Here is a 72,089-nt window from a genome sequence, read left to right as displayed (position 1 = left end):
AAGCAGTAGGAAATTTTGAGATTTTGAAAGATTCGTCAGTCCTCTCATAATGTGTCCTCTCCCAGACCACTAGAGGGCCCTGAAGTCCACCTTAACAGATTGCCTTGACAAGTTGGCAATTTTGAATACTATCAAACAAAAGTGAACGTATTTTCCAGAATTCTTGCACTTTCTGGGTTGGCTACTACGAATGAAATGTGTAGGGTGAATACAACCACAAGAAAATAACGATGTGGGGTAGAAGATACCTTGAAAGGCAGCGTCAATAAGTGACTTCCACCCCCTAGGAAGGAGCATGGATTTCTGGAGTTTGGTGGGGACGGTATCTCCTCAGCAGCACCTGGATGTCATCCATGCCCTTTCTATTTTACAAGTCAGACATGTGTGTAGTAGGTTCCCTGTGTGTGCCCAAGATGCTTGTGATTTCATACCACTCCTCATGAAGACCTCTGCCTTATGTTAAACCTTACCTCAAGCCCTACTGCCATAGCTTGTCTTTGGCTGCGGAGCAGTGAAGCAGCTCAGTTCCCCTTGCTGTTGAGTGTGAGGTATGGGCAAGGTGACTGCTTTAAGAAACAAGAAGAGGCTCCCTTATAGCAATGTTTCTTTCTACTTGTAGATTTGAATGTGCTGGGTGGGTACGCTGTTCTGCTCTGTATTTGTAGGTGTTTCTGAGCAAAGAACCTCTCTGCCTTCAGTCATCCTGCTGGAAGAGCATGTCTTTGTGCTTTGTCTCCTTGCAGTCCAGAGCAACAGACCTTTGAACATGTTCAGAAACAAGCAAAGTTTAAACATAACTCCAGAAAATTTTCCTTTTTGCTTCTCTCCCCATTTGTTTTTCCCATCCCCTTTATTAAGTAGGCCTGCCATCTCACATGCCATAGTCTCAGTCTGAGACATTTAGATACAGAGATGTAAAATGTTGTTAAATTTTTGGCAGCCTTTTCAGGACTGAAACTGAAAGCTGGATCATATGAAGAGAGAATATGTCATTGGGACCAACAATTCACTCATTCCTGTCCTGGAAGAGTCTGAAGTGCTGGGCACTGAAATACAAAAAAGTCACTGTAAGTTTTATGGCTTTTGCTGAAACCTATATCATTTAATGGATGATAGCTAGAGCAGCTGACTCCACAATCCGAAGAGGGCAAAATGGGTTCCAATAATAAAATGCTAAAATTGCCACAAACCTTCCTGAAATACTTTTCTGTGACATCTAGGGAAACATGGTGAAGTGTAGACTGGCTCTGCTGACATCTGCTTGAAATGACCTGCATAATACCAATGCCCCTTTCATCCCAGAGTAAAGAGTAGCTGTTCAAAGTGACCTCTGTTCTACAGTTAATGCACTGTGCTTACAAAACCCAGTCTTTTGGAAGGGCTGTCACTGGATACAAATGAGGCATAAGCTATGCGTTTTCCCTCAGGGTTAATTTTGCATTTCCAGAAACGAATTACACATTTGAGTAAGAAATAATGTTTCAGACAAATGTATGTCTGCCAGGCTAGTGATTGTGATTAGTGATAATGGATGAATGAATGATGAAGAATGAATGTCCCCTCCTGTTCTTTTTAAACAAATCTCTTCCTCATTAGCAGTGCTATGGAAGTTGTTAATGTACATGTGGTGAGTAGCCACCATGTCTGTTGTACACAAAAATGTGTTAACTCTCCAGCAGGACAGAATGGATAGGATTAATCTCAGATAACTTTTTAGCATCTGACTTAGTCACTGTCCTGGTTTTGGCTGGGATAGAGTTAATTTTCCTCCCAGTAGTTGCTGTGTTTTGCATTTAGTACGAGAAGAGTGTTGGTAACACTGATATTTTCAGTTGTTGCTATGAAATCAAGGACTTTTTCCAGTTTCTGATATTCATCTAACGAGCAGGTGTGCAGGAGCTGGGAGGGAGCGCACCCAGGCAGCCAGACCAAGCTGTCCTGTGGAAATATCCCATACCATAGATGTCATGCTCAGGTTGTGAATGGATGTTGGCTGGGGAGCAGGAATCTTTCTTTCTCATTTTCCATGAGTTCGGATCCTCTCTTGTCTGGGAGTTTGAACTTTTCCAGGAGTTTGGTCTTTTTCAGGAGTTTTGCAAAATTTACAAAATTTGCAACTTCTGCATTTTGCAATTGCTTCTTGGGGACTGCCTGCAAATCAGTCATCGAATGGTGAGAAAATTGTACTGTATATAGTTTTATTTTACGTATTCATTATTATCATTAGAATTATTAGTAGTATTAGCATTTACTTTTTTGTCTTAGTAAACAGTCTTTATCTCAGCCCATGGGTTTTAGCTGTTGTCCATTTCTCTGCCCCATGCCACTGTGGGGGGAAGGGGAGGGGTGAGTGTGTGGCAGTCGGGTCCTCCTTGCCTGCTGCCAGGTTAAACCACAACAGTCACTTGGACTCCTCCTGTGGTATGTAAAGGAAAAAAAGGCCCCGCTAATAAGTTATTAACTTCATCTTGATGTAGATGACTAAAAGACCTTATGTAGCTCATATATGAGAAGGGTATATTTCTCTCCTTTAATTACAGAAGAAGTCTAGATGACTACACAGGTTGTACATTATACGTATCTAGCTTTTGGCAAGCAGAATCCCACCTGCCCTGTCAGTAAGGTCATGCAAATCCCACACTTGTTTGTGCTAAACTGGCAGGTACTGTCACTGTGCTGCTTATGTGGTAGCTGTAGCATACACAGCCGGCAGCTGCCAACGCAGACAGGAGCTTGGGAGAAATTGTGGCTCCCAGGAAGGATTGGGTAGAGTTCAGTTATTCCAAAGTTCCCAGCTTGGGACTCTTTGGAGATGCAGGAGCATGTTACCCTTCTGCAGCTATGGGATTGCTGGAGGAACCGTGTTGGGAGGTGTAGCCAAGCTGCTGCCCGAGAAAAGCCTGTCTAGAGGGCTTTGGATCAAGGGTAACGCACTTCTGAGCACCTTCACAGGTTGCCTCTTGGGGCCCTTCTCAATCCCATCTGCCAGCATCCCTCTAGGAGTGACAAGAGTGCTCTGCCCGTCTGCCTGAGCTTGGACACAGGACATGCAAGGAGAGTGACAGAGGAGAATGGAAGGATGGAGAGAGAGGGCTTTGGTAAATCATCTAAAATACACTATCACTCTTCAGGGAGTAGCTTAATCCACTATCTTCTTTCTTGGTTAGTCCCCTGCTGCAGTTGTTTTATTTGTTTTATGGGTGAATGTTCTTTTCTCAAAATAACAAAGCTTTCCTGTTAGGGAGTGGTTTGAATTAGCAGTAATTCAGAACATTTCTCTTTTTAAGAGGGCATAAATGGAATTGTAAAATGCTATATAGTGTTTTAATTCCTTCTGGATTTCTTTCATAAGCGTATTTTGGGTCTTGAGGGATGTTCGTACCAAACATGTGGCTTAGCTCCAAGTACCTTTCTCCTTAAAACCCTTGTGTTTTGGGACATAGCCAGATAGGATGACAGAATATCTATTACTTTTATAGCTCGTATGCTGTGTTGACAGTATGAAAAATGTTTTATCCTTGCAAGAAAATTAAACGTTCCTGTCTAATTTAAAAAAGGATCGTCTAAAGGACTTGCTTGCTGCAAGCTTCTATGTGTTTTTGGGATCCTCTTCCTGTTCTTTAGGAACTGTTGTGTACACTTTTGCAACTAGCTCTCATCATTTAGGAACGCATTTTGTCATTTCAGTTGTAAGTGGTTTACCAACTCCTAAAAAATCTCTGTGGATATCTAGTGCATTAATGGGATGGAGAAGAGGAAGATGTTCTTGCAGTGAGGCATTATATATAGTATACAATATCCCTGGACAAGATACTGGAGTTTAGTGGCTAGTTGTACAGTTAATTCAATATTGGATGAGGAGCAGGATTTTCTTTCAAGTAATGGGTGTCTGTTAAGTTTTGGGTTTTTTTAATAATACCCCTGGAAAGTTTACAAAATAGTAGGAAGTCCATTTAATAAAAAGAATAATTAAAAACCTCAATTGCATCCTCAGAAAAGAGAAAAGTTTTCTCACATACCAGTTAAGTTTATCTCACTCTCATTCAGGCTAATGAATGATAAGATATTCAGCTAGGGGAAGGTATCTTTAGAAACATGATATCATCACAGCTAAATCTTGTTGATCGATCCCATGCAGAAAGCAGGACACTTGTGGCAGCTTCATACAAATTAGTGTCTCCTTGAACTTCAGATCTACTTTACATTTCTTTTGATTATTTCTCTCATTGCGATTATTTCCAGCACTGGTGAGACACACCTGGAGTATTGCATCCAGTGCTGGGTTCCCAAGTACAAGAGGGACTGGAACATACTGGAGCCAAGTCCAACAAAGCAGCACGAAGGGATGGGAGCATCTGACACAGGAGGAAAGGCTGAGAGAACTGAGACTGTTAAGCCTAAAGATAAGATGGCCCAAGGTGGATATTATCAATGTGTATAAATATGTGATGGGTGAGGTTAAAGAAGAGGGAGCCAGACTAATCTCAGAGGTGCCCAGGGACAGGACCAGAGGCAAAGAGCACAAACTGAAACATAGGAGCTTCCCTCTGAACACAGGGAAGCACCTTTCTACTGGGAGGGTGATCGAACTCTGGCACAGGTTGCCTAGAGGGGCTGTGGAGTCTCCATCCTTGGAGATACTCAGAAGTTGCCTGGACATGGTCTGGAGTATCCTCCTTTAGGTGACCCTGCCTGAGCAGGGGGTTGCACTAGACCAGCTTGAACCTACACCCTCCTGTTCTTCTGCCACTGTTTCTGCAATTTGACAAGAGCCAGGACCGGCTCTGGCTGAGAAGCCTTGGTGGTGCAGTAGTTGATGCGCAGGCATCAGGTTTGGAAACAGGTTTTATGTCGAGTTACAGACTGAGAAACAGCGTTCTTCTTTTCCACAGTTAAACAGAGCCAAAGACCAGAAAGGGCAGAATAGACATCTAGTCTGAATCCTCTGTACATTAAAAGCCATAATGCCTAGTCTAAATGAATTAATAGTAAAATAGGATCTTCAGAGGTTGTCTAGTCTGTCTCTTTGTCCCTAAGCAGAGTCAACTGTACCTAAATTGTTCCTGTCAACGATTCCAATTGTTAATGGTCCTTACTATTAGAAAGAGCTTCTTGCTATTTAAATGAAACTTCAGCAACAATTGGCCCTAGAACTATTGTCCATTAATGTGTCTTCTCGATACAGTGGTCACCGAGCAGAGCTTATTCACTTTCCCTCTCAAGAGCCTTGCACACTTTGCAAGCCTGCTGCTGTTCCCTCCTCAATCTTGTTTTCTTCAGGCTGAACAACCCTTCCAATTCCTTCAACCTTTTCTCAGTGAAGACACAGAAAAACATCACTGGGGACTCTGCATCCAAAGAGTGCAACATGCCTGTCGTTATCTGCCTAGACGAAGTGCTACCAAACAAACTACCCAGTGCTCTCAGACTGACCCTTAAAAACAGCCGCTGGTGTTATGTGTGGCATGTACTGAATCAAATGAGCTGGCAAACCCACTTAAGGGCTTTTGGAACATTGTATCAAAACTAAAAGCAGCAGTTCGTTCAAAATGTGTTTACCCAAATAAAACAGTGCTCCCCACAAGGGAAGACTGGTGGTGGCTGTCCAGTCCCTCGAGTCCCTGGGCTCCCTGCCTTCTTAGACGGTACCTGAGCTTTGGGATTGCAATTCACTGCAGGTTCCAAGCTGAGATGCTTTGACAACTTCCTGTGTGGAGGAGCCTGTTTCCATCCCTTAGTTACCCTGGGAGCATGGGGGGAGTGTCCTCCTGCTCCAGGCACTCAGGCGCATTCCCAGAACCCAGGGGAGATCTCCTCCCTGAGGGCAGCATCGGCCTCTGCGGCATGGCTGAAATGCACTCTCCTGGAACATGCTGTGAGGTGAAACAACGCCACAGAGCACTGTAAGGCCCCAGAGCAACCAAAGTCATGTCCTTCTCAGCCCTGACGCAAGAAGAAACTGCACTAGCCAAGCACTTGAGGCATTTTCTTTGTTACCTCAGAGCACCAGGTGAACCTCTGCATCCAGCTACCACCAGCTGCCTGAAGAAAGTAGGAGAAAGCAAGTGGACAAATACCAGAAAAAAAGAAAAGAGAGCAGAGGAAAAATTATGTGAGGAGGATCCCCCCCGCCGCATGCCCTCCCCTCCTAGCCCAGTCAGGAAGTAATGTCCTTCAAAGATGAAATTTACTTCTGTATTTGTTCCAATAGAAAGCTGCAGGAGTTATGGATGCACTAAATTCAACACAAGCAATTCCACTCTCCCCCAGGGACAGTAATATTTACACATGGGCAACTTAAAAAAATAAGAAGAGATAAATCTTACATGCCAAGTTAATGAAATCTGTAGCTTCTGTAAAGATAATAGGACTATAGACAATAAACAAAGGAAACCAGTAAGAATCTGCAATCACAAAAAAGTTGCTGCTATGGAGAGTAACAAGGAATGAAAGTCTGCTCTTCTTGAAGTCTTAGCAAGGGTTTTTTCTCAGTCATTTCACTTTGAAAACACCTTGAGAAATAAGTTAGAGTATGTTCTGACATCAAAATTCTGCAAAATGAATAGGAATTAACAATACTTTTCAGCATAACCAAATCTGTATTTTCACTGAAGTGATCTCATTGAATAAAAAAAGACAAAAGAGGAATCAGACCTAAAGTACTGAAGTGGATAAAATAATCTGAATGCAGTGCAGTCTGTTGAAAGTAGAGCACACATTTAGATGTTCGGAAATGTACTGATGCTTTCAATCTCTCTCACATATTACTGAAGTATGCACTATTTTATTCAAAATGCTGTAGTCTAATACTTTTGTTAAACTCCATTGATTTTAAGAGGATATCTTTGTTGTAACCAGATGCAGAATTAGAAAAAAACCTGTTCTAATGCAGACATTTGCTTGTACAGACCTCTTTCAGATGTCCTTGTTTATGCTTTGCTGTGATCTTTGAAATCACCTTGCAAGCCTGCTTGTGGAGCCTACAGGGTTGTTCCCAGGTTCCTTAGAAAATGCTGCTTCTGGATGTTTCCTTAAGCAGGCTCCTATGACAGTTTGCAAATTTTGCATTTCTCAGGATAGCACGCAGGTAGGCTGCACTGGTAAATGTTTGTGGGTACAACAGCAGGACAGGCTTCATGGCAGAAAGTCCAAGTTGTAAGTAGAACTTCTTAGTGTCTGCTCTGACCCCTTTTTATGAGACATGACAATACAGATGCTAGATCACCTAGGAAAGTAAAAGACAAATAGATTTGATAGTCCAACAGAGTGAAAATTATTTGAGGAAGGTAAAGGGTTTGAGCTATGTTTAAGATGTATGGGGTTTAAAGTTCTCTCTGGCAGGATGTCGATTGTCATACTTTTGTAACTTCAGAAAAAAAGCATAATACAATCTTCTGTAGTTTGAAGAGTGAGGTGCTGGGGATAAATATTTCTCCTAGAACAGAAAAACAAAAAGATGCTGTCACAGATCATGTGTTTTTCAAACAACAGTCACCTCACTCGCAGGAACAGATGATATCAGTGCTCTAGCATAGAAACATATTTGGGACTAGCATCAGCTTAACTTTGATATTTTTTATTACTGTCTTACAAAAAACAGTGCAGAGTGAAGGTTAGAAAATAATTTTAATTATTTTTTTTATAAGGTTATTGAGACCATGATTTTTATTTGACATCCATATCTACTCTCTGCTTTTCTCAACATCCAGGAACTAAAAGACATCAGCAAAGAACAGGTCTGGAAAAATAACTGTTTGTGTGGATAAGAATATAGAAACAGAGTTACAGGGCATGTTTTGAGTGAAAAATGGAGAAAAATGGGTTGGAAAAAAAAGTGAAACTGAAAAGATACTGTATTGGTTTGGCCTGGATAAATGCCAAGTGCCCACCAAAACCACTCTGTCACTCCCCCTTCTCAGCGGGACAGCGGAGAGGAAACATGATGAAAAGCTCGAGGGTCGAGACAAGGACGGGGAGAGATCACTCACCAGTTACTGTCATGGACAAAGCAGACTGAACTTGGGCAGAAAAGGAAGTTTAATCTATCACCAATCAAATCAGAGTAGGATAGTGAGAAATAAAACTAGATCTTAAAACACCTTCCCTCCACCCCTCCCTTCTTCCCGGGCTCAACTTCAGTCCTGATTTTCTCTACCTCCTCCCCCCAAGCAGCACAGGGGGACGGGGAATGGGGGTTGTGGTCAGTTCCTCACACGTTCTCTCTGCCACTCCTTCCTCCTCAGGGGGAGGACTTCTCACACTCTGCCCCTGCTCTAGCGTGATGTCCCTCTCATCGCAGAGAGTTCTCCACAAACTTCTCCAACGTGAGTCTTTCCCACAGGCTGCAGTTCTTCACGAACTGCCCCAGGGTGGGTCCTTCCCATGGGGTGCAGTCCTTCAGGAACAGGCTGCTCCAGCATGGGTCCCCCATGGGGTCACAAGCCCTGCCAGCAACCCTGCTCTGGCGTGGGCTCCTCTTTCCATGGATCTGCAGGTCCTGGCAGGAGCCTGCTCCAGAATGGGCTCCCCACTGGGTCACAGCTTCCTTCAGGCATCCACCTGCTCTGGCATGGGGTCCCTTCCATGGGCTGCAGGTGGATATCTGCTCCACTGTGGACTTCCATGGGCTGCAAGGGGACAGCCTGCCTCACCATGGTTTTCATCACGAGTTGCAAGGGAAGACACTGCTCTGGCGTCTGGAGCACCTCCTCCCCCTCCTTCTTCACTGACCTTGGTGTCTGCAGAGTTGTTGCTCTCATATCATCTCACTCCTCTCTCTTCACTGCCGTCTCACCCAGAGTTTTTTTTCTTCCCCTTAACTATGTTATCCCAGAGGTGCTACCACCGTTGCTGATTTGCTTGGCCTTGGCCAGCAGCAGGTCCGTCAGAGCTGGCTGGCACTGGCTTTACTGGACATGGGGGAAGCCTCTTGCAGCTTCTCACAGAAGCCACTCCTATAGCCCCCCACTACCAAAACCTTGCCATGCAAACCCATAACAGATACTGAGATATTTTGTTAGCTTTTGTCATTTTGCAGATTTGAAACAAGAATTAAAACAATTTGTCACAATGGTTAATTTCAACATTTTTCAAAGTAAGATATTTCATTTTCCAAATGGAAATGACTTTTTTCTCCTTTGATTTCATCAAAATCACTACATTGTTTTAAATGGACAGCATTGAAAGCACATTGATTTATGATGTTTCTGAAATAAAAAGGAAATATCCTGTTCAGCTAGAAATAATTCAATCCTTGGATTCTGCAACATCTTAGAAAGTTTCAGTTTTTAGTATGGCCAGAAAACACTACATTTTGATAAAGAATTAAAAAATTAAAATATTGATAATGAATTAAAAAGTAAAATATGCTGTTTCCTTCACTGCTTATGTTAGGCGGTAGCACTTCACATCATCATGAAGAATAAAACAGGCTACACTCAGACTAAGAATTTGGAAGGGAAAAGGCACAGAAAATTTCAGCATAAACCCTGCAGGTAATCAAATGTGTGGTAGGGAAAACAGTTGCTCTGATTTTGAAGGTAATGTAGATAAAGAGGAAGTAGTAATGATTCACTGATACAGCTGTAACATAAGCAGTCCTGTCTTCTTTGAGGGGAAGAAAAAAGAGAAGTTTGTACCAGTAGTTGTTAACTTTCACTAACAAGGTTGTTAGCAATTTTAAGGTTTGGCTTAAATCCTAGAATCCTAGAATCCTAGAATCCTAGAATCATAGAATCATAGAATTCATAGGGAAAAAAAAAAGAGAAGTTTGTACCAGTATTTGTTAACTTTCACTAACAAGGTTGTTAGCAATTTTAAGGTTTGGCTTAAATCAATCCATTTGTTTTAGTAGTGGTAAAAAAAAAGGAAAGCATCACTTGGAGAGAAAGGACAGTCATCTTTTCCATCTTTTGCAGGATTTGGGGTAACACTGGGAGAGAAAAAAAATCCCCAGAATTCTATGGAAAAAAAACAATTTTATGAAAACTTTTCCTGAAAGATAGATATTTTTTGCAACAGTTTTCTTCCCTCTAGAGCATCATCCTGGTTTGGGGAATTGCACTAGAACCTCTTGGTGCAGCAGAAACTTGCAGGCACTTCTGCTCTTTATTCAACTATGGAGTAGAAATTCACCCAGCAGCAAATAGTGGCATTGACCCTGCTCTGATGTTGAGTCCTCAAGACAACTGGTTGTTGCAAGGCATAGCATGCCGTTTGCAGGTGGTCTGGGGATCTATATCACCTGAATAGCTCTTAGTGAAGGAGTGATGGTAAGAATGCACAGTGCTTTGTGACAAATGAGCAGTTCTCTGAATTTTTTTTTAACTTTTCACAATATGGGTTTTATTGTTTTTGTACACCTAATTATCTGCCTTGCACTCTCATTCCTTCATTGTTTTATCCTTGTAATTTCTTTTTTATCATTGACATATAATCAAACATACCACTTGCCACATTTTTCTGGCTCATCTCTTGAACAGTAAATCCTCGTCTTGTCCCATCATTTTCCATGGTGGGAAGGGGTCTGAAGCTAGAAGTGGGTTGTGATGTTCCCTGACACAGTCTAGGGCTGATAGCATCCCCACGGGGTGTCATCTCTGTAGATGGCACTGCACAGATGTCAGACAGCAGCAGTGCAAGGACGGTCCCTCTGATTCTTGTTCTGTTCTCATAAAAATATAGGGCAGTGGAGTAACTCGGATATTCTGATGAGATTACCCCCCTTTAAAGCTAGGAGGGGTGATGTAGAGGGACATGAAGGAGCAGTACTCCTAGATCTCCTCATGTGCTTTTCCTCTCCTCAGTGCTGGAAGCTGGAGTTACAGAAAGAAAAGTTGCTCTACAAGATCTTTGATCAATATCTAGAAACTTGTTTGACAGAAGCAATTGAGGCTGAAAATGAAGGTAGTAGATCCTGAAACGAGTAGGACCAATCTAGTTTAAAGAAGAGATTTGACAAAATTATGTAACATGTGGTACAAGAATAGCACTTCTACTCAACTCCATAGTAGAAAAGCAAGGCAACTTACTGTGAAACTGAAAAAAAAAACATTTTAAAAGTGATAAAAGAAAATGTGTTGTTACACAGCATGCTGTTAGCCTGGAACTCCTCACAATTCCTATTGCAGGCAGCTTTTGGCTGGGCTGACCATGACTTGCTGGAATACTGAGACAGCTGATGGTAAAACACTGAAATAAAATCAGCACTTAAAAGTGCATAGGCACACACACGAATATTAAATCATATATTCTTGTCTTTTCTGATTCCCTTATTAACAAAGGTAAGTGGATTTTGCTTTCAATGAAATATAAAATAAATCAATAAAATACGCTGCCTTTCAATGGAGCTAGTACTTGTTTGTGTCGGATGCTTGCATAAATAGTTATTTTTGAATTCTGTTCTAATTTCAGGCCTATGGCTTAAAATATATGTCTAAAAAATTAGACAAGATGACTCAAACACACATCCCTAGAGTTTTAGGTGACTATAATAAACTCTTGCAAGAACAATATACTTAATTACAGGAGGCATGCTATGTTATACTTCTATTTCATGTTTCTAGAATTCTATATTCAAATTTTTCACTTTAGTCAAGATTTCTATTTTGTTTGTAAAGGTAGTAGTATACAGTTTAACAAAGTTTTTAGAGTGGAGGAAGCATCAAGGGATAAATCTTCAACTACCTCATTTTTCCCATGGTTAAAGGAGTCTGTAAGAGTGGTGCATTCACAACATTTTTCATTTCCACCAATTTTTGTTCTACACTTGTTGTGTCTCTCTGCCATTCCCTATGTTTATCTATCTGAAGTGTCTGAACAAGACACATTGGTAACCATCTGCCATCGATTTTATTTTCATTGCACTGCACTAGTAGCAAAGTTGTTTATCTCTGAGGGCTTTATTCAATAAAAAATATGTCTAGCCATGATTGCATGTGGGGTGGTTGTATCTGCTGCTGAAAAGAGGTCATAGAAATAGCTTGGGTTTTCATCTAGCATCATGAAATTAAACTCTGTGTCCAGCTGACTCGTGAGCCACGTGTAGTAGCTGCGTGTTTGTTGGCTGAGTGTGGACCGTAAGGATTAAAAGGCTTTTCTTCCATTGATGGGCAATGGGGCAAAACTGATGTGTGGAGCCATGGCTGAGGTCCACCCCTGCTGCTCACCACCACTCCTGGGCATGCAGCTGAAGGTGCAAGGGCAGAAACAGCACAATGGAGGCACTGGGAGATTGCTGGGAGGGAACCACGAAGAATCACCTCCAGTTCAGCTGTCTTCTGCACAAACTTCGGGCTTGGAGGCAGGCAGAAATGTTCCACTATGTCCTCCAAGGAAAAAACACTTTTCCTTCCAATTTCTCAAGCGCCCTGCCTTAGGTAATATTTCAACAGCTAGTTTGGAAAATATTCTTTTTGGCAATATGCTAAATTTTTCTATTTTACACTGTTGCTTCTTGAGATTTAGACAAATTTTATAGAAATACGTTTTTTTGCCTGCTTGGTTTATTGGTGATGTTTTGTAATTAACAGGACGGGGCTGATAGTCTGTCTATTCCTGTAATGGTCTGTGATTCAATGTAAATAGTTTATTTTATATGTACTATTGTGTAATATATGCCTAGATATTTTATTTAATTCATCTACCTTAAAAAAGAAGTCAGTTCACAACTATTCGTGTAGAGTTTAATATTCATATAGGTGTACAAACAATTAGCTCAGTAGAAAGGGTACTTACAGAGCACTGAGCAGTATTAAGCAGATCAGAAATCATCAGCTGCTTTCAAATGCATTTTGTCTCACTGAGTATTTCCAGTAAAACAAACGTGAAAGTATCTTTGCAAAGAGTGCTCTCAGGAGCAGAAGTCTTTCCTAGACGTTAGCCTTTCCCACTCTGGGCTTTTGATGGTCTTTCCCATCAGAGCGGAACTGTGTCATCTGGTGATGCAGGTTCCTGACCTGTTCATTCCCACCAGAAGTGAAGTCTGCATGGGAATTCCATGCTCTGCTTTGCTGAGCTTCAGAATTTCTAGAGAGTCATTTGACTTGGCCTGACAGACCTCTCCTGGAGCAAAGAAATGGATTAAGAAATGCCTGCAATAAGAAGCGCTTCATATGAACTGCTTTGGCAGAGCTGGGGAGGTGGTGACTGCCATCCAGGAGGGACAATAAATTTGGTGCAGTGAGTGGTCTTTTCACCAGGCAGTACAGGAGGCAGATGGCAATGCTTCACTGTAGAGCTAGCATGGCTTTTCTGGGAGAATGTCCCAGGGACAGCAGCCCTGAGCCATGGCTGCTCTGAGACAGTGCCTCCGGCCATGCCCAGGGACCAGCTGGGACTGCAGTGTGTGGTGCCCTGGGGTCACCTGACCCTGCAGACATCTGGGCTCGACTCTTGGTTCAGCAGGTGTTTACACCATATAAACTCTTTGGCTTGATGGCCCCCAAATAATGTGTCATTATTCCAGGTACTTTTGTTTAAATAGAGTGAAAGGTCTGACTTCAGTAGCCTGTTGGCCAGGGAATCCTACAGTTCCCATCCTAAAGCACTCAGTTGTTAAAAATAATACACAGATTTAAAAGGTACGGTACTAAACTCTAACAGCAAAGTGAAACTTCCTGGAATTCACGAATGGAAATAATATTTGTAAAAACATTTTTTCATTTATTTTGATTTTGTCATTTTATTATTTCTACACTGATGTGCAGTGCTTGGGGACATTCCTGCATGTTTGAGAAAATACAATCAACAAGCTGGATCTCAATCCTGAAGTAGTTACCTACGTGTTTATTGTTTCTACTTTTAAACCTATGTGTTAGTTTTTAGGGGGTTTAATCTGAGGCATGATTAACTGCAGAGGATGAGGTAAAGTACAGTAAAAGTAAACCCCCTATCTTTCCATATTAATGTGTATGAATGTATTTGTCTTTCAAAGCCTTGGTGAATGGAGGTAGCACGCACATTTTCAATAAATAGGCATACAGAAGAAATCTCTAAATAAAATCAGAAAAGGATTAAGGAAGACAGACTGGCTGTTCTTGTAACATATTTGTGGGGCCAATGTGACCTGGCGGTGCTGTGCTACCCTCCCTGCAGCCTGTCCTGGTATGAGACACCTCCTGAAGTGCTGCCCTGTGGCCAGAAACACCAATGAAGTGCACTGGCTGCTTGTCCTGCTCTCTCTGCACTGAGGGAAGAAGGGGACACATTTGGCCAGAGGGACTTCGTGCTCACTTTCCAATGGGAGAAGTGGTGTAGACCACTCTAAAGGTGATTCATATTTGCATCTCTTGTGACCTTTCAGTAAGATCCACTGCACACATGCTTGACCTTTCCGTGGTCCAGCTGCTGCAGAGTTTGCAAAGAAATTGCTTAACTCTGTTATTTGCAACAAGTGTTGTGTATTTATAATGTCAAGTAAGGTCTTGAGCAAAGACCAGAGGGACAGATCACCCCATGTCTTCTAGACCTAGGATTGCTGCCTTATTCTGTTTTTACAGCTATGTCTGTTTAAGCAATTTTTAAAAAATAATTGCATTAATGCCAAGTTTGAGCCAAGGCAGTTGTAAAGTTGTCCTGGGTAGAACTATCCAGGCATGCAATAGTCTCAAGTGATCTTTCCCATACTATTTGCATTAAATAGGAATGCAAATAAAGTTTAGTTATTAATTCAGTTGATTATTATAATGGAACTATCATGCTGTATATATTACTACTTAATGCTTATTAGTTACTTGGAGGAAGTATCAGTTGACTATAAAAATGATGCCGTAGTATCTCAGGGCAGCCCTTCCCAGTAGGCGTTACTGAGTGTATCTCCACCTCCATCCCATCTGTCCCCAGCATGACCCAGACCCTCCTTACGTGGAAGCCCAATGGGTCCAGGGCATAGCACACTTTCTGCTGTTACAGGGAGAAGCGATGACCTCAGTCTCTTTTGCTTTCCTCTTGTGCCAAATTATTGTTGTGGCTTTTAGGAAACCCAGTGTGTGGCAACTTTTTTCTAGATATGCTGTGTTCACAGCTGGGTGATGCATGTTGCTTGATGATTCAAGTCTCCCCTTAGCTGTCTGAAGCGGAGACTGGGGCCGGAAAAGTAACTGAGCTTTGTCCAGGCACTGGTTTGGTGTGCTCTTCATCCCTTTTATGTTGAAAGGCTACTACAAGAGCCATCTAGCAGGGTTCCTTGCTACCTATGTAGCTACAAATACTGTGTTCTACTTAGCAGCGAAACTGCGAGCGCTAGCCAAATTAAAAGAAATTCTTGTAATAAAGGGACTCTGGAAATAAATATACTATGAAAATTTTTCTTACATAATTATAGTCTGACTTCATGTTATTGGTGGGAGGAGGACCTGAATGATGAAGAACGTGACTAATAAGGCTGATTGTGATCCCATCTTTTGAAGCCAGTTTTCTGAACAGTTGTTTGGTTTGCATTTTCACTTGGCCTTCCTGTGAAAAGTTGGTTAAGTTGGTTAATGTGTATTTTTGCTGTCTCTGTCTTAGAATCACACAATATGCCTCTGAACCCAACACATGATTCTTCATTTGCATTTCTTCATTAATGTGGCACAGCTCTGAAAGACCAGTGCTGAGGTATGAATTACCGAAGCAACTCATAGCTTAGAATAATTAGTTTTAGAAGACAATTGAGAAGAACTTATATTACGTGTGCTAATTATAACAGGTCACTGAATATAAGACTAAAAGGCAATTTAATGTTTTAGTATGGAATCTGTCTTGCCTAACTCTAGCTGTCAAAGCTAAATTAGGAACACACAGGGGAACTAGACTAACTAAGACAGTCTTTCAGCTTCTTTCGTATAGGTGGAGAGAAACAGACACCTTCACAGAGTAAGCTTTTCAAAGGTACTTAGAGAAGTGTTTTGGATACACTTCACTAGTTATAGAAAAGACTACCTGAGTAGCTTAGACTGGATAATGAACCTTTAAATTAGAGGTGGCAAGTCTTTTTCTCAGTACTGTAGCAAAGCAGATCATATGGTAAGACAATTTCTAGCAGTAATTACTTTTGAATCATTGAGATAACAATAATATTAAATAACGAAGGAATCAACTCCCAGGAATCAGCGGAAGTGTGTCGTTAACTTACCTGTTTACAGTCTCTCATCCTGCACTAATATTTACTCCGGAATCCACATTCACAGAGCCCAAACGTCTGTGTCCCTCTGCACAGATATTGTTCCCTGCCCTTCTTGCCTGGTCAGTAGCATGCAGCAGATGCAGGTTTGAGATGCATGGAAATTAGGCTGTTTGAATTTGGCCATGGTGTCTAAATTGACAGAATTATACTTGAAACACATTTAATGCAAAAAGGAGGGGATCAAAGTAAGTGAAAAGACACGGGGTTTTTTTGAGAACTGGGGAACGGTCAATTAGCAGTGACTGGAGGAAACATGAAAATCCTGATGTGGAACCCAAGAAGACTTTCAAATATTTGCTGTTTTCCTGCTTTTTATTCCAATTCTGAATATTAGGTTGCTGCAAATAAGGCATGGTAGTCAAAGTAGATTACTGGCCATGACACAATGGCAGACATTTCTACCTGCAGTGAAGTTAGAAATGCTTGCTTAAAAACCTCCTCCCAACATAAAATCTGGGACTACATAGATAAAATATTAATTTTCTGGTTTCAGAATCTAATAGCTTGATTGAGTGAATATTTGTGACAAGAGTTGTTCAAGAGCTACTAAAAAATGACACGTATAAATTTCTGGTGTAACAACAGGGTTGCTCAGCTCCTAGGAAACAACATTTCACCAGCACTAGATCAGCAATATGCTCTGCATCAAGCGGGTATGTTGCTGGTTACTTTTACTTGGTGACTGTTTTTTCAGTTGAGAGTCAGAAAGAGAATTAGTGAGCCCATTGTATTCCTTCCTGCTTTTGTAGCTGGACAAGTGCAGGAGGTCCTGAGACTATGAGAAAGGTGACATTTCTACGACTTCAATTCGTGGCGTGGGAAGGCTGAAAATCTTTGCTTGGAGTATGGGGAGTCTATTTAGAAGCATGGTCCCCTGCAGCTGCACTATTAAACACACCCTGGAGATTACTGAGGGGAAAAGAAAGAAGCGACAGAAAACTCTTGTGGCACGATTCTAACTTGCCTATGGGTAAGGGATGTCATTGAATTAGATGTGAATCATTTGACCTTGGCACTGCACAGCACCGTGACTTTTGGCCTCTATCAAATTGCAATGCATGCCTGTGCATTTGCTGGCTATATTTTCATGTTCCCTCTAATCAGTTCTTGTATGTCAGTCATTTTGCTATTCTATTAGAGGCTAAGCTTGAAGAGCAAGCCGTATGAAAATCCTGTGACATTGCTGACTTTCCATCTGTGCTAGAACTAAATGATAAAGCAAGTGTAACAAGTGGGGTAACTCTGCCTACTGACAGTATCCCATAGCCAGAAAACATTTCTATAGAGGCCATGAGCCGTGTGAGATGCAGAAATAACCAGAAAAGAATTGTATCACAAGAATAAACGCAGAGTAGAAGTCAGTGTTTCCTCCCAAGGGCTAACCTGTGGCCATTTTTAAACCCAGATTTGTGGTCCACCTAGATGGAAATCCCAGCCGTTGGTAGGAGAGTCCAGGAGAGCACGTGAGGAGGCTGCAAGACAGCTCGGCTTGCCATGGGCTGTGCTCCCACCTGGTCTTTTGCCAGTCTGTGAGGGTACTGGAGGTGCAATTGCTGTTTTCTCCGGAGCAGCAAGTGAGGTTTTTTCCCTGATGAGGAGGTTTTTTCCCTGAAATCAGAGGGATCTGTACTATCTGAGAAAGGAAGGTACACTGGCTTTCTTCAGTGGGTGTGCTAGGCACATACTCCTTTGCTGTGGTGCTCTGAAGGTGGTGGTCTTGCAGTTAATGAAGACACCTGTTGCATTTCCCACCCTTTTGTGGCAGTTATTCTCTGCCTGTAGAAATTTATGGGCAACTTTCTTAATTTTTCTGTTTTCAAGGAACTTTTTCTTTTTTAAATTAACAGAACATCCAGAAGCTGGACTCTAGAAACTATGTACTTCTAAAAAAGGATTGCAGCCAAAGAGGGTCACCTGTGCAAGTGGATGGGACTCAGCAATACTGACAGAGTGGCAGGCTTCCAGTACCTGCCCACTTCATCCTTTGCCTGTTCTGCTTCTCTGCCAAATCCAGTGCTGGCAGAGGTGTGTGTATGACATTTTACACAAAGGCTAGCCGGAGCTGTAGTACATGTTATGCTAGGGTAGCCGATATCAATAGTTTACAGTGGAACACTGAGTCTTTTATTATTTGAAGCTAGGATAAAGAAGTCGAATCAAAATCAAGTTTGTTGGACCACTAAGCTGAAAAGAATTACCTAACACATGAATTTCACTTAAAAGCATGAAAGAGTTTTCTGGCTGTTATTTTCCTTGCAAGAAAAACACCACAAATTTTTTAGTACCTGTTTAAGAGCAGGTTACATATTGCTTATGGAAATGACTCCTTGTGGCAATAAGCCTTTATTCTTCCTTGTTTGATTCTATTCTTCTGGAGGACTATTTGAGATGTATTTGGCTTGGAGATAACCCAGACTTGGGATTTCTTGTTCCTAGGAAGCTTGGTCTCTTCAGACCTTGCCCTTGATGGGTGTGGAATAAAATAGATATTCCTCTTACATTTTTTTCACAAATAAAAAAAGGAAATTATAATTTTTATTGTAATTTACAGAGCAGTAAAGCATTTCTACACATCATGTATTTTTCCAGACTCTGGCAGCAGCTGAAAGGAACTGACATTTTTGTCAGCTGCCTGGTTTGAGTAAAACAAATGAAAAGAGAAGTAGCAGAAATGTCAAGCTTAAGCAACAACTGAGATTTCTAGTGCTCTACAGTTTGGAAGATCGTCCTCCATGATTACTGTCCTTCAGCAGCTCTGAGATACTGAGACTTCTCTGCAATCTTGTATATTTCAGTAATATTTTGTGATTGGTGAAACAGTATTTTGTGATTAACATATGGAGTTTTAATGTGAACACTTCCCTCTAGTATTATGCAATTATGAGTGAATGTACCCCATGAAAGTTCAGTGCTCAAGTCTGATCCTATGGACAAGCCTCAAATCAAGGAACTAAGTCTGTCACGGCAGGATTAAACCTTCTTTTCCATCTGTGAGGAGGCCACACACTCTGTTTTAGGCACAATTCTACGCACAGAATAGAAGAGGGAGCTGATGCTTCTCGCGTAGGTAGTTTTGTCCCCTGGTGTCTTTGCACTGTCAGACATTTTCTCTGAGATAGGTTTCACTGAAGGGTAGGTCTCTGTAGTGCAGATGTCTACATCTGAGCTAGTCATGCAGACACACTGTGTAGTCAGCAGAGCCATGTAGGGCATGTAACATATGACCTGTATCAGACAAATGCTTCTGTTCACTAGCTATGAGGGAAATCGAGACAATCAGCTCAGATGGAGGCATCAGCCAAAGAAAGGGCGATGATTATCTGCTCAGTCTCCCTGTGGGTTTGCTTCCCCACCTCTCCATTGCCTGACTTCCGCAATTGGGAACCCACCACACGTCCCCGTCAGGGACTGGGTCTAGCAGGGTCACTTTCCATGGCTTTGTTGCTGTCAGTTGTCCCACAGAGTACAAGCACCCCCTGGCCCTGAAGACATGGTGCCCTCGGCTCTTGTGTCGATCTGCTCATAGATTGACTTCTCTGATGATTTTCCCAGGATACATTTGACTACCTACTTCGAGTAAAATTTTCTCTGTAAAGAGTTGTGTGTGTCACTGGCACTTTGACAGAGCTCATAACAAAGTAGCTCTCACACAACTCTCCTCATGTTTAGGGTTGCTTGTCTCATTGTGGTTAGATGTTATAATTTGTCACAAAAGATTTTATGAAGTGGGATTTTTTTTTGAAGTTTATGTCCAGGCCCAGTACAGATAGAGATGTATCTGATCTGCTTGTCTAGCTGATTTGCTGAAATATATTCAATCACTAATCTGGAAAGCAGAGGATTTTCTTTTGAAATATTGGCATGCAGAGGTAAATCTGGACTCAGCACTGCAGATGTATAAAGCACGTTGGCAGAGGGATAAATGTGGTTCTGCTGCACAGACCGTGCTGCTTCTCTCTGCAAAACACAATTCTTCTCTCTGAGGATCTCTGTAGGAAAGTCAGAGTGGTGCTGATGGTGGGGAGGAATATGCAGCTTTTCACATTCACCTTTGGGACTGATTCATTGCACAAGCCCAACGCCTATGAGAAGGAGAACTCTGAAACCACTTTTGCATTTAATGAGGATGAAGGGCTGTTTGGAGACTTCAGGAAGAGTCATATTTTTATTAGTCAAGAGTTGGAAGAATCATGTGCTGTCAATGCCTTTTTTGCACAAGACAGCATTCTGAGGTTTTTTGACACCTCTAAAAACATATTTGTGAAACATACCTTTAAACACATGGAGAGTGGAGAGAGAAATTTTGCCGGAGTGCATTAACAGGAGATATAACTGAGCAAAGGCATTTCAGATTTCCTTTGAACAAAGGGCTGAACAATAGAGGACAAGGCCTAGGATAAGGACAGCATTGTCTCTACATGTCTTTCTTCTCAAATTATTCAAGGCAGAAGTGGAACAAATGCTTTTCTAATGGTGGGTTGGGAATATATAACCATTATTTTGTCCTCATGCTATTATGACCAAGACTTAATGATTCTTCAGATGAACTCTCTCAGCTGAGAATGCATAAATAAAAATGTTCTGCATATCCTGCTTTGCTGGACTTTCTAGAATATAAAACTGGAAACATCTTATTTTTTTATTTTCCATAAAAGTCAGTGGAAATAAGTTAAAGTTGCTTAGAATGGGCATTGGAATCAAATAAATGAACAAAACATTGCTGTTCCTACATGGTCATGTAACTGAACAGAACTGTATTTTAATAGTTCACATATAGATATAAAAACACTGGAAGACAGCAATATGCTCAGAGAAAATGAAGGGAATTTGGAGTTTTATTTCAAGATCTCAATTAGTGAGAAGAAATATGTACAAACTTAGACTGGACATGAAAGCACTGCCCATCACTGTAGTCCGAGTTTCGTGAGTTGGCATGTTAGGAGAAACCACCTTGCGTGAGAATCGTCTCCCTCAGATAGGATGGCAAGATGTTAAATGTCCTATGTTGATGTGAATTGCCCAGTGCACTCTTTAGAAAATACAGAAAGAAACAGGTGCCTCCAGCAAACAATTTATCTGTCCTGTTTTTACAATTAAATATATCACCCTCTAGAGGTGCCTACTTTTTGTGAGCAAGGAAAGCACCTCAGCCTGAGGTGCCAAGTTTAGTTGTAAATGTATATTTTTAGATTCTTGTCCTAGGACAATTGAATCCCACTGCTAAACTAACGTGAGATGTACGACTTCTCTGATTTTTTTTTTTTAACTAAAGCAATTAATTGAAAAAAAACAACAAATCTTGGTTTTAAAATGATCAATCATGAAGGATCTACTGCATTTTCTAGTAAATTGATCCAGCTGCTAACTATGTTTATAAAGTTTTTCAAGCTCTTTGCTTTATTTATAGCCTGCATTAGTCTAGCTTCAACTTTTAGCTGATAGATCTTGTTAAACCCTGGCCTGCTCCAGTGAGCTATTGCACAGCTTTGTTCCTATGCAGTGCATGTGGGGATTAATCTTTTCTTAATTCACTTCTCTCAGAATCAGGTGCCTAGTCTGAACGAATGATTTAGTTTCCTCCAGTAGCCCATGGAGACAGATAATGATTTATCCAAGCTGTTTGGGACATTTATTTTATGCTGGAGCAAAAGCATCTTGGAGTGCTGCTACCTTCTCTTTCCATAAGTTACAGAGGGGGCCTGGAAGACGTGGCTTACACGAGATGACTCCAGATCAGCTAAAATCAAGTGGAATAAATTCTTCCCTGACATATGCTCATGACACTCTTGACCTTTGCTTCGTTAAATTAAACATAGTAAGTTGCTGGAATCAGCCTTTAAAGACTGTTTTTTCTTTCTTCCCCCTCTTCCCTGGTCTGTTATGTTATTCTTCATTGAACTCCTCTGAGTTTCTTAGCACTCCTTTCAGAGAGCAGACACTGTAAGTGGACATTCTTCCTGCAAAGTAACATACTCTTCTGCTCCTACTTGGGATTCCCATTTGTAAATGTAAAGATCACGTTAGCACGGTGCTTTGGGATGTCAGCAGGAATAATTTTCTTCCCTGACCCTCAAATCCTTTCCGAATAACCACACTCCAGAGCATGGTTCTCCACCCTGTGCACATGGCTTACTTTCTTTGAAAAGATAAATCTTTTGAGGGACTAAGCTAAGCAGATTTCTTTCAAAATCCAGATCTCAAGACATGTAAGGCAGAGATTTTTCAGAAGGGTAATAGTTCATCTGTAAAATTCAACCTTAGCTGAAATCGCAGGGATGTGACTCAGAGAGGCGCCAGTGTTTTGTAAACCATATAATCTCCTCTCACCTCTCGTGTTGTTTTCCTTCTGGATTTTCAAATAAAATGATTGATTTTTGCCTGAAGAGTCTTAGTGCAGCCACAGAAAATGGTAACAAATTAACTGTTTGAATGTCTGAGACTGTGCCGCAGAAGAATCCCGCAGAATTAACCTCATTTTCACACATTCCTCATATGTGCAATGGCAGCTTTTTAGAAGGACACCTACGCTTTTTGTGCATGTGGACATTGATTTGGCTGGAATCTGATCTCAGCTGAACCAGCCTGAATCTAAAGTAACATGACTGCCTGTGCAGCTGTTACTCTAGGTTTTCACACTTGTAACACAGCCCATCCTGAAATCTCAGTCGGTCTGGATGTTCATAAACAGAATGTATTGTTTCCTGAAAGTTTATTTGCAGAGAGAGAAAATAATATAAAGGGAACGCTGAAAAGTTTCTCTATTTCAGACATGTCCTCAGAATCTTAGGAAAAATGTGTAATGTTTTCAAAGAAAGGATAAAGAGACTAATCTGGCATGCTTTATTGCAGATTGTCTTATTAAAGGTGCATGGGTATTGCTGGGGAACGCTTATGTACCTGGTGACAGACAGGTGCAACTTTGCTGTTCTTCAGCTCCAGGACAGAAGCCAACTGTGCATTACTGTTGCTTGTGCTTGAAATACCAGGTCTTGCCAAATATTTTTATTATCTGGAATGGGTATAAGAATAAGCAGCCCACGCTGAGATGAAGAGATTTCAGTGTTTTAAACCCTTATTTTTTTTGAGGAGGCCTCAAATACTCAAATGCCATAGGTATTCATATGGGAATATACAGCTAACATTAGTCCTTAAGACTAAAATGTAACAAATGAAATTGTTACATTGGGCACCTGCTCTCATTTCTGTTCCATAGAGAAGAGATCTTTTATTTTTATGTCCTTATTCTATTGTATTCGCTAAAGCCTTCTGACTATGAACACCGAAAATGTTCACATAATTCAATATAACAATTCTAATACCTGCTTTATACAAAATAATTGTGCTAAAATTTTTCTTTTGGTTTATTTATTTACCTTGCCTCCTCTTCTTCCCATACATGGGTCTTTTATTCAGCTTTTCCTCTCATCACAGAGTCAGAGCAGTAAGAGATGAAATAATTGTTAAGCATTTTATTTCCAATTCATATCCCTCGCTGTTTCAAACTTAGTCCTTTGAAAATGTATTTTATTTTGCTGTTAAGTTTTGACTGCAGTTACCGGAGGCTGACTTTAGTAAAGGTGGCTGAAGAATTTTCTAGAGAATAATTTTCTTTTGGAAATGCTCCAAAGAGCACATCTTTCCCAAGAATGTATCAAAAGCTGAATAAATTGTAACAGGAAAAAAAAAATAACATTAAAGCTGTCATGATAGCATCAAAATGTTTTCTTCTGGCTACACAGAAATACAGATTTTTGGGTTTGTTTATTTTCATTTCAATTTGCTCTATGTCCAAAGCTTGTGTATAACAATGTAGCATGAAATCCATATTTCCTGTTATATAGTATCATAATTCCAAAATACTTTATCACAAGAAGGTCATCTTAAATCAAAATAAATGACAACTATTTAGATTCACTCAGAATGCATCCAGACAGCACAAGAATGGCTCTTTTTGGACACTGGTGTGATGAGCAAGCCAGTGCAGCAGAACAAGACCCAGGCTCCCGCAGGATTTCAGACATCTCAAACAGTTTCACTGGAGTTTCCTGTGGCCCAGAGACAGACTAGCTCACACCTGAGCAATGCCCTCACTGAGCTCCTTTTTAACCTTGCAGACTTGTGTTTATACACCTCCTCTCCTTGTCTCACGGCAGCTTTATTCCCAATTTCTTAGTTTGCTACTCTCATGCCTTTTGCCATTCCTGCCTCTTTCTCCCAGCCTGTTTCTCTCCCCCTCCTCCTGGTCCCTCCTCCACGGCTGCTCTGATGGCTGTCGGGAGAGTGATGTGCCTGGTCTTTTTCTGGGCACAGAAGAGCCGCAGGCTTCCCTGTTTCTCATGCAGGAAGGCGGCCATCCCATTATCCAGCTCACAGCAAGAGCTCTGACAGTCACTTGACAGAGCAGAGAATTGGAGCTGGCTCTGAAACACGTTTTCTTATTATATAAATATTCCAGCTTGAGGAAATACGATGATAGCAGGTGCTTTAATGAAAATTGTTTTGGCATGATACGACTCAAAATCCCTAGTTCTAGCCACAATTTGCCCTTGGTTATTAATATGCTACTACCTAAACCAGGCAGATTTGAGCTAATTAGCAAGTATAACTCACAACTAACTCGGGGAGAAGCAGCTTATCCACTTGAGACTCTTCAGATGTGTAACTAATACGAAGTTGTCATCTTACTTTAATTTTTACACATCTTGGCTACATCAGAGATGTAAAAGCAAAATCTAGTTTTCGGAAAGATGACACGGAGTTGAGGACTCTGCAGGCAACTTAATGCAAACATTATATTGATCGCAAATAGGTTTTCATTGTGGCAGGATACTGATGAGATTTTTCTCCTTGTGTAACTCTTTCAGAATAATGTGTAGGAGAGCAGATAATAGAATGGAAATTACATCTGCAAAATACAAGAGGCAGTTGTAATATTTTGCAAAATGCTGCTCAGTGAACTGAAACTTCTCTCACAGGGTGAGTTCTCTGCCTGAAAGATACATTCGATGTGCATAGACGTAGACGACTTTCAGCCACAGGAACACGGATTACTTCCGAAAGGCTGGAGTTTCACCTCAGTTACACCTGTGTGCCCTGAAGAGAATTTATTTGACTTTACTGATGCAAATAGGATCTGAATCTGGCATCATATCTAACCTGAGCAAACTCTTGCCATTTTCTGCCTCAGTGTTATATTCTCAAGAGAAATTGGTAAAACTGAGTACTTTTAAAATAATTTTATTTCTTTGTGAAATGCAAAGAAAATCCAAAAATTGTCATAGCAAAAATTTCCAGCTATCTACCTGACACCAGGAAGCAGCTGTTCTGGATCTCTGTTTTTGTACTTGGATTAGGAAGAGAAGCAGCAGGGGGCACACACTTCCAGGGGCTGGCAGGAAACACTGAGGCTGGGTCCCACTTTGGCCTTGGATGAGTCATGATGGATCAAGCTGAAAGCACGTGTACAATTTCAAAGCTGGTGATCCCAGACCAGCCACAATTCCCAGGCTTCTGATAGTCCTGAGTAATTTTTTATACCCAGCGTGCCACAGTGAATACGCTCATTTACTTTCTTCACGTTTTACCTGTGGGAAATCAAGGCACAGATGAACTCAGTAACTTTGCCTGAAGACACACAGATAATCTCAGGATACAGGAGAATCTCATGAAAAAGCTCATTCCTTGCTTAAAATACACCTGCAATTTTAGCATGGGACAAAAGGGAAGCCTAGACGAAAATGCAGTCCATTTAGTCGTCACTGTTTTGTCCTCTCCAGAACTGACTTTATTACCTACCATTCTCCCACACAGCTTTCTGCAAAGGTATCTCAGAGTGTCACTAATGCCAAATGCCCGTAATATAAAGGATGGAAAACATCACGTTACATGAAAAGACATTGTTCACCTGAGTGCTGATAACCCTGTGTCTGGTTTTTATTCCATCCAGTACATAAGATAAATTATTTAGGAGCCCAGACTTATGCTTCTGATGACTGACTGTGTCCTGAACACTTCAGTATAATATAATACAAATGTGGGAAATCTGAAAATTATCAGCCAGAGTTCATACATGGGCTAAAAATTAAGAAGTACATTACTAGCTTTGCAAAGCTCTATCCCATTGTTGCGTTGCTGGCAGGATCTCAAAAGGTTACTGATTGCACTGCAGGCCCTAATTCTGCTCTCAGTCTAGTTTATTGTCATTTTATTACGTATAATAGTTTCTTCTGATGCAACCATCTGAAAGAGAACAATCAAGCCCTAAATCTGTATGAGGCTAATATATAGCTTGTATTCCTTAAAAGCTCCCACTTTAAAATTACATGTGGCAATTAGATTTTAATAAGGTCTTATTATTTTAATAAAATACTACAGACACACTGAGTTTTAACATGTTTAACATCACAAGCTTGTTCAGACCAGAATTCTATTTTTATTAAATGATAACCAGCAAAACACACTTTTAATAGGTCTGAATGCTTATATATGCCACTTCTTAAGGATATTTTTGTATCTTCCATTTTTCCTAAAGACATGGGATCCCAAGAAAGCTCAAGCAGAAAAAGTAGTAAGGATATAACTAGTGAGGTGGCTCTGCCTTGCTCATCCAGCAGATTAATGTCTCCTTTTAGCGGAAGTGCTGTAGGAAATGTGAAAGGATTGCCTACCATTTGGGGATGAAGTATTTCAGTACCTGAAAAAATACCAACTAGTTTCACTGCTACATAGCAGACAGTCAAATGGGATGTGTTATACACAGTGAGGGCAACCCTGCCTTTCAAAGACAACGTTGTCTTTTAAAACTTGTTACAACCACACAATTAGAGGAGCAGGGAGAAGGAATAAATCATTTCCATTTTGGGGCACTCTATGGAGACAGACCCATGTTCTGCATGGGGAAATAGACCTCTCTCAGTTTCGGAAGTGCAGCCCAGACTGTATAATTTCCTCCTGCTGAGTAACACAAATCATGCCAGCAATCACACTGACCATGCCTCGTACTCTTTCATGCTGGGCTGCATTCACTGCAACACAGACTTCAGCCTTACTAGAGATCCCAAGAGCGTCTGAGAAATTTTCCCATCTCTGTACCCCACAGACAAGTTAAACCAGCCTGCACTGATAGAAACTACGAAACAGAGGAAGACTCATCTTGAATGATCAACGTTCACAGCTAAGGCAATATCTTGGTCCAGTGATTTGGAAATATTTGAAAAGTGAACCCAAATGACACTGCTTGTGGACCTGCTTCACAAGTAATGGCACGGCCCAAGATTTTCCCAACATGCTAGTGTTCAGTGTGAGGTGGTTTCAGGACAAAATTGCATTCACTTCTGCAACGGAGTAGCCACAGTTTGTCCCTCAACAAATTAATTCATCATCCTAGGTGTGACGTGTTTCAGAGGTACTGTTGGGATAGGGCAGATTTCAGAAGTACCATTTGTATGAACCTAAGGAGCAAAACTTAACCAAATTTCTCGGGAAAAATGTATTTGCTTTCTGCTAAAATTTCCAAAGAGAAATGAAGCACAAAGGAACTATTTCAATTTTAGGTCACTTTTGAAGAAAAAGAGTTTGTATGTAATCCCAGACAATCTTCAGTAACCTGCATCCAGGGCAGGAAACATGCAACAGAAGTCACAGGGCAAGGCTAGGGGAACCAAAATAAACATTGCCTACATAAAACTGTAGGACTGGAAAAGATCTTGTGGCTGCTGTAGTCCAACACCCTACACTGAATAAAGATCAAAGATGCCTACACCACTCCCTGCTGGTGTGTGCCTAACTTGTTTTTAAAAATCCTTTGCAAAAAAAAGATGCAACAGCATCAGTCAATAGTCTCTTCCATTGTTTTACTGTCCGGGTGGCCAAAAAGCTGTTCCTATTATCCAGCCAAGGCCAGTTAACTTGTCAGCAGTGAACAGGGTCAATACAATTTGTTCTTGTCAAATCTGTCAGCTGTTTTCACCATCTTAGTATGCTCCAGGCACTTTTAAATTGGTTATCTAACCACTTGTTCCAGAATTATTCCAGCAATTGACTTTTCTCTGAGTGATCTATAATTCCCTGTTTGCTTTTTTAGAAGGTGGGTACTTTATTTGCTTTTCTTGCATCATCTGAGACACACTCATATTCTGTGAGTTTTCAAAGATAACAGTGAATATTTCAGATTTCTTCCTATTCCTTTAAACAAGCGAAGTTGAATGTCATCAGGCCCTGATAGGGGGTTAGCTTATCCAGACATTTTTTAACTTAATTTCTCCCTATTCTGGCTAAGCTCCTTCTTTCACATTAGATGTAATGTGGTTTAGCATCTGATCAGAAATTAATCTTTTTGTGTGAAGACAGTGAACTCTTCAGTATTCTGTGCACTGCTTGTTAAACAATGAACCTTTACTTTGTGCTGCTTTTGCTTCTCATGTACTTATCGTACCTTGAATATTTTTCATAGAATCATAGAACCATAGAATCATAGCTTGGAAAAGACCTCTAAGATCATCAAGTCCAACCATCCACCCAACAACACCATGCATACTAAACCATAACTCAAAGTGCACAGCTACATGTTTTTTAAACACCTCCAGGGATGGGGACTCCACCACCTCCCTGGGCAGCCTGTTCCAATGCCTGACCACTCTTTCAGTAAAGATATTTTTCCTAATATCTAATCTAAACCTCTCCTGACGCAACTTGAGGCCATTGCCTCTCGTCCTATCGCTAGTTACCTGGGAGAAGAGACCAACACCTACCTCACTACAACCTCCTTTCAGATAGTTGTAGACAGCAATAAGGTCCCCCCTCAGCCTCCTCTTCTCCAGACTAAACAGCCCCAGTTCCCTCAGCTGCTTCTCATAAGACTTGTTCTCCAGACCCCTAACCAGCCTCACTGCCCTTCTCTGGACATGCTCCAGCACCTCAACGTCTTTCTTGTAGTGAGGGGCCCAAAAGTGAACACAGTACTCCAGGTGTGGCCTCACCAGTGCCGAGTACAGGGGCACGATCACCTCCCTACTCCTGCTGGCCACACTATTCCCGATACAAGCCAGGAAGCCTCTGGCCTTCTTGGCCACCTGGGCACACTGCTGGCTCATGTTCAGCTGGCTGTCAACCAACACCCAAAGATCCTTTTCTGCTAGGCAGATTTCCAGCCCCTCCTCCCCAAGCCTGTAGGGTTGCATGGGGTTGTTGTGACTCTACGTTCCAAAGCAATGTAACACCTTAACCATCTGAACTTTCTCAATTCCTTCTAAACTCATATCTAATTGTGTTCCATATTTCTACTGTTTGTATGACTCTCTTTGATTTTAGGTTCTTAGGAAGGTCTTGATGGAGTTGTAATGCACTTTCCTCACAATTTTTTAAGTTATCTCCTGTAAGTTTATCACTGTGCACTTGATGTAGCTCTTATTGCCAATTCCTACCTGTCTTGATGTGCTATATCCCTTAGATTACCTACTTCAGAGACTCAAGTCACATTTCTTTTTACCGCTTTCTAGGCTTCTCTCATTGTCTCTTCTAAAAATTAGCTCAATTCTCTTCTAGCTAACAGCCTCGCTGATGTGATTGCTGGGTTGTGGGTGACTAAATTGGAGGGTTTTGTTACTGATATTCTTAAATTGGAAACAATGATAGAAAACTGCAGTGGCTTTGTGCTTCAGCTACCAAAATTAAAATTGCTCACAGACACAGTATATTTATATATATTGTTCATATAAAGATTACTGACAGTCTCTGAGGCTTTTTGAAACATTCAGGAACCTCTGCTTTGAATATCAAAGACAGTTTTAGAATCCGGCACAGAATGAGTGATGTGTCCTATGTTGTCAGGCCTTACCTGGGTATTTCCAAACTATTCATGTTTGCAGGGACTCCTCAGGGGTAAAAAGGTCTACTTGGACCTCCTGTATCCTCCTTGGACCTCTTGCTGGGTGCACATCACAATCTCAGCGTGGCCATGAACAATGCCCATGAGATACAGAGAAGAGGAGGAAGGAAACAGAGGTTGGACAGGGGCAGTGCAGTTAAGTCTGGCTTACTTTCATGAATTCACACAGAAACTAAATAAAAACAAGATGTAAAACACACACAAAACATCCATATACTGCTATTATCCACAGAAGGAAGAAGAGATGGCAGAAAGCAAAGCCTGAACTCAAGTTGCGTCAGCAGATTAATGTCACTAATATGCCAGTGCTACTCCATGGAGCAGTCAGTGATGACAACTCTTTCTCAGCAACAAGAAGCTTTGAATCCTGACAGCCAAAATCAGCATTTCTGGCAGCCTGGAAAAGTCAGCTGGCATCGAATCTTCACTGATCAGTGAGGCTCCTCTCTGGCCACTACAGAATGCAGCAAGACTTCAAAGGCTGGCTTCATATGTCAGTTTTTGGAGAGCCTTTCAGCGTGGATGTTACAAAAAAGCACTTGCCATTGCTGAGCACGTAGCTTTTTGAAAGGATTCAGAGACTAAGACTCAAATAATCCGTTATGGCAGCATTCCCACAGGCTAATGTACGTTCAGTGACATTAGTCTCCCTAGTTTTCCTGTGTGTTTAGTGTAGAGAGAAAGGCTTTCTGAGGCTCTAAACTGTCCTCTGGAGGATAATATTTCTCCTCAACCTACGCAGATGGCAGCAGGCTACAGTCTGGGAGTACTTGTGTGAAAATGTTATGGTCATAGCAAGTAAAGTCATCATATATCTGAAAACACAGACATTGTCTATTGATAAGTAACTACCTGTGAAAGTATTTTTACCTTGAAGTACAATGCACACTTACTGTGCTGAATAAAGACATTCAAAAAGCATCCATGGTGTGGAAGGATCCTATCATGGGCTACTATAATGCCTCCTGTAACAAGAAATTAACAGTTGTTGCAGCTGTTGATGATCTAGCTCCACAAAGGTGCTCAGAGTCAGATTTTTAAAGTAGGCATCACCAAAATACCACTACACAGTATTTCTGCAGTGATTATCAACAGCCATAAATTGTAGCTTACAGCTTCCTAAACATACATGGAGCTCCTTTTTCAAGTCCTGTAAGTCTGGTCAACCTCCTCTCACAAGCTTTGGGAGAGAGAAACATTCCTTATCAGAAAGATAAGGCTAATCCTACTTTGCTTTATTTCAGTGTATTGGAATACCTGAAATTTGTGGCACCCCTCCATTCTGCTGCCAGCTGCTGTTGGTCTGTCCAGCTGCAGTCAGCAGCCAGAAGAGGTGTGTTTCTTCTGGCCTCCATAAGAACATGAGTTCCCACACTGGGTGTTTGGGAACCATATACAGCCATCCTCATCTTTTACATTTAGTCTCCAGAGATGTACACGCATTTCACCTGCTTACTCTGTCAGTTCTTCTCCTCCCACTATAAGGGTGCAATATTAATTGGCAAAGCTGACAGCAGCAAACATACCCTGTTGCAATGTCACACCCTTTAGTGAATACATCTTTAAAGAAGACAGTGTTACATTCCATCTTTCAGGCACAATTAAGTTAGTGACTTGATTTTGTATAGAGGAAAAATTAAAATCCTAAACACTCCTACTTCAGTGACAAGATTTCAGCATCTCTTCTGAAAGTTATTTGTTTTTACAAGCAATGGCTTAGAGATAGTAATAGATCCACTCAAAAGCACAGAAGCTCAACGAAATACCCAAGTCACCAGTGCTGTGCCACCCTTACAAATCAGTGCAATTATCCACTGCCTCTCAAGGAGATCGTGGATTAATATTACCATTGTTTACCTACTGTGAGCAAAGTAGCCTAAACTCATGACATAATGACAACTAAAGATAACCAGAAAGTACTTATTTTCTGTCTGTGGTAAGGTCTTCTCTTTCCTGGGATGAATGATCTGCACCTGCATTATTGAGACAACACTTCCCTACACAGGAGGAAATCATTAAGACAGTACGAAGATTTAATGTAGCTTCAAGAGCCTGAGCCCCTACCAAGGTTCAGGCACCGTTTTTGTTTTTATTTGACTCCTGTACATTATTGTCTCACCTTTAACTCAAAGGGTAGTATCTTTCACCCCAAAAATTTCCCTCCACAGCATATCTCTTTTTAACATATTGCACAGACAACACAGGGAGCAGCCTGTACTCTCCACAGGAGAAGCTCTTCACTTCTGGGAGCAAGAAAACAGCACCACCTCTGAGCCCCAGACCTAGCTCTGCCTTTTGAACACTGTTTCATAAGAAAAAGGCCCCCCTCACACATCATCACTATGAAATGCACCCTGCATAATACAGCAGAGGACATACATGCACTGATAATGAACACTAGCATAGTCCACAATTCTTTGTAGCAGATGAACAGAAATTTTGCAAGTTATTCCTTACTGAGCAAGATGTGTAGGAGAGCTACAGGAAATATCCCCATAACTCTGAGTTATTCCCAAGGAGTGTGGTATTTTGTACAGGCCTAATCTGATACTATTCTATATACTTGAGAGAGAGAGATTTACTCATACTTCTGAAGAATATGAAAATGGCACAGTAGTGACAGGCTAGCTTTATAACCTTTTTATGCTTTATGATGATGGGAATTTTAAAACTTACTTCTATCACATTTCTTGATTATGAAGCAACTATAAATCACCACAAATGTGCCACATACACAGCATGTTGATTCTTCTGGTGTGCTTTCCATCAGTTTCTCCCCACTGAGTGTAAAAGGAACAGGATCTGGCCATGCTGGAGAGCTGGCCACGTGCATTCTTACCTCTCTCAGGCACTTACAGGAGATGACAGGCACATGACTGAGTTGGGCATTCATCACAAGCAGCCCGAATACAGCAAACAGCACTTTGCAATGGCAATTTTGCAGATGGAGCACCTGAGAATTCATTTTCTTTCATAGAAAATGTTAATGCCACCAGCCACAATGCTAACCCTATAATAAAATTCTTGGGGAACAAATGACGAGAATATAGCTTCTACATACCTGTAACACTTCTTAAACCAGATACAGACTCTGCCCAGGATCAAATTTTATGACAGACCTTGTGGTTATGGGTAATGTTATTGATAAAAAAAAGAGTTTTCCTTGCTAAGTGAACAAACACATTTTCACAACGGATCTGAATCAGATGCTGTTGAAAGCCACACTGACCCTGCATTAGGTGTGAATGAATAGGTGGGACTGCTAAACGACAAAAATGTTACAGTGTTAAAGGACCAAAATGACTGCTTTTAGTAAATGCAGTGTTTTTTGACATTTTACAGTAATTTTTTACAGTAACCGGCACGAAATTTTAGGAAAATTATATACCACAAATGTATCAACAATAATAGCAGCATGTCTAAATATGTTTTTAAAATGTGAAATGACGGGATGGCACACTCAACAAATCGGCTTATCTGCACAGAACATACGGATCATAGAGACCATTCACTGCAACATGATTATTTTGCTTAAATTGCATGCAGTGATTATCCGTGCTTGGAAAGAAACAGGGGAGGGGAGGCACATGCATTGAAAAACATATCAACTATCTTTTTAGTACATGGACAAAAAGGGAAGGAGAGGAGATAAAAAAATCAAGGGAAAGGTCTCTCATCCCCAAATGAAAAAATTACTGATTGGATTGCAATTACAAACGTCTTTCACTTGCCCTCAGGAATATTACTTTAAAAAATAGGGTTTGAAACTATTTCAGGCAACAGCTCGAAGCAAGTATACCCTCTGCTCCATTGCAAAACATCTCCTTCAGCAGGATCCAGTCTTGACTAACACGTCTGAGCGTGTTAGTAGCAGTAGTAACACCATACCAACACTGTTCCCTCCATGGCTTAAATCCGAAAGAATCTCGGTTCTGGCACTAAAACTGAGGAGAAAGGCTTTGATTCCCTTCCACCAACGTTCAGGCAACAGTGGACTGCCTGGGGAAAATCTCAAGATTTTGTTTATTACTCAGTTCAGAAAATATAACAAAAAAAGTGTTTTTCTGTGATTCTGGTGCCAGGTAAAAAGAGCAAAGAGGACAAAAGTCAGATGTAGCGTGGTCTGAGGCTCTATCTAGTGCTATAAAATCCTCGGCTTCAAGTGCAAAAGGCTAATTGAGCTGCTCCAGGCAACAGCAGTGCTTATCAGAGCTAATTTATTTTGTGGTATGTTACTGCCAACAGCACCTCAGCTACCAGGGAAAGTGCTAGAAATCCTTTCATTTCTGTGAAAGGACATTTTGTCTTATGCAAAGGGCAGCGCTCGCACTCGCTGAGGCTCTTTGCTCTGCAGAAGGAGAAGATATCAGAGCCTCCCACCCTGTCTGGAGAGAGTGTCTAAAGTTTGCTTGGTCCTGGTGAACATTTTGGTTCTCCTTGAGGAGAGAAATTGGCAGTGTACTGCATTAGGCAGCTCTCGAGCGAACATGTTCACTCTCTCCCCACCGCCCTCCCCTTCTCCTGATGTCCCTGTCAGGGATACGTGCTGTAGAAGCCTGTGATGCTACATGCATAGTTCAGAAGTGCAAAATAAAGCCACTGAATTCAAAAGGTGATCTGTGGTAAGGGCTAAATGAGGATTTCAATTGAATTTGTTGATTGGGCTAATCTGATTGAAGAAAATGTCTTCCCATTGCTCTAGGAAAGGTCTACATGATGCAATGTGGCTCTAGCTTGCCAAGGAAATACTTACAGTTGATCCTGGACTGTCTTCAGGAATATTCATACAGACTGGGCGGCCTCTCTGTATACCGGAGTTGCTTTATGCTAACAGAGTTGTTTCACATTAGTGATGGCTTCTAAACCAATTTAGTTAATTTGATGCAAGGAGTCGCATGAATAGTCTTTCTTCTTTAAAAAAAATAAAAGGCTTAAATATGCCACTTTAAATCAGTCAAATGAGACAGAAAAATTTCAGTTAAATTAGAACCACCTACAGATCTATGCCTTGGTAATCTCATGTTGGATTAGTTTGCATGCAGTTGGACTCCAGCTTCTTAAAGTTCTTTTCTAACCTGCATGACTCTATGATTCTGCTTGATCAAAGAAAACACTTGAATCCACAACTAACTCTTCCTGATAGCTAGGTGTCACCAAACTGTATCATTCTCGACCCTCCTCTCCTCCCCTACCAAATGTAGACTTCATTAGGAGAACTAAATGAGAAGATATTATTCCAGTTAATGAAGTTTTTTGCAAGGAAAGGAAAATAGGTTTATATAAGGAAAAAGAATCCACCTAATACAATAAGCACATAAACCACTAATTCACAAGAAAAATATTTTCTCCACTGCATCTATTAAGTTATTTAAAATTAACATTAGAGCTTTCTACTAAGTAAGGTAGAGAAGCATGATCCTTTTACCTATGACATGAGCTCTTCAGCATATTTGGGATATCTCTTCTTCAAAACGAAATACTAATACAAAATCAAAGTGTAAGAGTATGGATCACTTTCATACCTGTATTACAGCCAGAACTTTGCTAACACCCAGACCCTCCAAAATACCCATGAATACCGTATTTAGGTAAATGTATAAAGTGTCTCATATTTTAATTTTTATCATGTACACACCGAAGGCAAGAGCTCAGATATTAGCCTTTTTTTTAAAATATGAAGTGCACTTTGGCCAAAATTGTTTCTTGCCCTTATCTCCTTCAGCTGGTTTATTCTCACCCAGTTCAGAGACATGAGCAGTTACTAGGAATATGCTGCAGTCAAGGTATAAATGCACTCTCAAGGAGGTTGATTTACTCTACTATGCAGAAATAATCTTGTGCTATCCTAAATGAAAGTTTGTGGTTTAATCACAACTTGACCCTAGGGTTTTGCTTCTTCAGAAGAACGAGCTATACAATCCGTTAGTCCTTTGACACTGCCATTAGCAGTCCTCAGAAATCTGACCTTTCAAAGAAGCGATGCTAAGGAGATAGATACTTTACTAGCCCAGAGAACTATTTGCTTAACAAGCGGGGGTTGAACATCTGGAATTCAAGGACATGGCACTGGCTGTCGTAACAAACAGAAGATTAAGGGCTGGCATCAGGAAAGCACTTCGTTTCACCCTCAGCTTCCAGCCTGCTTGGCAGCTGCTCAGCTTATTTGAGGGCAGTCAGCCATTGCATGTGTTCATCGTTAGTGAGGGGGTCACAGTCAGATACTTTACCTTATCGGGGTCAGGAGAGATGACTAGCAGCCTTCCCTCTCACCTGCCACTACAGGTGGGTAACATGGGGACAATGCGGTTCTGCAGCTGCTGTTGCTACGCTCAGGGCTGGCCTAAGAGGTTTCATGCTGGCCTCACACAACTGGTTTCTAATGCGCGCCACAAAACCTTATGCCTTGCAGGCATGCGCAGTACTGGAAACACACAGAGGGAAGAAAATGACCTCCAGAGCTGTCTGTGGCCATTACCCTCATTTTTGATTTGTGAGATGGCTGGAACTGGTGCAACAGGTGCTTGAGTAAGAGAAAAGCTGTTCACCACTTTTAAAGTGGTGGAGGACCTAGGTTCAAAGGAGCCTCACAGGAAGACACAGTATTCAGCTACTGCTTAGAGCCCTGTCTATGACCTTGTGTGGCACAGAGTCAGGCACTGGAAAGAAGACAAGGGAGAGCCAAACTCACCCAGGGTTATCTGAGCTGCATGGGGAAGATCTTATCCTGGGCATCTTGCAGAGGCAGTGAGTGACCCTGTGCCCAACCACAGGCTTCTTGCCGGGGCTTGGTACCTCTGCCTTACTGCAAACCCATTTTAAGAGCATGGCTGGACCGGTGCTGGAACACTCAACACCTTGCAGAACTGAGCTCCCTCTGTAATTAAAAATACCCTTCAGCTCTCAGGTAGTTGCTGGAAACCGCAACATGAAATCCAGGACATAAGGATGACACTGCAGTAGGACAGACCTGCTGATGAAGGCTCACTGCGAGGGGGGATCGCACTGGAGCTGCTGGTGGCATCTGGGCAGCCTCTCCTGCCCAGGTTGTGACCACCCAGGGTGCTGCGTGGCTGTGGAGCGGGAGAGCAGCGCAGCTCCCTGCTCACAGGCCTTGGGGGGCTGGCGTTGAGGTGGGAGGAGAGGAACAGCTGCATTGGCTTTCCACAGCCTTCCAAGGAGAGGACTGGGATTGTAGATTTGTGATGTTGGTGCTTATGGGAACTATTCAGAAAAGTCTTTAAAACTAAAACTGCACCTACTGAACTCTCAAGACTGTGATAGCATAAAGGAGCAGCAAACAAGACAAAGGCTCCTTTCAAAGCTTCAGTTTTCCCATCTTGTTCCTAATCACAACTATGAGCACTTCGAAGCAGTCAGTAAAATACAGCTAGTTAATAATCACCGTAAATCTCTGCTGTTTAGAGCAACTCTCAGCTTCTCTAGTTATCTGGCAGGATTACTCTGATCCCACAAATCCTCACGCTCTTGCAGCAGGACAGCAGCCTGGGGGGAATCTCTAGATCTCTACCTTTTTTATTCAAGACCACCACACATATTTAAAACGCACGGTCAGTGCGATACGCAGTGTCACTGCCTTGCACTGTGAACAGCAGCGGGGTGCACCTGCTCAGCTGTAGCTGCTAAGGAGATGTGGACCTCTGCCTCCCAGCCACGCTGACAACAGCCTGTTTTCTCTTCCAGCCCAATCTGGAACTGACCATCAGCGCTCTTGCGTAAACACTGAAATCTGGGTCAGTTAACCTCATGTTTGACAACAGAGCATAATATCTGCCCAGAGCTGTAACCGATCTGTACAACTTTCTGCGGGAATATTCGCCTCTCCATCTCCCACCCTGCCTCACCACCTTTTCAGCCCTTTGGGCCCAGGTCACTGATCTTCTCCTTGCACAACATAGAGGACACCCACCCACCACGCACGTGGCACAGCAGCAGATCATGCAGCTTAGCTGAATCTTTTATCAAAAGAATCTCTGAGGAGACTGTCTTAAAAGTCAGGCCTTTGCCTCATTGACAGATGACCCAACTATATCACTGATTTTAGCAAAGACAATCATACCTTATGTGTAAACTGATGGATTTTGGTTTAATTCATGCATACAGACAAAAAAGGGAAAGAGCTTTACAAAGGACATTAACCTGCTTGATAGCAGAAGCCATTTTTAAATTTACACAGATAAATGTACAAATAAAAGACCCAAACCCCTGTTCATCTTTCTCTCCTAAATATTTATTATCCTCTGCCTAGAAAAAGAATTTCCATCTTCTGTTTCCCTGAATAGCTGAATTTAAATCTCCAGCAGTTTTCTAATTCCACATACTTTGTGCAAATTACAGCAACACTGTTTCCTGATCTAATCTGTTTTCCAGATAGCTTGCTTTCAAACAATTAGCTACATCAGGATTTCTCCGTAACAAATCAATTGTTGACAGCTTTGGCTCAGCCAGACACAAGCTTTAGCATGATGACACTCCTCTCAAAAGAAACCACAAAAAATGGCAAGTGGCTGTTACAGTAAGCCTCTCAAAAGTAAATTACAGTTGCCATACCACATAGCCCTTTGATTCTGGTTTTGTTTATCTTTTACCCTTTCACTATATTCCCCAAAGACAGAACAAGACAGACATGCTCCAATTACTCTTCTTTGGTAAACTGTAATTCCTTGCAAAATTCCTTTGAAGTTAGTACTAATCAACATGAGGAAGATTGGCAAAGTCCAGCCCAGTCCCAATGTAAGTAAGCTCAAAAAAAAAAAAAAAAAAAAAGCAAATAGAAAAAGAAATAGCAAGTAGGACAGTATGCTCATTACAATAACACAACACTTCATGCAACCTGTGTTGCATGACTAGTCCAGGCCAGTCTTAACAGGTTCATAAACTTCGCCAGTGATACATTTGGGCAAGGAAGGTAGCAGTACATAAAAGTCAAGAGCCAAGTCCAGAGAAAAAGCTGTGCTTTCTGAATTCGCAGTGTATAAAGTCTTCCATATTTTTCATGAGTTCATCCAAATACTGTATTTCCTCTTTTAGGAAAAATCTTAGGAAGCAAATTTTATAAGACTGCTGGCACCATGGGCCACTGAAAGGATTAATTGAAATATTCCCCCTATTTCATGAAGTTACCTTAGAAGAGAAGCTACTCACACCTAAGGTGAAGCTCAAGCCCTGATGACAGTGGAAGTCTTGCTCACCGCATGTGATGCCAAGTGTATTAGTGAGCAGCGGAGGCTAAGACAACTGATTACAATCAATCCAGTTATCACAGGTTAATGAATTACTGCTGACTAGCTTGAGTCCTCATGACTGACAACTTTAATTCCTCGACTAAGGCAATTGCAAAGGTAACATGCTAGCTTTCACCTGTTTTCATTACGTGCCAATATTTACAAACAAATACAACCACTTTACTTGTCATGAGTAATCCCATGACTAAGTTTTGAATGAGTACCATACCCCTCATTTAAAGTTTTCAAGCAATTACTGGCAAACACATCATCTGTTCAAGGCCATAAACATTTATCCAGTGCTGCTAGGCACCCTGGTGACAAATTGAATTTTTTATGTTCTGATCAGGCTAAGAAAACTCATTACTTTTTTCTTGTAGTGATTTTAATGCAAAGACTTTGAGCCTGTAAAAGGAACTGCAGGAGGCCTGGGCATTTTTCTCAGTAACCACCTGAGTTTTCTTCTATGCTCACTGCAGAAGAGCAGAGTTACCAGCACACCTGAGAAAGTTTTATAGGGGTTCGCCTCTGAAGGGTCAGCTGTATGCGCTGAAAGTGTCTCTAAACATGCATGAAAAATTGCTGCTTATGGACCAGAGAGTATAAGCCAAAGCTAAGCTTGCATTGAAGACATTCACACTAATGCCATGCTATTTGCTTTTCCCAAATAAGCCCTGCATTCACAAAGAGAGGAGACACAGTTCAAGGACTGACAACAGATACTTTTTTCAAAACATTTTCTCTCTTTTTATTTGTTTTTCCTGATGGTTGCTACAAGCAAAGGAGGTATTCAGAAACGTAACTGCACGATACAAACACAGGCAGAAAACTAAGTTGATGGCATGAAAGGTGTATCTGAGAACACAGAGTTGACAGAATCGGAGTCAGACTTTGTTCGAGTAGTTTTTAAGATACTCTCAGCAATGATATTGTCATTAGGAAACAGTTTTACTTTCCCGTTCTGACTGTGTTTTGGTTCGTGCACTGGTTCCAGGAAAACCACCCGTTTACCCGTGCTAGCTTTCTTCTCGTCGGCTGGCAGCTCTTGTGGCGGTGTGGAATTCAATATGGATGAGTGGGCACTGCTTTGGTTCAGCTTCCTCTTCCTCCTTTTCGCCTTACACTGGCATGGACAGGGGGTCAGATAGAGATACAGCAGTACTAAAACAATACTGGCTACACAGGCAGCAAGGGTGGTAAAAGCTGTATTAAATGCTTCATGAGCGTGGGACCTGTTCACTGTGAAATTGCTAACATTTATTCTAACCTCTATGGTTTCATTTAATAGTCTTTTCTTATTTATTGCGATGCAGGAATATAGCCCTGAGTCCTCCAGCTGGGCATCTGTTATCTCCAGGCTGCCATTACGAAACACCTTAAAGTTGTCGGTCTCCCTGTCTGGCTCCATCAATCTGTTGTCTGGACTAATCCAAACAAAGTACGTGCCTGCATCGCTGATTCTGCTGTCACAGTGCACAATCAGCCTGTCACCAACCTGGGCATCATGAATAAACCCAAAGGCTTGGAACGAGCTGTTGACGGTGCTTTCAGAGCAGTTCAGAAAGTTGTCGTGCAGTAAAGGCAGTTTATTGTAACCTCTTGGGTCTGATCGGAACAAACAGGTGTACTCGTTTTTGAAGTCCACCACTGAGCTGAATTGCCTTTGATACCAGAAGATCAGCATGGAGTACAGCATACAGTCACAATAAAACGGGTTGCCATGAAGATAAATTCCACTAAGCTGTTTCGCTGGCACTGAACTCAGGCGCTGAATAGGCATCGACTGGATGTGATTAAAGGAAACGTCCAGCAACACAAGGTCTGTCAGTTTATGTTTTCCAGTGTACAAGTCCAGTGGGAAATGCGAGAGCAAATTATAGCTTAGGTACAGCTTCTGCAATTTGTACAAACCTCCAAAGGCTGAAGGTTCTATCTGTGTTATCTGATTGTTGTACAGCAGGAGAACCTCCAGTGCCCTTAGCTCCTGAAACACAGGGCTGCCCAGCGTCTTCAGGCTGTTGGATGACAGGTCTAGGTACTTCACATTGGGAGTTGTGGAAAAGCTTCCAGTGATAATGCTGCTAATGCTGTTATGATTGATTATTAAAGTGTTCAGTTTCTCAAACAGCGCTGGGACCCATTCAGGCTCCAGAAACCCAATTCTGTTATAACTCAGATCCAGCCTTTTCATACATTTATAAAGATTTCCTGGCACTCGAGAGAGGTTCTTATTGGTGCAGCTTACGATATCACTGGCACAGATGCAGGCTGTTGGACACATCCCCAGGGCGCTGCCACAGACGCTCACTGCGAAGACCAAGAGGCATGCCAGTCCTTTGCAGTTCGCTTTAAAAACTCCAAGTTGAGTAGGAACTGTCCGCCAGTTTAAAGACATTGTCACTGTCTTTTAGCTGTCTCCCAGTGCTCCTTGCCACAGATTACACGTGCAGTTAGCTTTGCACTCTCTGTCAAAAGAGGGATACAGAGGTACAGCACGTTAACATTTACGATTCTTACCCTGCCTGATTTCTTATTGCATGCCTTTCGAAAAACACAGGGAATTAATGTTTCATATGGTTAACCACAAAATCTTGTTGTTCTTAGGTGATGTATGCTTAACATTGGTTTTATGTAAACATGAAATTCTGCACCCGTAGGTAAATATTCACACTACAGATGTTATATTTTTCTCTTCAAAAACAATGCAACTGTTCTTCAGTCTTGGACCAAAAAATGAAATTTTTGACAGTTCATAAAGAAAAATAAATCAGAAACTTTTCTCTGTGGAATATGACTGGGCAATGACATCCCCTACCCGCTTCCAAGCCAACCCAGACAGAAAACCCCTGCTACAGGAAAGAAAAGCCTCATCAAAAAATGCTGTTTTCTTGTCTAGTTGGGAGCAGTTACAACATGCAGTTCTTCCCAATCAGAAAGTGTCACACATTTCCAAGCAAAGAATTTTCTCAGACTACTTAGCTTTAAATGTCATACAAATTTCTTTTTTTACATTCTTTTTTTTTTTTTTTAATTCAGTAACTGATAGTTCAGGTAGCAACAGCCTATTTTTAAAGTTATCCAAGATGTCCAATTGGAATATTTTGTATCCTGCTACTTCTACCTTTGCCAAAATGACTGTTGAGGAGGAAATTTTCTGTGCCTGGTGCCTACCTCAGGCACAAGTTTTGGGAGCTTTCAGTAAGAATGAGTCAGCCATTTCTCAAAACTTAGAAAAGGAAAAAATATTTTGCTCATACTTAAATAGTAGAACAAGAAGTAGAACAAAACCAGCCATAGTCTTTTCTGAGAATATTTTAGTGTCACTATGGTTTGAAGCAGGGACGTAACATTTGGCAGAGGTGATTCTGTGCCAAGGCATATACTTTTTGCCATCTCCTAAGAAAATCTACACATACATAGCAGAGTGATGAACATTTCTGTTCACTCTTGCTCTTGTTGGATACCTGTTAAGAGTTTGTCAGTAAATTCCCAGGTGAATCCATCTGCATTAATTATCCCCACCCCTTCACAGCTCAAACACAGTATTCAGCTCCCACATATCAACCTCATACTCATTTCTGCAATCTCACCCAGTCGTTGGTACAGTATCTGAGCAGGACAAACCCCACGATCTCTGCTCTGTGCTGCTGATAGCGGCTATGGCCAGGAGCCTGCCTGTGGGTGGCGGGGAGGAAGAGAAAGAAGCAATCTCAGATGGAAAGCAGCAGAATGAAAAGAGAAGTTGTATTCTCTGATGAGGCAAGATGGATGAAGAAAGGATGAGTCTTGATACTCTTTCCCTCTGAGGGTGACGGAGCACTGGAACAGGCTGCCCAGGGAGGTTGTGGAGTCTCCTTCTCTGGAGATATTCAAGACCCACCTGGACAAGGTCCTGTGCAGCCTGCTGTAGGTGACCCTGCTTCGGCAGGAGGGTTGGACTAGATGACCCACAGAGGTCCCTTCCAACCCCTACTATTCTGTGATTGTGTGATTCTGTGATACAAAAACATTAAAATTAAGACCTAAAGGGTGGAAGACAGCAGGGCACAGAAGCAGCCAAAGGATGAGAGAGAGAGAGAGAGGGGTAAAAGGAGGATAAGAGATGCATAGAGAAGGAAGGGCAAAACCACGGGAGGAGGATGCTAATGGAGCATCATCATCATTACTAATAAAGCAACTGAAGAGGATGTAGTTTGGAGGCAGTGAGGGTGGCAGAAGTCAGCTGAGGCACGTAAGACTGGAAAAGCAGATGGGGAGGGTGTAAAGGGCAAGGGGTTTAAGCAGAGGAGAGGCAAGATTTTCAGGAGGTGAACCTTAGAACACATTCCCTGCAGAATCTGCATCTGCTGCTTATGAATCAAAGATTACCTATGCAATTAATGGATATATGTGAAATGCACTAATTTCTGCCCCCCTTCAGTTTCTTATTCCCCTCCTCTCTAACCCTCTGCCAATCTGACAAACTGCTGCCTTCTGCTGACAAATCTTCTACTCTCAAGTGGTAGAGGAGGTGCTATGAATCTAAAGAGCTGAACCTTCTAATGACCTATTAAAAGAAGAAATATGAAGGCACCAGGATGGAGAATTCACCTTCCACAAGAATTTATACATATATTGGCTTTAAACATTTGCATTACCAAAAGCTTTATTAAGAGAATGGCAAGACTGCCAAGTCAAGTGCTCAAAAATTAAAGTGTCAGAATTCAAGTTTTCTGTGCTGTTTTTTTTTTTTTTTTTTTTTTTTTTTATATACAGTCCTTAGTTACATGAGTGCTTATATATTTTGTCCCCAAACCTTTCCTCACATTGTGCACACAATCTCAGGAAGAACAGGGAAAAGAAAGGGTAATTATATCAAGAACTAAGCAAATGCCTATACCTGAGAAGTGGAGCATATCCTAGCCTCTGCCACAGAATTCCTGTGAGATCAGGCACATTATGTGAACTAGCGACTTAGAAAATAAAGAACATATTACAGTCACCAGCTTGACAGCTAGAAAATAAGGAGCCCTTGTGTATTAAGTCTGGGAAGGACTGATCTGAAGAAGTGCTGAGATGAGAGTCAAAATACTATGTCTAGCTGGCACTTCTGACTGTACAGGCTTCTCCTTGCCTCCCTGTCTACAAAAGGGATACAGCAACGTGATCTTAACTACAGGAATATTGTAAAAATAAATGAATTTATTAGAATAAAAGCTTACTGTCAAGTTTCATGAAGTTTTCTAGGCTTTTATATCCTACTGAAGTATCAAACCACATGGGGTTTTCAGCAGGAAGTTAGGAACCTAGAGGAATCATTTTTTTAACCGGTTCTAAGCACGTAACATAACTGATTTTGCTAGCTAGCTAGCGTTTTATGGCAACAATTAACAGATACAAGTTCTTCTACAGGGTGAGACCTATGAAACCATTATAGAAATGACTATCAGGATATAATTCTGTACCTCACAGTTGATTTGTACAGCACACAGTACATAAGGCATAATGGAAACATACCGATAGATGAAAAAATAATAATAACAGCCTTTTTAGTATATTGCATGAAGCAAGGTATCTGAAAACTGCATACCATAAAACTGTGTACATGATGACTGAATTATAAAGTATCCACAAAATGGGAGACAAACTGCTGTTGCATAGGTTGCCTTTCCCGCTCACATCTGAATGCCTGATTCTGCAACATATACAGCCTAATTTTTAATATAACTGCACCTGCAAAAAGATGAATGGCACTTTCAAAAATCAGCTCTTATGTTCAATATAACTGCAATCTTGGAGATACTCCAAATGGGGCATAATAGGTCAATGCTCAGTTTTGGAAGGGTTGCCAAGTTTAATACACTAAATAGCTTTGCATGTTTGTTTCTGTCCATACCTACAATCATCTCACCTGAAACTCTGAGTTAGTCTGCAGCCAAATCCCAAGGGCAGATCAGTGGCTGGTGTAAATCAGCATAATACCTTCGAGGTCTAAGGAGAAAAACACTCTGCAAGGGCTGAAAACTGGGTTGTGCATTTGCAAAGCTCGGTGAAGCGGCCAAGTGAGAACCGTTTCAGATAACTTCACACAAATTGCCTTGCCTGGCAAGGCAAATCCAAATTACAGACCTCATAAATGTATTTTGGGCCACACAAGGCTATTTTGAGAGTACCCTGACAAGCAGAAACCTTCCTTGCCATGCCCAACTCATAGCACAGAGCCTATAGTCCGAACAGGTTCTCTGCCCTTTTGGCAAGTAGGACTGTTGAGCTGCAACCTGCCCCTAAACCAGTGTTCCCTACAACTTCTGCATAAATTACACAGGATGGTCTGTAAAGCCAAGCACGCTCAATATGAATATTTACAACCTATGCGATCATTTGAACTTCTTCAAAATGACTGCATAAATATTTCCGGGGTAGTAATGTGTATGTGCAAAGTAGCAAGAAAGAACAAAGCCTACAATCATTCTTATATTAAAACGTGGCATTTGGTTTCATCCCAATAATATTACTTCAGATCTTAGAAACATACTATTTTACAAACATCAACACTACATACTTTCTCAAGGAGATATTGCTGTTAAATACTATAAGCTAACATGTGCCAACAGACGTTGCCCAAGTACTTCATCATTATTTCTGAATGAGCTGGGTAAAAAGCTTTTTTGATTTATAGCAAAGTGAAGGGCATGGTTGGGAGTTTTGTACTTGAATTCTTTTCAAAGAAACAATTTCTTTGTGGCATTAAAGTGTGACATTTTAAGTTCACTGCCAAAAACACAGTACTTCCAGAGATGAATCATGTGCGCAGTGATAGTACACACGCTCCTTAACTGTTTGAAAAGAAATGTAGGACATAGCCTCACATCATAGGGAATACCCTCTGTTGTCAGCAACAGCTCAGTTGACTACAACAGATCAACTCCTAGAGACGCTGGATTTGGCTCTTTCTGTTTTGCTCTTTTTAATGTGTGTGTGTGTGTGTTGTGAGTTTTTTTGGTTTGTTTTTAAAGTAATGAGCACCTAGAGCTACTTATGGAAAAGGGGAATGCCAGGCACCTGTAAGCATCCTCACCATCAGTTATCACTGCAAGATCAATCATTGTCCTAAACACTCATTTCCACTTTCTCTGGTCTCTCTCTCCCACTAATGCTACACTAATATTCTCTACACCAGCTTTCTCTTCTCCTGAAAGTACCTTCAGGCTTACTGCTGTTTCTTCCAGGGAAACCTGTACATCAAGTTACCTCTCTCAGTTCATTTGAAATTTGCCAAAAAACCCTTATGTGGCATATCTCTTAAGTAGTGAATTGGACTGGAGACCGAAAGTCACCTGAATGCTTTTGCAAACCCTATCATTAGTCTTTTCACCATTAAACAAACTGGATTTACAAGTGCTCTATGGCAGGAATAACATCTTCCTGTACAGTGCTGATGCAAATAGTCCCACATCTGGCTGGCACTTTTTGCACAGTGAATTGCAAATACTTGCACACAACCCCCTGTACTGCTGCAGAAATACTGTTGAGCCTCTAGAGAGCTCACACACTAGAAAACATTAAAGATCTCAGTCCACCCTCCAGAAGGTTCACATTGTTTCTATATCTCCTAGCTCTTCCCCTTGTGCCACGTCTCCTGTGACTGACTCCTCTGTCCCCCAGTCTCACCAGCCCACAAATCAGTCACTTGCGCACCTTTGCGCCTTTCAATGCCCACACAGTTGCTCTCCCTCTCTTACCAGTCTAGATACTGGATGAATCAAGGCTGTGTTAGTTGAATATAGTAGTACATGAAATGAAACAGTGATGGTTCAGGTGTTAACAATGATTCCTCACAGCCCATTTTTTCCTTGGCATGGCATTTGGAAAAGCTTTCCTCAAGAACTCAGAGGAAAAAGTGACTGTTAGAATGAGGTTTTATTAATATATAACAACAGTATTATATAAGTACAATTATTCATGCTTTTAATCCTCACTTTATGAATCCTGCTTAAGTACATGACAGCCATTAACTACAAACAGACTACTGGCATCCTACATAACTAATCTTTTAAAATGTTACACTTGTAAGGTAGGTCTGCATAAACTTCCTTTCTTTTTGTGTTTGTGTGGAGGATGTTGTCAGAGGAATATCCCTGTAGCGGCCACCTCACTCCAGTCTCCAGGCTATACTCTGCTTTTATCAGCCCTGAGTGGGAAAAGCACTCTCTGTATCAAATCTGCCTGACATCTGTGCTCAGCATTTCTGACTGAGCAGATCTGGATTACCCAGCCATCATAATCCATGAGATTTAGGGACATGACAGTTTGGAAAGCAGAGACTGTTGGTGAGCTCCATCTGGGTGATGTCTTGATACACTGGACTGAATCCCTGAACTGGGCTAAGCTGTATGTGATGCAGGACCCAACAGTGATGAAAAAAAGAATTCACAACACCTTCATGGCAAGCTGCTCCTGAGGTCAGTCTGGCAAATGGAGTGGTCTCTCTGGCCAGCACCTGACCAAACCTCAATAGCACTGAATTACAGATGAGTTTGTCCTAGTGACCTTAGCAAGCTAAAACTATCTTCTCCCTCCCTAAACATCGAATTTCTCTGAAGACAGATTTTATTTTTTCCTTTTTTTTTTTTTTTTTTTTTTTGCACCCACGACAACTCATTTGGCTTAAAGAAAACCAAGACATAGATGAGCAACTGGGTGACGTACCACGGAGTCTGAGTTGGACTAATCACCAGCAGTCTGTCTACGGCAGTACCAGCTGCGTGAAGTCAACACTCCGCAGCTCTTAGCCCTCTTGAGCGTACAAGGGAAATATGCATCAGTGGAACAACAAATGCATCCTTTTTGCTGTGTTACCTTGTAAATCAAGCTGCACCCTAGCTTAAACCTTGCAAATGACTTCAGTTGCTAAGGAGATCAGCAAATAATTAAGAAAAAATGCAATGATACGCGGCAGCGCCTGTTACAGTACCAGTTCTCAGTCTCCAAGCAATGCCAGATCTCATGAAAGTTTAGTTGCCCAGCGTAGGATCCTCACCGCCTCCAAAAGCTCCTCTGACGGGCTTAACTTCAGAGAAACCCCCTTGCCGAAGACGGAGGGGGCTCCTAGCAGCCTCCCGACGGGGACTGCCCGCAGCCCGATCCCCCCGCCCCGATCCCTACCGGGGGGGTCGGCGGAGGGCAAAGTCTCGGCGAGCCCGGCGACCAGGGGCTCCCACAAGCGCCCCCCCCCCCCACCCGAGGGGTCTCTGACCGCCTTACCCGGGCTCGGCCACAGCCGCTCCGTTCCACGGCGGAGGTACGGACCGGAGCTCCTGCGGACCCCCCCAGACCCAGCTCCTGCCCCTCCAGACCCCGCCCGCCATACCCAGGCTACCGGGAGGATCTCTGCCCCGCCGGGCAGCCTTACCTGGAGCTCTCGGCGGCCGCTTCATGTCCGGTGAGCGCGACGCCGGCCCCGCCGCCAGCCCCGGCCCCGCCGCCAGCCCCGGCCCCGCATGCTCCGCTCCGCTGCGCCGGCCCGCTGCTCCCGGGGATGGAGCGGAGGCCCGGAGCCCGGCACCGGCGGAGGGTGAGGAGGGAAGGCAGGAGACTCCCGGTCACAGAGGCAACGGGGTTTTTATGCCCATCTGCCTCCGCCCTCCCGGGTCCCCCCCCGCCCCGCTGCCGCGCAGCGCCGGACCCAACGCCGGTTCCTCCCGCCGCGCTCCGGGGGCTTCCGCGGCAGCGGGACGGAGCCGTCGGTGCCCCGGGGGAAGGAGCGCCCCGCCCGCCCCCGCTCCGCCCCTCGCCTTCCCGGGGGGCCGCGGCCCCGGACGGGGGAGTCCCCGCTGCTCCGCCCCACTCCCGCTCCCGCTCCGCTGCTCGCCGCAGCGCTGCCGCCGCTCAGCGAGGGCAGAGCTCCCCCGCCCCGCGGGGCTCAGCCCCCCCGGGGCAAACCAGCCCCCAGCCCGCCGGCAGCTCCGGGGCCGGGGGCCGGCAGCCCGGCTCTGCAGCCGTGTGCCCCCCCCGTCCCTCCCGGGGTTTTCGGGAGGGGGCAGCGGAGGGTGCGGTCCCCGTTAGACGCTTCAACACTCCCCGTGCGCGGAGATGGAACCGCGGGGCGTTTATCAGGGGCGGACAAACGCAAACGGCGTTGTATCAGCTCCGGAAAGCAACGGTGCCGTTATGAAGTGACCGAAACCCCCGCAGGCTCCGTACTGAACTGGGCTTCGATGAAAAGAAGGGCCTGTCAAACGATACCGGGGGTTGTCTGAAATTAATTGCCGTGCGCCCGGCTTGTCCCGGCCGCGGGACCTGCGGGAAAGCTGCTACCGGTGGGGAGGCGCGACCGGGTCAGGCGGAGGCGAAGCCGCAGCTGAAAGCCTAAGAAAAGCCTTCCCTCTCTTAGACGCTGGTTTCAGCCTCCCCCAGTGAAGTTTCTCGCTATATTTCCACCATAATTTAGAGTACCCTACATTTAGAGACTGAAACTGAGCAGGGGCTACTTTAGCAAATAACAGCTTGTGGATTTATTGTCATCCAGGAGTACAGTTTACAGAATGATTCTCAGCAAACGGGCTTGTGTGTTAAAGCTGCTGTACATCACACTTCTCTTCCAATGGCACGTAACAAAATGATTTTTAACACGAAGGTTCATGGCTACATACAATGCTTAAGGGTTGCTTCTTGTCACAAAAATTCATGCTACAGGCAAATGAAAGTTCTTTAGTATGGTGCAAGGTATCTGTAAAAGCTGTGATTCAATACAGATTGAAGCCAAGTGAGCCGTGGGTGATACTGCTATTGATTTCACAGACTTTCAGAGCACTGCCTTATCATAGAAATTCAGCTTTTTATCCATCATTCTTATTTTTTGTTGAATTTCTGTATTTCTGTGCATTTGGATGATACACCAGTGAAGTAATTTATTCTTCAGGTTATTGATTCAACATCGACTTTTTTCAGATTCTCCTTTGGAGTATTCCTTTGTTTAAAGAAGCTTGTTGTCTTCATTTAAACCAAACCATTAAACTTTTCTAGTTGCCTCAATGTATCAAAATATTGGATGAAATTTAAGTTGATAACATTGCCAATACAGTCTGAAGAAGACGATAACAACTTTTTTAGTCTCCTTCCCCTGCTATCAAAACTGAAAATATTGAGTTTGGATCCTTCTTAAAGACCTATTTGTGAAATGAAATCCTGCCTGTAGCAGCATATGGGGTAACTGTCCATTTGTGAATAATTTGCATGCTATTTTGCACTAAACTGTTTTAAAAATAATAACAATTTTAACTGCAGTTTGTTCAGACCTCTGTCAGTGTGGAGGACTGGTGGGTGCAAAGTGATGGTGCTGCTTGTAGCCAAGTTATTTAGATTCCGGTCATGAGATCTGGACAGAGTGATAATTACTTTGGGGAAGGCAGGATGGAAATCACAGTGAAGTGTCTAATACTTAGAGGCAGTTAGAATTTTGTTTTCCAATTTTATTTTTCTCATTAATGCTGACTGGGATTTGCTTTTTATGCTGGAGATCACAGGGCCCAGATGCTCAAGAAATTGATGGGAGTTGTGATGATCCTTACATGAGCTGCTCAGCTTACAGAGAGAGGCCATCTGCCAATAAGCAGACTTTGAGGAGAAATCATGATCAAGGGATGCATCGAACGGTCTGAAAGGAGTTCAGAACTGGAGGACTCTTGTAAGTGTGGAAACAGATGGTGGTAAGCCCAGCAATCCTTCGTTCCCACCGAATGTTGACAAGTTTGCTCATGGCACAATGCAATCTAATTCCTTGTGCTCTTTCATAACATAAAGGTGCTTTTGTCACTTGTCACATACTAAATTACAAGGAATATTGTTTTTTAAAATCTAATTTGGATGGGAACAATGGGTAATTAGCTTTCTTCTACCAAATAGTACTGATGTGAAAAGAGTACCTATCCAAAATCTTTGTTGATCATACATAGGCACAAGCTGTGTGAAGCTGACAGTATATTAATTAAGACGTGAAACCTTTCTCTTGATAATGTGTGCAAATATAAGGTTTCTGGCATCACCAGTAGAGATTTTTATTGCAGAGAATTGCTGATAGCTGTCTCCTTCTTCCAAAACCATCAGGATCCTGCCTGTGTTTCCCTGCCCTTGAACCAAACTATCTATTAAAGTGAAAGCTTTTCAAATTCTTGTTTTCATGTCCTGTGCAGTGCCAGACAGACTGATGGGGCTTGAGAAAGGCTTTTAATAGCAATATTTCCCCTGTGCTTTTGAAAGCCCTCCCAAATACAAAAATCCTTCTAGTATCTTCAAAATGAAGTCTTTTTAGTAAAAAGGCAATTTTGTTACAGTTCTCTAATTAAATTGATCATTAAAGGACTTTTTTTCAAAAGTAGGATCCTTTCTCACCTTGGCTTCAGGGAGTTTACAGTCCCTTCATGAGCAAGAAATGTAACTGCTGAGCTATGGCCTAATTAGGAGAGGAGTACTGAAAGAAAGGAACATCCTCCAGCTCTCCTCTGCTTCTGGTAAGGACATGGGTTTTCTGCCATAGTGCTCACACAGGAAGAAGGATTTCCAGTCTCCAATTTAAGATCTGGTTATACACATTATAGCCATTAGATAACACGGAGTAGAAAGGGTTAGAGAGCCATCGTCCTTTTTATGATTCTTCTCTCTCAGTCCTGGATTAGTTATGTTTCAGTGCAAGTCCAGCCTGGCAGTTGGGGTGCTTCAGAGAGCTGCGAGATGTGGGATGCAGACCCACGTGCACAAATGTTGGACCCCCAGAGGAAGGCAGGGAAGCAAGTTGCATGAAGGCTAATACATCAGTCTGTGAGTATGTAGGTGGAAGAGTATCTCCTTCTCCCCCAGTCATGTTTTAGAAGAAAGTGGTAGCTGACACTGTATTTTTAATAAAGTCCACACCAAACAGCTTGACAACACATAGTGGGCCAAGCCCCTTAGCAGAGAGTGCTGAGTCTATGGATCCTGCCTGGATTTTGGTGTGAGGCATAAGCACAGGTGCTCAGTCCTGTCAAGGCTTTAATGCTTTTGGCATGCCATGAAGCAGAAGATGACTGCTGTCCTGTCTGGGGAACTTGAGGGTCAAATCCTGCAGTGCCTCAGGGGATGAAGAGACCAAAAGGCAGGTGGGGTGGCAGTGGCAGGCTTGGGTTTTAAAGCTGTTGGTGTGCATCAGATGATGAGCAGGACTGCCACCTGAGAGTTGTAATTGTGCTTTTTGACTCTGTTTTCTGAGAGGTTTAAAGCTGCGCCCTAAATCCAGCTCTTTGTTCCACCAGGACACTGTTCACCAGGCTGCTCAGTCTCTGCAGGCTCAGCCTCTTTTCTTCTTTTTTTTTTTTTTTCTGCTGAAAAGCTCCTTTTTTACTCCCACATGGGAATGAATACTATTCATTAGACTAAGGATAAAGAAAAAAAGAGACTGATTCTTTAGTCCAATGTGTGGGATGTGGGAGGATTGTACTTGCTCCCTACCTGGGCAAGGATCTCCTCTCTCCCCAACCTTAGACATTCAGAACTGCCTTTTCTTCCTCTCTGTCACTGAAACCTGTTGCTCCTTATTTTCAGTTTGGTAAATCTACAGATCTGGAGAGGATGCTGAAGGGGCGGTGGAGTACCACCTGTCCACCAGTGCGATCTTTCCCCGTTCTGTCCTCAGAATTAGCACCAGCTGGTAAGCACTATTGAACAGGGAGTCAGAGCGGCTAACAAGGTTCTTGTTAAGGATGAGTATGCTTCAGGATGCAAGCTTTTTACTGCTGATATTTATTGATTTAGCCCTGAATTCTTGCCCTTTCTTCTTTCAAATGCCTCTTTAGTACCCGAAATGTCAGTTCCTCTGTTTGGCAGATTTGCTGTCAGTTGCAGTCCTCTCTACGTCTTTGCTATCTCAAGGATTTCCTACGACTGAAGATGGGAAAAGACCAGCGGATACATCTTAGGTGTCTCTGTTAATCAACTTAATTTACTTTAGGGGTCTCCTTGCTGTGTGCTGGTGCCACCAGGGTTGTGTATAACTTACAGAACATGCAGTTTATGTCCTGGATGATTTCTAAAACACTGAAAGAGCTTGAACCGAGGTATTCACAGTCCACAGGTGTGTTTCATACATGTTACGGAAAGTAAATGAACATTCTGAGATGCATTATTATTTTGAGCTGGATTGGCCATTGAAATCTAAAAGTTTAGAAACAATGGAGGTGTCAGTGGTTTGCATGTCCCTGTGGAATTTTAGGGTCCTTAAGTCTTAGAATCTGCAGAACTCCAATACACTCAGTGTTAAGCAATCTTCAAGTCTTTGGAGCACATTTATATGCAAAGAAGGCATTGTTAAGCACCGAATGATAATTTATTTTCATTTTCTATTCCAAAGGCAGCACTTGAGAAAATGTTACAAATTAACAGAAAGTTATTGGTTCAGTGAATTTAGCCCTTAATAGTAAGAACATTTGGGAAAGTAATTTGTCATGGCCTCCAGCAGTCTCTTTTAAAGTAGTATGGTAGCATTTCTATGATAACAGGTAGGTAACTTAACCTTTAAAACGCAGTTCTTCATGTAAATAAACCTTGCTGATGGACTTTAAAAGGTGATTTTGAATGCAGTCAGGCATTACTTTTTTCTTGAGACACCGTATGTCTCTCATAAAACCAAAAAAAAGCAGGAAATCTTTTTAGAACACCAGATTCATTCTGTGGTATAATGGGCTGCAGTGAGTTATTGCAGTAACTCTAAAGTAATGCATAAAGAGAGAACACACAAGTGGAGTTTCTATTAAAACATGAATAATACACCATGGCAATATATGTAGTATTTGTGAATAATCTCTAGTTTTGCAATATCAGGCATAAGGAAAAGGAAGACTGGCGATTTCACCCTCTTGACTTTCGTTGATCATGGATACAGCAACAGGCTTCTCTGCACTAGAGTGGCTGTACTTCTCAGGATGTATAGTGCAAACCCATTTTGTGGATACACAGCATTGGTACGAGATTGAGGAGGTTCTGTGAGGTGTCTCGTATTGAACGTGTGACTCATTTAATTGGCTCCTGCCTCCTGCTCCCCCTCATAGCTTTCATGAAGCTTCTGCACATTTTCTCTTCCACTCCAAGACCCCCCATGCTGGATATGGCAGATCATGACCGGTCAGTCTTAAACATGATCATTCAGGTGAGTGTGTCTGATGCCTGGACTCAAAGAGCAGGAGAGAGCACAGGAGGTGGTACATTGCATAGAAAAAAGAAGAAAAACATATAAGTAATAAAAAAAAACTGTCTAGAAGGTCAGCCCCCACCTGCAGCCTTCCTCTTCATCTCTTTCTCCTCATGTGACTCAAGGTGCCAGAGGTGGGCCTGCATTCTGTGTCTGGGGCGTGGAACCCCAGAGCATGGTGTTGCAGGATCCCCCAGGCTGATACAAAGACATCAGGTCTAGTACAGCAATGCTGTGAGTTTGCTCTGGGCAGGGGGGTGTAGCTGCAAGGCTGCAAAGGACAGACAATTTTTTTGCACACAAATTCTTGCAAAAGGTGGTTACAGATCTACAGCTCCTCACAATAATGCATTCTGGCTGCAAGGCACCAGAAATACTCTTTGGGAGATGTGAATGAATGTTGTATTTTTAACTCTTATGAAACAACAAACTGAAGCTCCTATTGTGCCTTCCCCTCAGCCAGTGTCCTTTTTAAGGCATATATTTTACTACTAGCATTTAGCAAGCAGTTGCCAAACAACATCAGAAAACTATGTAGGAAAGAAAGAAAATTGTATATTACTTTGGTGAACAACTCTTACTTTGCAAAGGCTTATATGATCCATCTTAATCTGGGCTGAAACTGCTCTGCCTTTGCTTCAACTAATAACAGGGATGAGCACAACCATCCATTATCATTAGTCACTTTGGAAACAAAACAAGAAAAGGTTATGAGGAAAAAATCTGTCGGAAGCAGGCACTGTGAGCCTGGACACAAGTGCAGCTTCCCTGCTTATTTCTTTTGGTGATATAGGACCTGGAAATAAAAGGACAGATTGCCTGTTATCTATAACCCTGCATCTTGAAATCAGCAAGGGTTACCGCAAGGATAGAATTTCATTTATATGCAAAATTAGGTATAGTATACTGCTCATTTTTTCTGTTACAGTCATAAACCAGCACAGTCCAAAGCAGCAATGTGTCTTGATAACGACTGTGTATTGCCTTCCCGTTTGCAGTGCCTGCGGGAGCACTGGGTTGGCCGCTCACACTGAGCATGCCTCTGACCCATTTCAGATTTTGCAGAGAACCTCTCTCTTCTTCCTGATCTGTAGATTTCAGGACTGAAATGATGACAGTGTTGTGCAGCGCAGTTTGCTCTGAAGTTTATTTGTGTTTGCAGAAACTGGAGTTCCTTGTCCTGCTCTCTCAGTTCGGTTTGCGTCTTGTACTGAGTTAAAGTCAGTATCAGCATCCGTTCTGGGTGATGTTTCATAGTAAGGGATGCCTGAAGGTCCCCTTTAAACCCTGTTATTGGTATGAAGGGTAAGACTCATTAAAATAATCATTTTTTTTTAATTTGGCTATGTTTTGAGGCATGTGATCCAGCAAGGGTTATGAGACCAAACTGTGGACTTGATAGTATCCCTGTTTCAGTATAGCGGTTAATGCCTGTATATAAATGAATACATTTTTATTAACAGTAAATTTCAAGAATGTATTGCATATCCTTATCAGTGTACTCAGTTGACGTTACGGTCTCTGCTAATAAGGATTCGTTTCCAATACACCTGTAGTATCTGGATGGCTGATGGTTTCTCAGTGCTTGAGTTCTAAAAAAAAGAGAACTGAGAAAAATTAACATATTCAGAATAATCTCAAAAATTTCAAAACAGCTTGTCCTTTGAACTTCAAATGTAACTGGAAAAAACATTACAACTTTAGACCAATATTTAAGTGGAGGAAAGGGATATTTTGAAAGATGTTTACCTGGCAAATAAAGCAGAGAAGCATCTTTCAATCTTGTGCAAAAAAAAAATGGCTTCAACTGGAAGCTTCCAGAAGCCATTGCTGTAGTCACCACCTGCAGTAACATTAAGTAAAGCAGAAATGTTTGGGAGGATCGAAGACCACATGGTAGAGACTAACCCTCTGCCTCCTGGTTCATTTCTATTCTCATTTCAATATTCTGAAAAAGCAATTAGTTCTTTCAAATCCTGAAAGAAGAAAACATTTTTTATCTTTGTGTTTTATTCATGATTACAAGCTCCAATTGAAGACTTTCATATGACTGGAGCATCTGCTAGGTGTCCTGTCCAGATGGAGTCTCTAGTAAAGCTAAAAAGCTCCTGTTCACTTGCCGGGTTCTTCTTCCTGCAGTCAGAGCATTTGCTTGTTACTTCTCCTTTACCCAGGTGATTATTTTTATGAAGCTTGTAGGTCTACTGTTACTTCTGACACTTCCACTCCTCCGTAAGTTTGGCTGATACTTGAAGTCCCTGGAGAGACAACCAGCTTCAGAGACAGATAACCTGTCTGTGTAAGCCTCATTTACTTGAGGCACCATGTTAGAAATAGCACAACTGAGCACATGGTTACAGTACCCAGGCCCTGAAGAAGGAAAAGCGGGAGATCCTGTACATTCTCTTTGCCATTTGTGCCTTGAATCGTGGAGGACAGTAGTCTGCTGTGTTAATGGTTATGCACATATAGCACAATTGTTTTCAGCAGGTACTTTCACTTAGGAGCCGGTATAGCCTCATTTATGGCTGATCTAATTGATGAGAGGCTAAACAGAGTTACATTAGCAGGTATGACTGAAGTTGAAAAGGTATTGAATGATTCTGGTAAATGACACTTCAGTCTTCTGACCTGTTCGATTCAAAAAGCTTTAAAAATGCAAGACAGAATGGATGTCCCTCCATCCATTATTCATTCAGGTAAATTCATCCCATCATTATCACAGTTTCCTGAACTGATCTTACTTTGTCCTTTCTTGTACTATATTTTTGGCTATAAGGCTTTTCAAATCTACCGCAGATTTAAAAGGCATAATCTAATCCTGCCTAAGATCATGATGATATCTAAGTTACCAATTTGTTTTTTTGCCTGGGACACACACATCTCTGTTATTCATGTCAGTAAGTAGCCAGAGGGAAGAGATTTATAAAGCAGCAAATTTCAATGTCAGAAGAATGTCATATCTGCTTTCAGCTGATTTTTTTGGTAAGTTTATTATTGTATGAACTACTGTGTTCAAAGAAACACACACACACAAAATCAATGCAATCTTTTATTTGTATTAGTTAGAGTAAAATACTTTAAATAGGAAGCCTACATTCCAAGCAGTGGAAATAAAATGCCATTTTAACCTGTGGAAGGAATTTTGCTCTTTTGCCCCTAGAACTAGATAAGTTTTTATCAGACAAAGCCTTTATTATTTGATCAACTCCCTGTGCCCTCGCGGATGACCGTGTTTTTCCAGCAGACATCTGACTGCTAGCAGCTTGAAAAACAACACATGGTGAGGTAACATAACTGCTGTGCTTTAGCCAGCCAAGTCTGCTTTTTTCTTTCTGTAAGCTCCTGTTCTTTTGGCTACAGAGAGCATCTGCTTTTAATGAACACAAATAAGCCAATGAAATTCATATGCCTGTTATTGCGAGGTTTCCTTCACTTTCTACCTAAATATGATTAGCATTTTGAACTCCAAATACCTTCTTTGGAGCTTAAATATAACTCCCTGGTTTTTTTCTGGCATCACTACAATGCTTATGATTATACACATTGGGAGAAGCTGCAAGAGGATGGCAATTTGGGGATCTTCTCTGGTTATTCTTGGCCTCCCTTAAATTCGTTAATACCTCCCTCTCTGGATTTGCTAGCGCTGATTTCTTTGTTCATGTTTGTATTCAGTAGGATGTCACAAAAGCTGGTGTAAGTGGAGACTATGGTAAGATTAAGATCCAAGTAACAATCTGAGGTTTTAGTAGTAGTTCCCTTTTTGGCAATTGAAGTGCAGAGGGGAATCTTCCTAACTTGTAGAGCTAAATTCTGAGATTCAGTATGGTTTTTTTTTTTATATTGGAACTACTTCTTCTTTTTCATCTTTGTCATTGCTAGCTTTCCCATCTAGAACAGTCATTACCAGCACATTATGTTTCTCCTTTGTTGCTCATGAGTTTTGGGATGTGACCCATGGCTTGCACCCAGCCAAACATCAAAGCATGTCCTTGGGTAGCATGTATGAATAGTTTTACTGAGTCTATCGGGTCATCTATGCTCTTTATTCCTTAGTGTGGTTAGTGCTGTCAGCAGCTGCAGGATGATTTCATCTTTGCATTTCTACAGATCTTTTGAGTGGGAAACTGAGATGACACAGTCAGTACTCATCAACTTCTCAAACCCTGCCTTTTCATCTCCAGCGATCATCTACTTTTGTCACACTCTTCTGAATCCTGTCATGACTGTGGAGGAATAGTCCAGTTGTTTTTGAAGGAAATATAATTTGGTATATTAGACAAAAATATGTATGGTATGATTGGCAAAGCTCCTGTGACATCACCTGAGCTGAGCCAGTGCCTGTGTGACGTGCTTTCCCATTTAGAGCTTTTATTTAGATGAAGACGTAACAAAATGTGATTTTAGCCCATCTTGATTTTCAGTTTGGTTTCCACGGACAGTACATGGCTGGTGGGTACTTGATGTTAGACAGCAAGTATGTTCTCATGTAGACTTATGGTCCAGATTGTTAGTTTGTTGTACCAATTCTTAAGTGGTGACCAAGGGATTAATTTTGGAAGGGTTAGTAACACCATATTTTGTTGAGGTCACTAAGTACTTCCTATCATAAATCCCTGTATTTGATTGCTTATAACCTTATGAAAATTTCACAGTTGGAGCAAAAATATCCCACACTGTCTCTCTGCCTCAGCTGCTGCTTGATTAGGAAGTATCAGACACATCTGAAACATGCTGAAAGAAGTCTAGGAAAAAAGTAAAAGTGAACAACCGGTATTGCCTGTGTTAACATTTCTGATGAGTTTTTCTTGGAAATGCTCTAGCACCTCCTTGTTTTTCAGGAATTTGTGAAGAAGTTGCCAGTTTAGAATCCTTTGAATAATTATGTTTTGCACAATGTTAAACAGACTGCTTGCTTTTTACCAGTGAAATACCCTAAATATTCTGCCTGCACTGGGAATGCCCCCGCCTAGGGCAGAGCAAGGGGACACAACTGCTGCTGGGGGTTGTGCTGGGTCTTGAACCTGACATCTGAAGTGGGAGTCCATCTCTTCTGTTTTCATAGCGACCGCTTCTGGGGCCTGAGCAGTTGGGAGAAGGGATATCCTTCTGTGACAGTAGAGGAGTGCTTAGAGGCGGGTGTGAGAGGATAACCATAATGGAAAAAGCAGTAGACAATAGTGTAACTGATGACTATCATAAACATGCACAGAGAAAGGTTATGAACTAAAGTAAACACAGCTGAGCTTATTTCTGGTTGGCATAGTGTCTCAGCTAGTATGAATCAGAAACTCTGCTGAAACAGAAGAGGTATCAGAAAACCAGGCCATCATGGAATACTTTAGATAGGAAGGAAACTCTGGAGGTCACCTGGTCCAACCTGCTAAAATCAGTGTCAGCTTTGAAGTCAGATCGGGTTTCTCAAGGTCTTGCCTAGTTCCAGCCTCTCTGAGCAACCTGTTCCCATGTGCCACTTCAGCTAGTTCAAGTTGAGAAAACTTAGACACCCTTTCCCAGGTAGATATGATTAGCAAGTTTTCGCCTGAGCGGAAAACCTCTGAATCACTCAGTGCTGCTTGGGTAAAATTGTTAATTTCAGTGTAGATACTGGCAGTGGATGGCAGCTTTTTGTGAGCTTTCTGAGACACTCACTTGTATAAAATGAATTGTAGAGGTAGCCTACAGCATCGGTTTGGAGTTACAGAACTCTCTGCTATATTCACCTAATTTTTGCTGCATCCAGAAATGTACTTTTTCCTGTCTTCCCTCTTTTCCCTGAGTTTACATGTTTGTAACCGAATGGGAAGGAGATCTCACTGGAAACTAAGCTTTGCTTCAGCTAAACTTGGTTCTGTGCGTCACCACTAGGTAAAAGAGCCACGTCCTGCTCCTAATAGCCACCCCGCTCAGCCTGGGGATTTTACTTGGCAGAACTTGGTTCTGAGGGAAATTAGCTTTACAATTTACCCTCACATCCACCCAATCATATCACAAAACACCAGACGTTATCAAAGAGTTTTTAACAGAAAAATCGCCCTACAGTACAAAAAAAAAAAAAAAAAGAAGGCAAAATTAGGTTTGTTCTTATCCCAGTTATACAAACTAATTAAGAATGTTTGACAATCTAGAGCAATATTTTGATTAGCAGTATTTGCTTGTTTCAAAGTTGTGTGACAAAGCCTCCTAGATAAAAAAGAATGTGTACGTGTCTTGCATCCAAAAATAATCAAAATTTGCAAGTATGGACAGTATTTATGTCAGCACCCGTTTTGGTTATGGTAGTATACCATCTGGTGTGTGGGATCAGCAGCACGTTGCCATTTGTTAGATATTGTACAAAACAGCAATCTTCTTTTGTATTTGTCATTTGTGCCTATTTGCCCATGCGTCCACATAGGGTAGAGTCTACACGAACAAAAACAAATCAGGAAAAAATCCACTTGCTAAGCTTCTCTTCGAAGGTGTAAGTTGATGAATACAGGTTTCCTTATGGGGGTTTCATTAGCACAGAATCTTTAAGTAGTTTTTCGAAGGCAGTCAGGGCTATGCAATCACTCTGTCTGTGTGTCTGTGTACCTCCGTTCCACGAGAACAAAGTTTTGCTCCATTGTCCAATCTTAATTGCGTTTCTCCCATGAACACACGTTTTGTTATTAAGTTAGTAAAAATCAGTGCATGTTGCAGCTGGGTAAAAGAAACCATCCCTGTGACAGAACCTGCAAGTTGCCTGCTCTGGTTGTCCTGTTGCTGGCTAGTCTCCAGGTGAATGCTGTGTACCAATTCAGCACGGCAAAGCTGGGAACCAGCCCCAGCACTGGGCTTGGAGGACACAGATAGCGAGGGGTTGTGGGGGGAGATGGGGGACATTTTGGCAGGCAAAGGGGGCTCAACACAAGGAGGGAAGCTGGAGTTACTACGACTAGGGGAAATACAGCACTGCAAGGTCCATAAGACACAAAGCCTCACTAATTCCTCTGTTGAAAGAACCTGAAAATTTCTTTTTTTGTAATTTGAAAGTGATATAACAAATGTAAGCTATGGTGATGTTTTATAGTGAACTACCCACTATGGTTAGATACAATCAGTTCTGAACTCTGAACTCTGACCTGAAGCTCTGCAGGACTTTGTGTGAATGCACAGTTCTTCTTTTAAGGAGTTTAATTGGCCTGGGAGCAGTATACTCATTCCAAACTGTTTAGTACACTGTGTGGTAGTAAATTTTTGCTCTGAAACACTTAATTCACAATGACAATTATGCACCTTATAAGCACTTATAACCTAAAAAAGCCTTTTCCTCTATGTTCACAAAAAAAATTGCAGATATGACTGATGGACCATTTCTGGTAGCCATATAGTTGTTGTAGCATTAGATTGTCTTGTTTCATCTTTGAAGTCCTTTTCTTTTAGCTTTGAGAGTTCTCCAGGCAGCTTTCAGGAGAGTTATGTGAAGCCACAACAGTCCCTCTGGAGTCATGCAAGGTTTAAGTAAGACAGGAGTATCTACCTTCCCCTTGAGTAAAAAATCCACTTTCAAATAATGACATTTTTAGGGCCAAATCCCCCCAGGAGAGGAAAACAACACAGAGGAAGCTGAAGTGAACAACCTTGAAAACCCTAGACTGGGGAAATACCTCAACAACAGTCAAGTCATGAAGAAAATACTGCAGAGGAATCGCTTTCGTGACAAACCTGGGTTACTTTCTCATGGGCAGTCAGAGAGGGCAAAGTGCTTTGCAAGTACTGTGTTTTGTGCCATATACCTTGGGACCGTTCAGTGTAGTTTTGGAACCTTTCAGGAAGAAAGGATGAGAAAAGAACTGATCATTTAATTCCTCTTAAATGCTCTTCGATTTGTATAGCTCAGCATTTGTTCCTTTCAATAGTTAGTTGAAGAGCAGCATAATAGTGATGTTGCTTAGCTCTTAATATCAATATCTATGTACGGATTTGAAAGAGCTTTATGAAGATGGGTCTTGTGACATTTCACAGGTGAAAAATATAAAGAACAGGGATAGGTAGTGATAGAACTTCTAAATGGCCTGGGGTAAATGGGAAAACCAGACGTACATGCGTTTATCGCCTTTTTCCTCACCATTTCCTCCCTAGATTTTCATAATAGTTGGTTCTACTTTGAGGTGAGAAATGTAAGTTCTAAAGGACTTTTTGAACCATGTGTGCTATAATGCCGTGCCAATTCTTTTCTTGAGGGTTAATAAAATGGTCTACTTCATTTGATATGTATTAAGAGGTGAAGATTCTGGAAAGTAAATACTGAATACAGCACAAAAATGAGTACCATGTTCTTCCTGAGTAGATTTTGTCTTGGTGTCTCTATTCTGGAGTGAAATAAGTACTTAACTAAATGTCTTAAATGAGCTTTGTACAGAAATGAAAACAACAGGCCTTCTCTTTAATGCAAGATAAACATTTTTTTTTAGAAAGACTTTATTTCCTGTTAAACATCTAGTAATCAAATGTTAATGTCCCAAATCTAAAACTAATATTTACCATTATCAAATTTATCATCAATCGATACTAAATTTCCAAGAACCTAGACATACAGATAACCCCTGATCAAATATGGTGATAGAAATGAAAATCATTTGACTTAGAAGGGACAGAACCAGTGGCAGGATCATTTCTATGACATTCAACACAACTATGTCTTCACTACATACACCTCAAGGAAAGCAGGGACTGCGGTGCTTTCTTGTGTTGTCTATACAAACAAGCAGAGAGATTCACATGGGTACCCCTGCATTAGTCAATTGTAAGATGTCTTTTCCAGCAATGTATTCAGACATGATTTACCAATAGTAAGAAATGGAGTGTCCACAACTTCCCATGATTGTTTCAATATTTACTGATCCTACCCATAGTAACAGCTGTTTTTTTTCACCTTGATTTGGTATGATTTCTTTTTGAGTCATTAGTTTCAGTTATGTCTTTGACACATACATTTTACAGTTAGGAGTGGAAGATGAAGGCCTTCCAAGATGCTAAGAATTCAGCATGACCCTGACGAAAACCCATAGCAAAATCCGTTACTATGCTTTTCTGCTGCATCATGCCAACACATGACTCAGTAAGCCATCTCTGGTTAGGAATTTAGCTTCAAGGTTGACTATGTTTGAAGAGGAACAAAAAGCCTTTCTGCATGTAATAAATAAAAAAGTTATTTCTTTTTTTTGATTAATTAAAAATTGATCTAACTTTGCTTAGCAGTAATGAACATTCTTGAAATGGAGTCTTTCTGAAAAAGAGTGGAACATGCATTTGCGAGAGATTCTTTTGATTCTGAAATTGTGTGTTTATCCTGGATATGTCTAACATGCATATAATTTGATTCAAGCTTAGTGTAAGCCAGAATTAGAACAGCAGAGTGCTTAGTTTTGGGAAGAAGTGTAATCGAGGGCTTTACTGCTTCCATTATTTGTGTAATTAGAAAAAGGTTATGGTTGATGTCACTGGTTTAATCTCCAGCAAACTGGAGCGTTTGATAACCTACTGACCTTGAAGTCCAGAAGATTGCAGAGCACATTTTAACTAATCCATGATTAGAAGAATAATTAATTTGTCTTTTTGTGGTGTTATCATTACATTGCAACTGGAAATGAAAACACAGTTTCTTAATTATTTATCAGATTACTTGTTTGGAGAGTCAATATTTTTATTCAAAGATGAAGGATCATGTCTAATATTTACAGAACAGCAGTTCAGTATTTGGATTCTCAGAAAAAAGTGCTGGTTTCACTTTCAGATCCGGTCTAGTGATAAATCCTCAGTTATCACAATGCATACTTCAGCCTTTGTCTGCCCTGTGCCTGTTAATCAAATTTAATCTAAGAGGTTTAATTCACTGATAATAAATCACAATTTAAATCAGTGATCAGGAAAACTTCAAATAAGTATTTTTTAAACATTTTTGCATGTTTACATTTCAATTAAGGTTCTGTATAATAACATTCCAAATATAACTAATTTGAATCCTGACTTGCAGTTAAATTTAACAACACTCGAAGATTCACCTTGACATACAAACGAAACTCTCTTTAAGTTGAACAACTTTTTACGACTTTTACAGTGTTACATGTGTTTATAAATGCTTTTAAAGTGTTTTCAACATAGAAAAATGTAAATATGATATTTCTTAATTACCGAGTAACTAACACATCTTGGAAGTTGTGGCAAGCTGCACTTCATTGGAAATTGGGATCCACTTATACGCAAACCAGATTTCCTTTCTATTGAATTAGAAACCCTTCTTCACTTCTTTAATAAAAGCAATAAAAATATCAGGTGCTTAAATTGCTTTGTCATAAGGAAGAAATATTGGCTGTGCTTAATGGTTTAACTGAATGAGGAGATGACCGAGTCTTTCGAAGATGGAGAATTAACACATCCTCTCCATCTCATTTTGATTTCTGAACTGGAAGAATAATACAAGAGTTATCACTTTCCTGACTTTTTCAACAAAATAATCTGTTTCATGGGCAAAAAAGACTATGTCCTGAAAATATGATTTAACTTTTTAGTCACTTACTGTTCTACACAATTAGCCAATATATTATTTCCTTTCCAATTTTCTTTAAAATTTCTACAACCTTGTACTACTTCAATGTCTAATTTTGTTGTGGTTGGTACGGCTGGTGTGTAGTCACTAGGGACACAGCAGTGTTTTCCTCTTCTGTTTTTAGGCATTTAATTTAGTATTTTATATTTGGAATAGTAGAAAGCAAGTTCTTGATCTACCTCTTTGCAAACTGCTATATAGCTTCAAACTTTGGCAGTTCCTTCTTTGCAGTTTTTTTGGAGGCCTTTCCACATCTTGGCATCAACAAAGTTTGTTTTATAGTAAGTAAAATATAAGAGCATGAATAGAGAATAGCTATCATCTTCCAAGTAACACAAGCAATTAATAATTTTTCCAATATATATATTGATAACACAAAGATAGATTCATGACAATTATTGTTTCAATTAGTGCTATGTTTTATGATAAGAGCTGAGCAGAAAGCTGTGAACATGCTCTGGTACAATGAATAAGCAGGTGATTCGATTCATTCACCTGTGTTAACACTATTTCCTAATCATTGCTTTCAAAATAACAGTTCTAATGTAATTCCATTTTTTCTGCATGTTGTTTGAACGTGTTCATTTGCCACAGAATGAAATGCGCATTTCATTATTTTTAACCTATTTACACTGGAACTGCTTGAGAACTCTCCATACAGGATCTTTATGGACATTTGTCTGTGCTATAGAAACCCCCTCTGAAAAATGCTAAAACACTCTGGAAAACAAAAACCAGAAATGAAGCCAAATGTGAGCTTGTTAAGTGGGGAAAAGGAAATTGAGGCTGACTGTAAAAATGAGAAATATTAGGGTTTTGTCCATTACTGTGATTCAACTTCTTAATCAGTTACGTGGAACAGTATCATTTTTATAAAGCTAGAGTTGATATAAATGATTAAAAATATATTGCCACTGATTCCGCACCACGTTCAAAATGCACTCTCCATCCAGGAAATGGAGAATGACTCTTTGATGCTGTAAAAATAGCTATTTATTAATGAATGACTTTTAGTTTTTATTGCATCTTAATAAAGCTGATCATAATTTTAAATTAATTTTAAACATATTTGTGAAATAGAAACAGTAGTTAAACTAAAAATATTTGATTGAAAGTAAAGGAACATTACATTTCATTAGTAACACTGAGAATTCTAATTTGTTAGGAGTCTTAGAAAATAAAGGTCAAGCAGCTTGGGCCACGCAGCTTAGTTTTCATTCTAAGTAATGTAAGACTGATGCATTCTGTAAAGTGCATGGGATCTTTGGAAAGTTTGCTTCTTGGCATCTGCTATGTGTAGGCCATTGTTAATTTCAAATATTAACCTAAAAATGGAGGTATGGATATTGTAAACTTAATTATGGGTAGAATTCTGTTGCTGTTAAAATACTACATATATTCATTTAACTAGAAATGCCCCTTTCTGCTTAAATTCTGGTATAAAAAAGACTTATAAAGGTTCTTTTTCCCAAAGGCCAGTAGAGGATCATTTGTACCTTTGGTATACACATAATACTGTAGTACACGCAGATAGCAAGGTAAGCAATTTCTTCCAGTAAAAACTTTGTTCTATGTTGCTTTTCTATGAAGATGAAATATTCTGGGGAAGAAGCCTTTATTATAACCTCTCCTTTTCTTCCAAAACAGGTAAAATTTGCAAGAGGAGAATGAGAAGCCCCTTAAGGTATGGCATCTTATCACCAAATTACCTGTTACCTGCTTTTACAGAGATAGAGGTGTCCCTCCTTCCTCACCCATCTGGCTGTACATCCCTACTGCTTTCCTCCAGCTGGCTCTAGTGCTTGTCCAGCCCTCTGAAGGCTGGTTTAGCTTCCCAAACCATCAGCAAACTAACCCAGAAGAAAAAAAAGTCTGCCACTTCCAAAGGCTGCTGTTTCAGTTAGTCAGACAAGTGCCAGTGCACTGGGAAAATGAGACGGAGGAGTGCAGAATAAAAGTAGTTTGTGAGATTGGCTTGAATATCACAAGGCTTCATTCTCTGAGCCCTGAAGGAGAGCCTGCAGCAAGGACCTTGTGCTCTAGAGTGTGGACAAGTGGCTCTCCAGCACCTATGGACTGTGGACTGCAGATGGAGAAGGAAGTTAGTTAGAGGGAAATCTGTGCTTGTACTATGGAGAATATTTTTCATTTGTTCACTGTCCTTCTTTCCCTTCTGTGGGAAGGGAAAAGACCAGCAATGTGCACTTGCAGCCCAGAAAGCCAACCGTATCCTGGGCTGCATCAAAAGCAGCATGGCCAGCAGGTCGAGGGAGGGGATTCTACCCCTCTACTCTGCTCTGGTGAGATCCACCTGCAGTTCTGCGTCCACCTCTGGAACCCTCAGAACAAGAAGGACATGGAGCTGTTGGAGCAGGTCCAGAGGAGGGCCACACAAATGATCAGAGGACTAGAACACCTTTCCTATGAGGAAAGGCTGAGAGAGTCAAGGCAGTTCAGCCTGGAAAGGAAAAGGCTCCGGGGAGACCTTATTGCAGCCTTCCAGTATCTGAAGGGGGCCTACAAGAAAGCTGGAAAGGGACTTTTTACAAGGGCCTGTAGCAATAGGACAAGAGGTAATGGCTTCAAGATGAAAGAGAATAGATTTAGATTAGATATAAGAAACAAAATCTTTACAATGAGGGTGGTGAGGCACAGGTACATGTTGCCCAGAGAAGCTGTGGATGCCTTGTCACTGGAAGTGTTCAAGGCCAGGTTGGATGGGGCTTTAAGCAACCTGGTCTAGTGGAAGGTGTCCCTGCCAATGGCAGGGGGGTTGGAACTAAGTGATCTTTAAGGTCCTTTCCAACCCAAAACATTCTATGATTCTATGATTCTAGCTTATGCAGTCAACCATAACCCATAAGTAGGCTGGTGGTAAACTGGAAATAGTAAGGCTAAAATATGTGAGAAGACAGGAACCAATCTGCAGGGTGTTGTGGCCAGGTGTCTCTTTGTAAATGTGTGTATTTGGGACAGTGAGTTCAGACTGAAATATCTGCAGCTCCAAAGCAGACAAGTTGTGTTGACTGAGGCTGAACTTAGCTGAATCAGGAGAAATGCTTCATAGCAGCTTTCTTTTTCAGTGAGTGCATGTTCAGCTGTATGGAAAAATACATACAAGGCAAGGATATAATTGTCAGTGAACTCGAAAGGGAGATTGCACAAAGGAGTACTTCAAAGGTAGTACAAGAAAATCCAGCAGTATACGTACACAGCTTGAGTTTTTACCACCTCTGCATCTGCAGCATCTCTGTAAATAATTTCTGGAGTAGACACCTTGGCATTCTTTTGCGTTCTTTGTTATTCAGTATGCAGTTCATGAACCACTGGGGAGAATGAGTTTGTTCCTGCATCAGAAAGACTTGACAGAACATAAAGTAGGAAGACTGTATGGTTCAACATGTTTGTCGTGGATAAATATCAGCACTACACTCACAATTTCACTGAAGTTATGATTAAAGTGCTATTTGCAACTGGGCAATAATTCATTACACACCAAAAAAGGAAGCATTTTTTGGCTGGCTAAAGCTATGTGCTGTGGCATGAATTGCAGTAGCTCTATATGAAGAGAAGGGAAGCATTGCAAAGATTCTGTTACCTCTTTCTGAAGAAACATTTACATTTGTTTAGAACTGTGAACATTTGAACTTTCAAACAAAACATTTGGATCAACAAAGAAGTATTTCAGATTGCCCAGTAATCAAAACAAAAATGCTTGAATATGTGTAAGATTCTTGCCAATGGAGCATTTTTGTGCTGAGAACAGAACTCTGTAGTACAGGGGATTTTGAAATGTTTATGTCTTTTTCTCTGAGTTTCTCAAAGCTTCTGTTTTTTCCTCCTGGAAACACCCTACATGTGGCAGAGGTGTGGAGAAGGAAGCAGAGCTAGCTGCAGATGTTCCTTCAACGAGAAGCTGAAAGTAGCCCCTCAACCAGTTAGGCTTTTCTGTAGATATGCGCAGTATGATAAACTGAGCAAGACTCTGCAGCATGCAGTGAATGCTGCAGGATTTCTTCTGTCCTGGTCTCTCTGAGCTTTGTACACACTGTGGAAGGATGACTCTGACCTGGAGCAAAAACGGTTTGGGCAGGAGTCCAAGCTGTGAGCCTGGGAATGAGGAAAGAGAGAGGGAATGAGGAAGAAGGGAAGGCATGGGAAGTGAGATACATTATGAGAAAGCTGGTAAGTATTGCTCTGTACTTATTAAAGGTAGGGTTGTAAAGCCAGTTTTGAGTGAAAATACAGAACTGAGCAGAAAATGAAAGCTATTCTAGCTGGAGCCCTACTAGGGAAAAGTAGGAGATAAAAGGTGAGCTTTTATACACCTGCAAGCTGAAAGCTTGCTTCTCCTTTCTTTGTGATACTAAAATGGGGTGGAAAATCTGCTAAACATCTTGTCAGCTAAATATTCTAACATATTTCTGATCATAGGTAAAGTAGTCCTTGTGATGAGAGTATCTTTGTATCAGGAGAAACACTTTTTTACCTTTTTAGGGGAAAAGGAAGACAATGGGCCTCTCAAAAGAGTTCAATGCCCTAAGCCTTAGGAAAACAGGAGGAGGATACTGACAGAATTCTATCACATTTGCAATAGAAAATGCTATTAATGATGGCAAGACAGGTAAATTAAAAGTTTCAGAAGAGCTGTTCAAATTGAATGAAATACTTAGCTAAAACACAAATCCTCTTCCTGAAGAAAAACAGCTTGCTTAGTTTTGTAATCTTTTCTGAGAAAATTAGTCAAGACGTCACCTGATACCCTTCTATTTTTACTATTTAACAGAGCCACAGTTAACAGCAGGAATGGTGAAGTTTAATCTTTAGAACAAAAATCATGTCTTAATTGTATGCTAATGCACCATCTGCACTGATATAGACTCTGAATACATGCTAGTGTAGACTCTCATTTATTTGTTTTAGAATAAAGAAAGTTGTTAGACAATGTCTGTCAGGTATTGCATATATTGTCATGTATGTAAGGAATATTTAGGAAGTATTATCTACTGGTAATGGCAATAAATTAGAAATATTTTGCTCAGTTCTATTAATAGCAATGGAAGACTTCAATCAACTGGAAGTAAAAATAGTGTACATAGTAACCACGATTCATCTTGCAATGCTTTAGACTACCTGCATTGCATGTACAGTGTCTCAACTTCTAATACAGGTGCTGGGAATGTTGATTTTGATCAAAAAGATCCGTTTTTTCTTTGAAATTTGGTGCAGATTATCATCCTGCATCCTGAAGGTCTCTAAAATACCTTACATTTCTGTTTACCTAAGAGAATGCCATGGGATGTGAATCAGGTGGAATAATAGGTTAGAATTTCATCTCACAGAACATTTTCCAGAAGCATTTATCTCATTAGAGAGCTTTAAAGTTGTCAGAAAGGGAGACCACCATTAACATGAGAGGAGGAGCCATCAAATTCTGTATGGTTATATGAGCTTTTGCATGCTTGGTCTCCAGCATTGTGACAAAGATGTAGTCCTGAAGGCTTGCAGTCTGAAAACCACTGTGTGCTGTACTTGAATGGCATGCCTCCATCCTAGATTGGGCCATCTCTTTTAATCTATTTCTGGGAATGGTCCAAAAGACTTTCCTTATAATATCTGCTGTCTGTGTTGAGCTTAGAGGTTGGAAATCTTTAAACTGGGTAGGAACAAGCCAACATGCTTTTGGTGGTAATTTAGAAGTGGGTTATTGCTTTGTTTTGGGATATTTGTGCTTGGGAAAGACTGAATGTAGTTTTGGGTGCTTCATTCATTTTTAAAAGTGTCTTATGTAGTAAATTTAGTATGTGCTGAAATAATGTGTTTACTTTGCCACTGGATGAGCTAAGAACATGCACATACTCATTTATGGATCAGTGATCAGCTGATCAGCAGGAACACGTTAAATGCCCTAATGTAATCGTGTATACATACTCTTAACCACCTTTAAAATAGTTTACCTCCATCTAAGAGTGCTGCAGAACTGTAATTGCCAGGCAGTGTCTGAGCCTTTGGCCACCTCTGTGAAATAAAATCTACCACACAAGATAATATTCTGCAAGACTATTACCAACAATGGGTCCTATTTGCACATGTAAGAGACTAAAGTAAAACATGTTTCTCTGGATCAAAAGCCGATCAAAATCCCTTCTGCTAATGAGACACGAGACTAGAATAGTAGAAAACATCTTGTGAACAGTCATCAAATAATTAAGAAAAAGTGTCTGATCTGGGGATTGAACCAGACGTGCTGTGAATGGGGTTGTCAGGCACAAGTGGTGCTGAGTAATACTAGTAGGAGAGAAAGGGGAAGCTATAATCATCCTAGTCTCTGGAATGTCTTCTAGTGATCTGATCGCAACCTGTTGCCTAAGGATTTGTCTAGCCCTGGAAAAAGCTAACTAATATAGACTCACCCTTTCAGAAATCAGGTAAAAAGACAGGATATGCAATGTTTTGACCACTTTGATTCATCTCAGGAGGGACTATGATAGTATAAAAAAGAAATAGAAATCAATGCGACAGAAATCAGTTGAGATCTCAAGTTTAGGAGCATTTTCCTTTCTATAATACCAATCTGATAATGAAGTATTAGAAGATTTGGATCACAACAATATGTCCCAGACCTGGCTGCTCGCTAAAGAAACTAGATCTCCTCTACAGTAATTAATGCCCCTGGCAGACATAAATTTGACAGTACTGCTAATTACCCAGCCTTGTTCACTGAAAGGGAGCTAGTTGCCTATAAAACAGAACAAGCATAATATAAGAGAAATGACAAAGTCTGAGTCCAATAGAGAAATAATACTTTTGAGATTAGGAACGCCAGCGTCTTCATATAGTTTCTCCTTGTATTTATGCAGACCTGAAATTCGTTCATCAGACATTTGTGGGGAGCAGAGAGCTAATGTGACTCATGAACATTGGCCATCCTGTTGGCTTGATTTTGTTTTTCTCTCCGAGTACTTCGATTTTTATTAGTGATCTGAGTGAACCAGTATTGTGTGCTTAGCTCTGCTACTTCTCATCGT

At 41.3% G+C, this 72,089-nt stretch overlaps 1 protein-coding gene across 1 annotated transcript; it reads right to left on the bottom strand.

Moving 5' to 3' along the window:
• Positions 1-40,034: 40,034 nt before the first annotated feature.
• Positions 40,035-49,012, bottom strand: AMIGO2 (adhesion molecule with Ig like domain 2). The gene is made up of 2 exons (XM_075428633.1): positions 48,684-49,012; positions 40,035-41,757 (listed from the first exon to the last, which is right to left on the bottom strand). Exon 2 carries the CDS (start codon positions 41,685-41,687, stop codon positions 40,122-40,124), a length of 1,566 nt encoding a protein of 521 aa, XP_075284748.1. The 5' UTR covers positions 41,688-41,757; positions 48,684-49,012; the 3' UTR covers positions 40,035-40,121.
• Between the last annotated feature and the right edge of the window lie 23,077 nt (positions 49,013-72,089).

This window comes from Opisthocomus hoazin, chromosome 8 (assembly GCF_030867145.1).
Source record: "Opisthocomus hoazin isolate bOpiHoa1 chromosome 8, bOpiHoa1.hap1, whole genome shotgun sequence".
NCBI classification, from domain to species: domain Eukaryota; kingdom Metazoa; phylum Chordata; class Aves; order Opisthocomiformes; family Opisthocomidae; genus Opisthocomus; species Opisthocomus hoazin.
This window is presented reverse-complemented; position numbering and strand designations above follow the sequence as displayed.

What these genes read in the sequence shown, in the direction of transcription:
- AMIGO2 (XM_075428633.1), bottom strand. Translation starts at nt 41,687, where the DNA reads ATGTCTTTAAACTGGCGGACAGTTCCTACTCAACTTGGAGTTTTTAAA.